This window comes from Tinamus guttatus, unplaced genomic scaffold, assembly GCF_059628265.1.
Source record: "Tinamus guttatus ecotype Peru unplaced genomic scaffold, ASM5962826v1 Tinamus_guttatus_pri_ptg000171l, whole genome shotgun sequence".
NCBI classification, from domain to species: domain Eukaryota; kingdom Metazoa; phylum Chordata; class Aves; order Tinamiformes; family Tinamidae; genus Tinamus; species Tinamus guttatus.
This window is the reverse complement of record NW_028288705.1, coordinates 3,644,356-3,716,444: the sequence shown is the minus strand read 5'-3', so window position 1 is coordinate 3,716,444 and position 72,089 is coordinate 3,644,356.

Genomic DNA, 72,089 nt, shown 5'->3' with positions numbered 1-72,089 from the left:
TGCTCACCTCTCCAGTGCGCACTGTAGCTATTGCAGAAGTGCATGGCATGTTGCCTTAGCCAAGAACTTAACATAGGATATAGACAATTTGGGTTCTCCTCAGGGTAATTTCCCTGCACTTTGTTTCCCCAAGCAGTGTTGATGCGGTTCTACCATGAGAACAGCAAGTGCACAAAAGTACAGCCCTGTGGAAAGGCAAATATCACCTTGCATCTTGGGGTACCGTTATGCTGCCATGAACAGGGCATGAGCTCTCACACTGAGGCAAGTGTTACTAGGACATTAACAGGCTTCAGTCTGGAGTTGTGATGCTGTGAATGAGCATGAGTAGACAAGAAAACAAAGATGCTGGTCCAGGATTTTTGAAGCGGGAGTAAGGGGAAATCAAGAAATAAACACTGGGTAGAGAATATCTTAATGAGCTCTGCTGAAAAGATATCTGAGCTGCCAGACTCAACAGACTACTGGAAATAGCCACATAAACATCAAAGAGAGATAAGATTTGTAGTCCTACTCAATCAATATCTTGCAATTACAAGGTTTAGTCTAACTAGCTAGGCTGCCTGGATGTTAGTTATGATTTATTTTGCTTGCATTTAGTTACTTTGATTTCTTTTCCCGTTTCCATTACTTGCGTCAAATAAACTCTGTTTTATTTAATCTAACTGTAATTGGCGCCTATTATTAGGCAGAATGATCACTGGCAGAATGTGCCTGAGAGAGGAAAACTGCACCTCAGGCTCGTGCAAAGGCAGGCTGCAGATGCCAGGCAGCTAGGGACATCTTTGTGGCTGTCCAGCACAGCTGTGCAGTCAGGGAGCTGCCTGGGGTCAATGTCGGGGGACAGAAGAAAAACCCAGGGATCGGTGAAGCAAGCAGAGCAGGAGATCTCCAGGCCATGAAAGAATACAGTTCTTTACCAACACTGAAATTGGCCCCAGTGGTGGGCAAACTCTGATACACACCAAAAATAGAAGCAAGCATGCATTTGACATTGACATTAAAAAACAAAAAGAAACTGAATTTACTCGCCTCTTTTGAGTACTCCCTCCCAATGCTGAAACGATTCACATGATGCTGTTGCTCTTAGGTCTGCGGCAAACTGTTACTTAGATATTGGAGAGGTGAAAAAGAAGCATAGCCCTTGATTACAGGCGTTATTTCCTGTGCTTTCGTGGAATAAGGGTTTTGAAAAGTGTTTTGCCTAAACACTGATTTTGCAGTATATTTCTTCTCTCATTTTACTCATTTGTTCTGGAGTGGCTTTGCAATCATTAAGAATTGCAAAGTAGGACCTTACAGAAACAGGAGCTCTTGTCCAGATTTAGGCTTCAATGTGCTTCACTGAGCAAATGAGGCCCTGACCATATTAATTACTTTCACTGAGAAGCTCAACATGCTACAAGTGTCTCTGTAATTATTCAGTATGCTGAGTGTTATCATAGCAGCCATGTGGATCCATTATCATTTCGCTCCTCTAAATGCTGCTGATCTAACCATTAGCATAGCTGCAACTCATGCTCCCAAGGAATAAGAGAAATAATAGACTTTAATTCCTCGTCTCTTTTTCAATTTTTCATGCTCCTTATCCATAGGCTGTTTCTCTCATAACCATTTATTAGCTTCTGTGCGAGTCTCCATGCCTAAGTTAATTCTTATGGTTTGTACATGATATGTATAAAAAGTTAAAACGCCGTATATAGGGAAAAGACAGCCAAATTACTTTGCAAATATCACTTCTGTGCAAAAAGATATTCTCCATTCGTGAATCATCTGAAAATAGTCCTAATGTTCAGAGATTCATAGAGATTCCAGAGATTGGCAAGGAAAAAAACCCAATGGAAAACAAGGTGGGGGGAAAAAAAGGTTGGGCAGAAATACTTAGTCTATTGATAGTTTGTTCATTTTGTTTCTTCCTTGTCCATAATGCTTGATTAGCCTCCGGATTCATAGGATATGGTCTCAGTTACTGACAGCTGCAATTACTGACATTTCTCAAACAGGAGACTAATGTCTTACATAAAATAAATACTCCTTTGCATGCTATAGTCATCCTTGTTAGCAATACCTAAGTATAGCAGTACCTAAGCAAAAGTCAGCCATCCCAGGAATATTAAATCAAAACCAAAAATCCATCCATCTAAATGTTTCAAAAAAGTGAGCAACTATCAAATCTCAAAGTTGAAGTGCCTGATGTGTTCACAAGCACGTCTCTGCAGCATTCAAGCAATACTGTACAGAAGCAATGGCTCTGTGAAACATCATTATGTGGCTGCATTTTTAATGTGAATTTTATGCTTGATTCTTTTGTTTCTATGTTTCAATTAATATTACTAGTTACTTTAAGAACTAATCTAAAAGGACTCCCACCCAGCTGCATCATTATACGAACACCAAAGACACAAATGTCAAACCAGTTTGTCCTAAACTTAGATTGCCTACATATATTTGCCAGCAACTCCCTTTTGTCACTTGCTATTAAGAGACACAACTACAAAAAGAATCAAAACTAAAAATTCCTGACGGTCCACCTTTCCACTTGATTTTGCAGCTCGAGGGCCAAATTTTTCTGATGGTGCAAACAGACACAAACCAAATGGCTTCGATTATTACTGTCAAACTAAAATACTAAAACATCCAGCTCCAGCAGTTAAAATATCATAATGCACAAAAATAAAAAGTCACTCATATAAAACAGAATTGATCTTTTCATTGATATTCAAATTTTCATCTGTGAGATCCAATGAGGCTATACATAGTGACAGATATATATATATATATACAGAAAAAAAGAGAAAATATTGGTGCCATAATATAAATTCTATCTACACTTGCATTTTCCCCTTATTTTCCTGAAATTAACTTGTTTTGTGAAGGCAAAAAATCTTCAAAAATATACCTTCACTAAAAACAAAAGTTATCTTAGGAATGAAAATTACAGAGAATTAATATGCACCTGAGAAATTAGTAGCACAAGTAAATTTATATAAAAAGAAATCATTCTTGACTGAGAACTATTATTACTTACCATTCTCCTTTCTTAAGGAGGGCGATTATCTGTAACTAGCATTTCTTTTAAGGTAACAACAGACTTTAAGCAGCTTCACTGCAGAAAGCATTTTCTTTTGCCTTTTTTTTAATACTAAAAAAGAAACCTCAACAGAACATTCTTCTATTTGTCTCGTCTGTGAATTTATCTTATAATTTATCTTATTTTATACATAGTTCCATGAGGAACCTCATAGATCAGATGTAATTCAGATAGCACTGTGAGTACAAAATTTTCAGGTTTAATTAAAGCTCAACTAAGCCTCCTGGCTAGAGAATACATGATGCTTAAGCCATTGCTGATTTTATTGTCTCTTTGGGAATATTGAGTTTTAAGGACAATAACTGTTTCGCATCAGCCCAGAATCTTCATAGCCTGTTATGCCACCAGGTAAATTATGTTGTAGATATTTTATTGAAAATTTTACTACAAATCCTGCCCCCCAAAAAATATACATATATAATAAAACTATAATTTCTATTTATAAATTCATAATTTTCTATATGTGTTATGTATAAAAATATATTCATATGTTTACACAAGCACACACATGCATATCAAGGATACATTTATTTACCCTGTCTTTAAAGGCAATTAACTGTACAGAGCTTGAAATTAAAGAAAAATTACAATGAATATATAGAAGAAATCTTTAAAAATGACCTGGCTACTACTAGTCCTATACTTCTTAATAGCTATTGTAGGATCTGGGACACCAAAATTAGGGGAAAGAGAGATTTTATTACTCAGAGAAATCTAAAGCAGTGATTCTCAGAGAATCATGCTGTTCTTTTGTGTATTTGAGAATGGCCAGGTCTGTAACACAAAGAGCAGTCCACCCACCTCAGAGTGGAGAAGTGTTTTCTTATGTTCAGATGAAATTTCCTGTGTATCAGTTTGTGCTCCTTGTCCTGTCACTGGCCGCCACTGAGAAACCCTCCCATTAAGTCCCTCCCTGAGCCTTGATTTCTGGCTCATTGGAATAGACCATTCTTTAATTTTGAGGAGGTAATTCTTGAAAATCAGACAGCTCTCCTGGACCTCTGGAACAGGCTGACCAGAAAGGTTGTGGAGTCTCCATCTTTGAACACATTCAAACCCCAACTGGACATGGCACGGAGCAGCATGCTCCATTTGACCCTGTGTTGAGCACGAAGGTTGAATTGGATCATCTTCAGCCTGAACTATATGTGATACTTTGGGGTTGCTATACCCTCTGCACAGATAATGGGGATGATCTGGAGGCTATCCATGTTTAGCATCCGTTATCTGCACCTAGCAAAACCATCTAGGCTCATTTAATCCCACGTACACTGCAAATCTTTTTCATTCAGACCTGGACTCTGACAGCACGGGTAAGGGCAAAAAGCTACAGGCAGTAAACCCAGCCCACCTGTTTGCAAAACAAAGCCTTGCTAGCAGTTTAAATGTCAAAGGGAAGAAAACCTACTTGAATAAGAGCTGCTTGAGAGTCACTTGTTTTCTTCCAGTAAGGAATGCTGTAGAGGAGGTAAGATACTTCAGGGCTGCATAGCCCAGTGGAGTGGAACCAAAAGGCTGGTAGAATGAACTGTATTAGGCAAGAGAGTTGACTCTAATTTTTTGCAGCATCCCAAAACCATAAGTACACTATAGGGTATAACCCCAGTTTTATAGAGAGATGAGCTATGTGATCTGACAGGACTTTTCCCATCACTAGCTTTCTTGATGCTTGCTTAGATAATGCACTGAATGTATAAAACTAGTCAAGCTGCTCAAGCAAAAATGTCGAAAACAATGCATTTGCATTTGCAAATGCTGTCTTTGAGCTTTATTAAAAGTAAATAAATAAATATCTTAGAATATCTTTTTGAGTGAAGCTTATGTGACACATTTGCCCCAGGTTATGTTTATTTGATAGTGGCTAAATTGCCTCCTTTCTCATTTAAGTGATACAAAAGTAAGAGCAGAAATGATTAGTCAATACAAAAGTAGAAGAAGCAGTGATTTAAACATGCTTCAGCACACCTCATGCCCAATTTCTATAGATGTGCAAGTGGTCTTGAACTGATGAGAAGGAACATGACTGCTACATTAATCATTTGGAGACATACACTAATTTATAAATGCTTCTCTCCCCTTCAGCTTCTGCAGAGTATGAGTTTTGCAAATAGAATGGAAAGAGAACTAAGTGTAACGAGCAGCAACAGGGAATGTTTTTATTAAATTAATTTTAAAAGAAACATTCCCACACCCACAGCTTTTCTTTTACACTTCTGTCTTTCTTTTCTTATATTTTTAAAAGAGTATTTTCAAAGGTTTTTATCATCTTGATACTTAAGCTTCTTTCCTTTCAATGCCTTCTTGTCTGTCACCAAATTTACAGTCTTGATGATAATTTCCGCAGTTGGATCACAGAGATCATTCAGTTTATTTTCCTGCTATCAGCTCAGAAATGAGGAAATAAGGGTAAAGGCTGTTCCTGCTTTTCACTGTTCAATGATCTTTTACATTCAAGTAGATAGGAAATTAAAAAACTATCAGTCTATTGCATCAACTTTATGAGTTAAGGTAGGAAAGCAGATGCTCTTCATGCATTTATACATTGCTTTAACAGCAGTCATGGTAACTGGCATAAACACTATGGAAGTGTCCAAGAGTCTCAGACCGGAATCACATAAGTGTGTTCTTAACATCGCTGTATTGATCCACCTGAAGACTGGACTTCTAATTTAGGGGCCTGTTTTCCATCTTCGCTGAAGATGGATCCACATTACAGTGTCTCCATTGTGCCAGACTGCCTTTCTGCTGACATTGCATTCACACTGTGCAGTTTTGCTGTTTTTAATTTAATTTCTATTGATTCAGAATAGTCTCTATGAGATCACATTGTGAAATCTCAACTCAAACCCCACTAGTCAAAAAAGAAAAAAGAAAAAAAAGTCATTTGCATGATGAATTCGTACCCTGATTCTCAGGGAATGAGGCTTGAGATTTGGCTGTGAAAGCCTTACAGAATTGTAAGGTTGGTGTCCCTCATTCCCAGGCACGGGGATGGCCACAGGACCATCACAGCAGCAGAGAGCTATCTCCTGGTGATGTCAGCATCCTTGGTGACCCCATACCTGCTGTTCTGCTCAGTGGCAGCAACAGTGACTGCAACATCCGGCATCTCCTTTAGTTTCATGGGAAAAGAAATTGATACAGAAGGAAGGGAGTAAACATAAAAGAAAGCTATGAATAAGGTAGAAAGAATGGTAGCCATCAGTCAGGAAAGATAGAAATTTAGAAGCTCAGAAAGAGAAAAAAAGAGGGATAGAGTGATGATGAAGCGAAATAAAGGGAAGAAGGTTTCAATCCTCTTTGAAGATGGCCAGTAAAATGCTGAAAGGACTCATATATATTTCAATGAATTGTCTTTGTTTTCTCTTTTTTCTTCTTTATTTTTTCTTTGTCTCTTTTCTTTCCAAGAAGACTACAGTCTATAGTGAATCCCACTATGGATTCCTTTGATCCTCTTCAGTCTTTTAAGCTGAAGAAGGATTTTTTTATGTCAAAATATTTCATATCTTGCTAGGCAAGTCTGAAGTTTCATTGAAGAACTAAAAGAAAATGTCAGAACATAGGGGATTCTGAGTTCAGCCACCTTGCACTGGTAGTAATAGTAGTCAAGAAACTTTAATGAAATTAGTGGAGTTTAGAACAGCGCAAGCAGAGCCCTGCTGAAATATCCAAAGGTCCACAGCAGTTTTCGAGGACAGAGCCTTGACCCTAAATAAATTTTACTGACCATAGAAAAATAGCTTTCGATTTATCCTGCTGGATCTGGTATTGATATCTGACCCCTAAAATTAATCTGGAATATATGTTTGTAGTCTTTCCTTTTTTATTATTTTTTTTCCTCCAAGGATTCTTTCAAGGCTATTATGTTTGAACAAAAATAAAAATGTTACATTTTTATGCTACATCCAAACTACTCTCTGAAGAATTTGTTACAGAGACAAACATGCACTCAGTAGAGTTCTTCCAGTTCTTAAGTGGTGCTACCTAGATTTTGTTTTTAATTAACGTATATGCAAAAAAAAAAAAAAAGATGACTTCACTGCCACTCCTCCTCTGCCATTTTTTTACCTTTTTTTGCTAGATCCACCATCAAAAATAATTTAATTCAAATTAAAAGTTCCACCTGAACTGAAACCAAGATAAACACAAACAACAACAAGTAAACAAGGTTTCTATTTCAGTTTCATAGTCCGAAATAATAATATAGAAAAAAAAATCACTTTCCAAAATCTACATTTGTCTCCACACTGAACTGTGCTCTAGTTCTGAATGTCACCATATGGTTTCAGCAACTGCTTTCACTCCAAAGCTTGGTCTAATACAAATTTCTCACTGGACTTGTGGCATGATTTCCCACCTAGCAATGTCACTTGGCGATTTCAAAGCCTTGCAACATACAATGTCATTAACAAGAGGAGTGACCTGAATCAACTCCATTGCAATGAACCTTGTGAGCTGAGCTCCAGAGGGACTTGCTTCTCAGAAGCTGTATTTCCAGCAGATCAAAAACTGCATCCCTTATACATATATATATGTATAAAACAATATAAAGATAAGCATAATAAGAAATGTTTAGGCATTTTTAGTTTAGTAGAAATACATTAAAATACATTGAATAGAGCTATTTATTCTTAAAGCAAGTGATAGACAGCATCAGGTTTTCTCATTTACATTCATTTTTATGGAAAATGTTAGCAATTTTCCTGTTCCATGGTGTTTTCATTATTAAGTCAAAGAGCCATGATTGGCTTATTACCGCAGGAAAAACCAGCATTTGTCTGTATGATTGCAGTTATGCCAAGAGATGTCAAAGATGTATGAACAAAATACTTCCATTTACTAGTGTCCAGCTCAGACATTCACTGTATGACTGGAATTTCTTTCATCTTGTAGTTTTTGAAATTACAAGTGTGAAAATCACCAAGTAAATCAAATAAGAAGGAACAATAACTGTGAAAATCACTTTGTTGATTTAGCTATCCTTTTCCTGCAGATACTGGAAATGGAAAAATCTGTAGTGTAAGTAAATGCTGTATGAGTCTCAACTACAAGAAAGAGAAAATTACCAAAACCTATTTTGGTGGGAGGAGGGCTTTTTTAGATTATTTTTGTAGCTCCAAAGGAACATTAACAGTCATTTCTGCCAATTCTATTTGTGCTTTTGGTTATGCATTGTGCTCAGGCAATTGTAGTGTTTGGTACATTTTGCATTAAGCACTTCATATTTTTAAGTCATTTATGTGGTAAATATGCTGTAACATAATCCCCTTAACACTTTCTTTTTTTTTTCTTAATTTTTTCTTTAATTCAGTGTTTTGCTAGTGCCTCAGAGAGCAACAATGAAATCCAGCAATACTCCCATGATATGAACCACGATATCCCAGGACTAGTTCCCAAGTAGGAACTGAGAGATGTGGCGAATATCATTGCTAGGCCAATCTAAATCATGTTTGAAAGGTCATGGTGATCAGGAGAAGTGCCTGAGGGCTAGATGAAAGCAAATGGCACTCCAGTCCTCAAAAAAGGCAAGAAAGGGGTCCCAGGGAACTGCAGGCAAGTCAGGTTCCCTTTGATCCCTGGAAGCGTGATAGAATAGCTGGTGCCATCTGTAAGCATGTGAAGAATAAGGTAATCAGGAGTAGTCAGCATGGATTCACAAAGGGGAAATTGAGCTTAACCAACCTGATAACCTTCTGTGGTCGAATGACTGCCTGGGTAGACGAGAGTGGTGAATTTACCTGCCTTGACAGTAAGGCTTTTGACACTCTCTTCCACAACATCCTCCTAAGCAAGCTCAAGAAGTTAAGGCTAGATACGGGGACAGTGAGATGGACTGGGAACGGGCTGACTGGCAGAGCTCAGAGGGTTGTAATCAGTGTCACAAACTCTAGTTAGAGGCCTGTAGCCAGCAGTGTTCCCAAGGGATCAATCCTGGGTCCAATATTGTTCAATTTAGTTATCAATGACCTGGATAATATGGAGCACTTACTTAATATAAAACACACCAAAATATACCTCTCTGGGGCAGAGATCCTTCTCAGTAAATCTGGTGATCATACAAAACCGGGAAGAGCAGCTGATATGCCAGAGAACCTGCTGCTGTTCAGAATCATAGAATCATAGAATGCTTAGGGTTGGAAGGGACCTCTAGAGATCATCTAGTCCAACCCCTCTACACACACAGGGTCACTTAGAGCACGTGGCACAGGACTGCATTCCAGCTGGTTTTGAAGATCTCCAGAGAAGGAGACTCCACAACCTCTCTTGGCAGCCTGTTCCAGTGCTCTGTCACACTCACTGTTAAAAAATTTTTCCTTAAGTTCATGCGGAACATTTGGTGCTTCAGGTGGTGGCCATTACCTCTAGTTCTGTAGGTGGCCACCAGGGAAAAGAGGCCAGCACCATCCTCCTCACTGCCTCCCTTGAGGTACTTATAGACACTGATCAGATCCCTTCTCAACCTTCTCTTCTCCAGGCTGAACAGGCCCAGCTCCCTCAGCCTCTCTTCATAGGGCAGATGTTCCAGGCCCCTGATCATCCTTGTGGCCCTGCGCTGGACTCTCTCCAGCAGCTCCACATCCCTCTTATACTGTGGAGCCCAGAACTGGACACAATACTCCAGATGTGGCCTCACCAGGGCTGAGTAGAGGGGCAGGATCACCTCCCTCGACCTGCTGGAGATGCTCTTCTTAATGCACCCCAGGATCCCATTGGCCTTCTTGGCCACGAGGCCACACTGCTGCCTCATGGTCAACTTGTCGTCCACCATGACACCCAGGTCTTTCTCCGCAGAGCTGCTCTCCAGAAGGTCGGTCCCCAGCCTGTATTGGTATCTGGGGTTATTCCTCCCCAGGTGCACGACCTTGCACTTGGCCTTGTTGAATTTCATGAGGTTTTTCACCGCCCAGTTGTCTAGTCCGTCCAGGTCCCTCTGGATGGCAGCGCAGCCCTCTGGGGTATCGGCTACTCCTCCCAGTTTCGTGTCATCAGCAAACTTGCTGAGGGAGCACTCCATGCCTTCATCCAGGTCATTGATGAATAAATTGAACAGGACTGGACCAAGGACTGACCCCTGGGGGACACTCCTAGCTACAGGCCTCCAACTAGACTCGGCACCGCTGATCACTACCCTCTAAGCTCTACCATCCAGCCAGTTCCTAATCCACCTCACTGTCCACTCATCTATCTCACACTTCCGGAGCTTGCCCAGGAGGATGTTGTGAGGGACGGTGTCAAAAGCCTTGGTGAAGTCGAGATAGATGACATCCACTGCTCTCCTCTCATCTATCCAGCTGGTCATTCCATCACAGAAGGCTACCAGGTTAGTCAAGCAAGATTTCCCCTTGGTGAATCCATGCTGACTACTCTTGAGCACCTTCTTGTCCTCCATGCGCCCGGAGACAACAGCCAGTACGAGCCGTTCCATCACTTTTCCGAGGACGGAGGTGAGGCTCACTGGCCTGTAGTTGCCTGGGTCCTCCTTCTTGCCTTTTTTGAAGACTGGTGTGACATTGGCCTTCTTCCAGTCCTCCAGCACCTCCCCTGTTCTCCAGGATCTTTCAAAGATGATGGAAAGCGGCTTAGCTATGACCTCTGCCAGCTCACGCAGCACTCTGGGGTGCATCCCATCAGGGCCCATGGATTTGTGGGTATTGAGTTGCCTTAGGTGCTCTCTGACCCAATCTTCCTCTACCCAGGGCGAGTCTTCCTCTCTCTCAACTTCTTCTCTTGTCCCTAAGGCCTGAGGCTCTAAAGGGCTGCCCTTGGTAAACACCGAAGCAAAGAAGGCATTCAGCAACTCTGCTTTTTCTGTGTTATTCGTAACCAGGGTGCCCATCCCGTTCACCAGCAGACCCACGTTTTCCCTGATCTTCCTTTTGCTTTTAATATATTTGAAAAAGTTTTTCTTGTTATTTTTAACGTCTCTTGCCACGTTGCGTTTCAAACGCACCTTAGCTTTCCTTGTCGCATCTCTGCATTCCCTGACTATGCTCCTGTATTTCTCCCAGGGGACTTGTCCTTTTTTCCACATTCTGTATACCGCCGCCTTCTGCTTGAGTATTGCCACAAGCTCCCTGCTCATCCACACAGGTCTCCTGCCCCCTCTGCCTGACTTCTTACACACAGAGATGCACTGTTGCTGGGTGTGGAGGAAGTGTCGCTTGAAAACTAACCAGCTCTCTTGGGCCCTCCCTCCTTCTAGAGCTCTAGCCCATGGGATTCTTCCGAGGAGGTCTCTGAAGAGGCTAAAGTTGGCCCTCCGAAGGACCTTGACAGACTGGAGAGATGGGCAGTGAGGAACCTCATGAAAATCAACCAGGGGAAATACAGAGTTCTGCACCTAGGTGGGGAGTAATCCCATGTACCAGTACCTGTTGGAAAGCAGTTCTGTGGATAAGGACCTGAGGTGACAAAATGCTATGATCCAGCAATGCACCCTTGTGGTAAAGAAGGCTAATGGTATCCTAGGGTTCGATAGGAAGAGATTGCAAGGAGGTCGAGAAAGGTGATCCTCTGCTCAGCCTCTCAGGTTGAGAGAGCTGGGACTGGAAAAGAGAGGGGGAAGATCTTATCAACAGGTATAAATGCATGAAAAGAAGGTGTCAAAAGGATGGAACCAAACTCTTTTCAGCAGTGCCCAGTGATAGGGTAAGAGGCAACAGGCACAGACTGAAACACAGGAAGTTCCATACGAACATGAGGAAGAACTTCTCGACTATGAAGGTGACAGAGCATGGGAAAGGGTTGCCCAGAGAGGCTGGGGCATCTCCATCCATAGAGATATTCAAAAACTGTCTGGACAGGATCCTAGTCAATGCGCACTAGGAGATGACCCTGCTTGAACTAGGGAATTGGAGTAGATGATTTCCAGATAAACCATTCTGTACAAAGATACAGGCAGTGTCATTCTCATAGAAATGCTTGGCTATTTCTCAGGTGGTAGATTTTGTATGCCAATTGGTAAAACCTATCAGAGGAAAAACTAGAAAGGAAAAGTCTGTAGGTCTTTCCTCTTGACGTGTCAATTCCTGGTCCCCACAGAAAATCCGAAGATTAGTCTTTCCAAATCAATTAATTGACTTAAATCTCCACTGGTTTGCAAGTATCCACAAAAATAATGTATTTCTGTGGCTACAGGGGGCCTCTGTTCTCCATGCTCCTTTTCCACCTCCCTTCTGGTGAAAGCACTATAAGCAGAATTCAGTGGATCCATTACTAGATACTTCTCAACTCATCTACAAGAATACTATTCTTGCAGTCAAAATTTGGTGGTAAATTTCCAGTAAGGAGAGGGGTTGCTTGGCTTTTCATTATATTTCTGGCCTGCCCTTCTCACATACTCATCTCTGAACCCAGAAAGCACTTTCTGCAGGGGGTAGAAGCAGAAAGAGATGCAAACTGAAGAGCCGTATGTAGATCTGTGAGCAGATCAATACCACAAGATCAGGAAAAAGCTTAAGTAAACCAATTCATGTTATTTAAAGCAAAGCTTGCTTATTCAAAAGTCTTAATTGTAAGAAAAAGTGGGGAAAAAGCAGTAGATGAATAAATACAAACCCTACTCTATATTCCGTGCAAAAATTGTCTTTTATTAGCCTGAGGAGTATGGAAGGAAAAGTCTTCAGCCACTAAGTAATTACTGTGACAGTTCTTGTTTACTATTTTCACTTCTCAGTTTTGCATTCAAACTCATTTTATAGCCATATAAAGTTGGATAAAATTGTATTTGGTGCTTTATCTAAATATTGATCAGCATGTTTATAGGGAAATTACTATGCCTCCAGCTTGAACGGCAAGAAGTAATAAATAAAGCATAAAAAAAAACACTTTACATGGTGAGAACTCCATTTTTTAATAGTCTATAATCCATTACTCTTCTACAATTAATTTGCCTAAATAGGCCCAATATTTTTGTCATTTTTCTTCAGTTCTTCTAGTGTCTAATTTCACTTATACATATTTTAGTGGATAAGTAAGGTAACAGTAGCAATTACTATGTATTAGTTAGATTGAAAACAAAAATGAGGCAAGTTCTGCCTAGTTAAGTGAAATTCAAGTCTGATATAACTCAGAGGAATGAGACGATGTATTTAATGTCTATAACTAATGTCAAGATTGTCTTCATTTTGTCACTGTCTTATTTCTGTTAGTGTCTATTCCACATCTTTGCTCTTAAAATCATATTTATGTCTGAGGTTCACTAAGAAAATTAAAATATCTGATAATGAAAACGAAAATATCTGAAAATGAAAATATACAAAAATATCTGAGAACCGTTGACCTAGACATGTTTTCTTTCTTCCCTAACTATAAGGTATGAAAAAAATGACTGCTATTGGAATGACATTGGTGTTTTTTCACTGGGCATGTCTGGCTTAATTATATACTGTGTAATGCTACTGCAATAGCCCTGTAGCTGAACAAGCTTCTTTCACAAATCTAGGTAGGGCCTGGGTTGGACTTTTCAATAAAACAAAATAAATTTAGCAAATATTTAATTCAGTTCAAGTATTAGTTTTCAATTTTAGCTTTTATTAGAAACTCCAAAGAAGAAATGTGTGAATGACCCATCTACAATTTCACTGCTTCACACAGAAGTCCCTGGAGACTTTAGTGTGTAACTCTGAGGAACCATTTTCTCATTATTTCTGTGCATCCTTTAATTCTGAACCTTTACTGTAAATTCATGCTACCTTTAAGGTCAATGCTTTATTATAGAGTTCAATGAAGCGATTTGAGCCTTCTCGTGTTCCAAGGCTAACTGTGTGAAGAATGTGGTAAGATCTCTGCACATAAACTGCGCTTTTGAAACATCCACGGTATTGACTACATAATGTCATAAGCCAGCATTATATAAAAGCACCAAGAGCAATGGACAGCAAGAAGCCTCCTGGAAGATTTCAGTTCCAGATTTGTTTACACAAAGATAAAAAATCTGCTTAGGGAGACTGATGCATATTATGCTACTAACCCAACTGTAAACCATCCCAATTTACAATTTGATTACTCTTCTAGGTCTTTCCTCTCATATATAAAAATCATATCAGTTGGCTCATTTGCACTCTACAAAGCTTCCTCTGCTTTAGTAATAGATGCTATAGATAATTTAGAGAAATACTTGATATATCAGCTTGTTTGTTTTCCCCATAGAGACTATTAAGCTGTTTTTCTTATCTTACTCTCTCCTCGTTTCAGATATGCTGGTTATAGTATGCAACCAATATTCCATCTGAAAATCAGAAAGAAAGCTACCCAGCAAAACTGTAGTGTCTAACATTTGTTCATGGACGGGATGAATCATGTAAATAGAATTAGCATTTCCTTGAAGTCCTCATAACATTGTTATACAAGTACCAAATTTTTGAAGACTCCTAAAGCTAAGAGGGACCAGAGGAAATCTGGAATGACCTATCGGTAGCCATTATACGCCAGTGGTGTCTAGTAATGCATGGCCTGTGCTTGGAAACACATACAGTTCTGAGTAACATTCTCATCTTGATACCAAGAGACAGCAGCTTTTCACCTTTCCTCTACTTTGTTACATTAGCAACTGTTGAAAATATGCACCTTATTTCTAATATGAATTTGTCTTTTAACTCCTGGTTACCGATTCTTGTGTCTTTCTTTCCCTACCAGATTGAAGAGCCCTTTTATATGTTCTTCCACTGAAGGGACCCATAGTTTTCTTTGTGTCTCAGTCTTTTTCTTGGTAAACTAAGCAGACTGAGTTTTTTAAAGCATTTCTAATTTATGAGCATGCTCCTACATACCTCATTTTTTTCCAGAAAACTCAGAAAAGTATTTTCCTGTGTGGATTTAATTCAGTAAATGAGGCAGCGTTCTTCAAACTGAAAGTTAGTATTCAGTCCCAAAGATGTTGTGTCTCAGCAGCAGCTAAGAGAGAGATACAGAGACAGCAAGGACACCTGAAGCAAGAATAGTAGGTAGTTATCTCAGCACACCTGTAGTTTAACTATTGGCAAGTTTTTTTGTAGTCGTCACAGCAAAGGATAAAGATGTAGTTTCACAGACATTTACAGGGAGCTTTGCACAAATATAAATAGTCATCCTCTCTAATGTTTACTTTCTTTGATGGGCATTAAAAGGTGTATGAGTGATCTATCTTGAGCTACCTCAGTAGTAGACAGACAGTAGTATACTGCAGCAAACATACCCAGTTTCTTCAATCAGCTAATTAGCCAAGCTGAAGTATCACACACTCTTTCTAGGATTTTACAATGTTATTTGGAGGGAGCTGACCTGCCTCTCCCTGTGGCACTTCACGGTTCTGTGTGGATATTTCCTAAATGCCTGTAGGTTATGGATAGTGAAATGTGGTAGGACCATTTTATTTATTTTCCTCTGCATCCGAAGTTTCTTCATAATACATTGCCTTTTCTGGGTCATATTTAAGAACGGGAAATAGCATATTGATTTTGGCATGCCAGTGAAGAAATGTGAACCTGTCAAAATCTACGGTCACTCCATCCAGCAGGCTGATCCTCTGTCTCTCTGGCAACTGTAAGGTGTTAAAAAAATTAGTTTTACTGGAGGTACCGAAGGGACCAAAAAAAAAAAAAAAAAAAAAAGCTTGGACAATTAATCAACATTCTGTCTGACTGTAACAATTCAATGGTATGTATGTACTAAAATCGCCTCTCCCTTTTACCCGTAGGTGTTCCTTTATATTCAGAAATTAAACCATTTTGCCTACCTCTGGGTAGATATATAGTCACAACCAGTTCAAGCCATTATCAAAATCTTAAGCAGACATTATTTTAAACTATCTATCTAGTGGGAATTTCTATTTGGAAGAAATATTCTGCCTCTTGAATATGACTTGTTTGTATTTAATCTATGTTTTTAGGTCCAAATGTCATGGTTCACTAGGGTTTTTTCTGCTGTTTGTGAACAATACCAAAATTCAGCCACCAAACACCACAGAAGTTCAGCAAATTTCACACAAGGGCACAGATCTCTTGCTGAAGCTTGGAGCTATCTCTGATTTGAACATAGGAATACAGCACAGAATAGAGCATTTAAAAAATAACAGTTGTCCTTGCTGTGTCTGAATACCGTTTTCAAGATGTTGAGCTATTTCTGTTTTAACCATAGAGGGTCAGTCTCTGTATTCACGCTATGCCAAATCTGAGCTTGGAGCCTCCTGAGAGCTTCTCAGTCTTGCTAACCCAAGGATAAAGGTCTGGGCCTAAGTCCACATTGAAAGGAGAAAGGGGAAGACCCCTACAAAGCTTGGTGTGCTGCTTTTGCACCCCAGAGAACAGTGGGAGAAATAGGAGCAGTAAGTGTAGCTTCTTACATATGCCACCCCTTCCCTTGCAGCCACAGAGCTATTTCTGACAATATCCACAAAGTGTATGGTTTCCAGAGGTCTAGTAGCAGTGGTCAAGAAATGGGTTATGGCCATGTTGTCTTTCCTGGGCAGGATGCAGGCTGTCTGTCTGGAAAGGTGCTTACCAGTTTTGCTTACACCTACAACCAGACCTATATATGTAGGGCATCAAAATACCATCTTTTACCCCATCACTGAATCCTTCATCAGAACTGTATCTTAATGTGAGATGAGAGAAGGAAATAGGAAATATCAGCAGCCCAATATGTGAAAGACATATTCACTTTTAAGCCTACAGTGTAGTCGTGATTTATTGGAAATCAAGGCCTGAACTGTCAGAAAGAATTTTCCATAATTGCTAGGATTTCCCCCTAGCCTTAAGCTACATGTCTGCCCACTCGGAAAGGATACCTTTCATTCTGAATGGTTTTGGATCCTGGCCCTCATCAGCCTATATGCCTTTTGTGCAGTGGCAAATTATATGCCAAAAGAGGCAGCGAAAGGCAGCCATATGCAACTTTTAGAAGAGAATGGAGGTGTAGATTAATGAACTACTCCAGTCTTAACACAAACAGTTTTAAAGCAAGACTGAGCCTTTGAGGTTAGCAACAAGGAGAAGTGCTTTTCTATCTACTGAGATTAGATGCTTACTTTTTGGCTGCATCCTCCCCCACTGACTCAGAAATAACCGGAATAATACATTATTCGGTCCTTATCTTCTGAGATGCAGAGGCTGATAGGTGATAATTGTAAATAATCTGACCGGTCAAGACTTAGTCTGAATTTTCTTGAAATAATTAGATCAAGATATTAAAATACAAAGAATACCAATCATTAATAAGAGTGATACAATAATAGTCTGTCTCTTTGCATGACTGTGATACTAATCTAATTACAGATCAATTTCTAGGAAAAAAAAAAAATCACACCAAAACCAGCTCTTTACATATCTTAGGCTCCTCATTTGTTTCTATCTTCCATTTTGCCCTTGGGGAGAGTCCTCTTGTCTGGTATTGCTTAATTATACTTCTCTTTTTTTTTGCCTTTTAGCTGACTGTTGCCTATTTAAATCAAAATCTATCATCAATTAAAATCAAGGGTCATTGTTCCATCTTTGCTGATTGGAAAAAAAAAACTCTGAATTCCTCCGGAAACTAACAAAAAGACTCAAGGGGGTTCCCTTATAGAATGGCTTTGATCAGACCATTTAAGCTCAGCCTCGTTCACACAAAAGTGCCTTTTTCTTTTTTTTCAGTGTGAATACTGCTGATTAAGGGGAGAACCCATCTACCAATCCATTTAATAACTTCCAGATTCTATCCTCTGTCCCTTAATCCATCATTTTTGAAGTGACAACACTATTCACCATTTCATCCATTACACATAGTACCAATGGAAACTTCCCACAAATCAGACTGAGCTTGAAGAACATGGATATTGATGAAAGGAAAATATATAGAAAAGTCTGAAATTGAGAACTGAGTTAGTGAATTGTGACTCACTAGTTCTAACCAGCTCGGAGTTCTGCTTTCTTTCACTTTCTCAAAGCATTTAACATTGCCTTCTACTTTGTTTTTCAGCTGTCAGATCTAGAAACAAATCTAGTTTATCGCTATATTTTCTACTTTTATTCAAAACCACTTTATTTTAAACATTTTTAAATCTAAAGCAATGTTTTTTTTAACATTCAAACTGTATTTGGAAAGGTGAACAAAAACATTACAATATGTCTATCTATGCAAATTTAATTGACTGCAAATATATAAACTGTAATAAATCTTTAAAAATCTTTTTCCAAATCAAATTCACTTTCCTCCAAAGAGTGTTTGAAAATGAAAGCAAAGTGCCTGCTCCTTGCCATTTTAAATTGTGTGGGTCTTTTCAATCAGTTGTGACGTTCCCTGAAGGAAAAGTCGCAGTGTACACATAATGCAATACTTCTGAACGTCTACTGTTAGCATGAGCTGAAGAGGAAAGTAGGCAGTAATTTGTTTCCATTCTGGAAATTAACATGCAAGGAGAGTTTTGCCTCTCTTCTCATCCTCTTTTTGCTGTGCCAAGAAGAGGAAGCCTCCTTCCTGTTTCCCTCGAGAAGCAAACATCCTTGAAATTCCTAATAAGGAGGATGAAGGCAGCAAAATAGAAATAAAAGTCAGAATAGATTGGGAAACCTGTGCATTAATTTTCTACATCATTCTTCCAGGAAACAAAAGCAAACAATAGTGAAGTCTTATGCTTTACTGTCTTTCACATAAAATTAAGCCCAGCCAGTAAGATTACTTCTCCCATGGTCGGTTCTGTAATTTTCATAGACAGCCAGGCTGGGATGTAAACCAAACCACCTGGAGCAAATTAAAGAAACAACTAGGTAAAATCTACTTTCTCCAATGGAGACTCTCCATTTCCCTGCAAAGGATAAATTCTTAGTTGAGTAGATGATGATCACACAGCAGAATTCGTGAGCTGAACTCCTCCTAGGCCTTCTCAAGAGAAGAAGGGGAAGATTGCTACTAGCACTCCTAATGCATGTAACGTTACAGACTTTTCCTTGGATGGATTATTTTTCAGGAGGATATAATTTGACCAAATGTAATCAAGAGCTGGAACTTTAAAACATACTCACAAAATCACGGTTCTAATGTACTCTCTGGTGTAGGCTTATATGAGGACTAGAATTGTCCTATTTAATTTGAAGATGGAAAAAAACTATTAATTCTATTGGTTCTTCCATACAACACTTAAAATTGTTGCCTGCAGGAAGGATAAATTTAATTTTTAAATGTCATACATGTTCTCTGGAGAAAATATTGCACAGTTTAATAGAGCTTACTCTAGTTCTCATATTCTTGCTTCTATATCAACAAGGCAATATGTATTTATTTTGTTATTTCCTAATATGTCAGGAATCCTTTGTTATCCATTCAATCCATTTATTTCAACACTTTCCAAAAGCATTCTTAATAAACATAGTTTTAAAAGGCAAAGTTCCACTTATATTTTCAAAAGTTATTTTTACCCTTCCTACTTTTCTATTTTTTTTTTAAATACATTTATTATTTGGTAATTTATATCCTGGTGGTTCACTAACTATATAAATTTCTGAGGTAACTGTAGAACAAATTATCTAATTGAATGTCATATCACTCCAGATTCTGTATGGGCATCTGTAGCTAAAAATTACAATATAATTATATGCACATAAATGTTTAGTTATCTATTAGTATAATTGTTACACCTCTTCTCATAAAACTGATGTTTGGAAGGAATTTTTGGTATTTTCAGGAAGTTTTGAATCCAAAACGATGACAATCATTTAACTCACACTGGCCATTTGTTTTAAAATTATTCCTAAAATCCAACTTGAAAACTAAATCTTAAATTTTTAAGCCTGCAACTAAAAAGGCTTATCTCCACAGTAGGATGCAAGAGGATGTTTGTTTAAAGTCATGTTTATCGGGATGAATTCATTCCAAAGAATACCAACTATCTGTACAACTAGTCCAACCGAAGACAAGCTGCCTGGACAGTGCAAGCAAGAACTTCCTATTGTGACAGGCTGCAAAAATCCAGTTCCTCTTTATTTCCTCTTTTTTACTAATATCTTTATCTTCTAATGCTATTCGGTGTGATGAATATGTCCTACATCATTAGCACGTCTTAATACTAGCTGATAAGAGTTTATGTTTGCAAAGAAAGGTGACTATGATTTTCACACTATTTCTGCCTGTACTCCAAATTGCTCTGTTACCATGATGCCGGGGCCAAGATAATGTAGCTGATCTTGTCAGCATTCTCCTCACAATCAGAAGACTCAAATCTGAAAATCCTCAGATGAGGAAGGGATTGAAACAAGGTCTCCATAGAGCTGGGTGACTGTTTCTCCCAGTGGTCTTAAATGGAGTAGGATTAAAGCAAGGGATCTGTACCACTGCCTGCAGATATCATGTTAAAAGAAAATGATGAGTCCATGTTATAAGCTCCTATCAAGTTACTGTAACTGCATTAGACATTTATTGGATTTGATTAGTAAATAATGTAAATAATCTTAAGAGGTTGTGGGGGAACTATACATTTTTTTCTGATGTATTAAATCAGGTCTCATCCTGGGGAAATCTTTCATAGTTTTGGGACACTCGATATTTGACCCAGACCATTAAATAGAATGATTACATTAGAAACTCATCAGAGTACAAATTCTGAGACAGAGTTCTCTCTAGCCACTGCCTCTAATTACAATGCAGTAAAAAGGATGAAGGAAGAAAAAGAAGAATTAGTTGAGTGGAACAGAAAAGGAATAATAGGACAACATGGAACATGAATTTAAAAATCTAAAGAGGCTGTAACTTTCCAGGATTATAGCAGATGACTGAAAAGGGTCAAGCAAGAAAATTACTATTGTTGTAATTGTTATCAAGTCAAAGGGAAATCCTGAAAAGAAAATTGGTGGAGGAAAGGCAGATTTTCTAATTTTAACACTGCAGAATATGAGATTAATTCAATAAACTACAGATAAATAAAAAAAGCAAACTACTTAACAGATTGCATACTGTAGCTTAACAGCACTGCAGACCAAGAAGTGGATTCATTTAGCACATATTTGAGTGCAGAGACAGGCATGCAGTTTTGGAACCTTTGGAACAAACCTTTATCCTGAGATCAGATAGTAAAAGGTATCAGACATCTGTCAGAACCCCACAAGAAATACACACAGAGAAGGACATTAGATTTACATCTTGGATTAGATTTACAAAATGTATATAAAGGTGCCATGTTGCATAACAGACTAGACTGTAATACTGGAGATAAAAATATCTTTCAGGTGTTTCTCAGGTCATAATTAAAGACCAGAACAAAAAAAGAAAAAGATGACAATGCAAAACCTAATCAGAATAAAACAGAAAGAAGGGTCAAAAAAGAAAATGAAGATTTTAGTAGTGCCACCGTGTTCATGGGAAGCTAAAGTTTACAAAGTTCAACAGAAAATGATTGAAATTACCTAAAAAAGTTAAAAACAAAAGAAACATTTTTAAAAACAGCTCACGGTTCAACAATTCCCTTTGGTTATTTTGAATATTAAAGATTTTTTCATTTCACGTACATCCATTGCTTGTGGACAAATTCATGTGGAATCTAAAAATACTCAAAGGGGTTTAAAGGTAAAACAGACTTATTTATAGTTGTGGATAGGTAATGTTCAGATGATTCACAAGAGAAATCCCTTCTGTTGAGGAAGCATGAAGGTAAAACAAAATCTAGAAAAGATAAAGTTTGAATTGTTGCAGGAAAGGGAGAATATATCACAGAGCTGAAAATGTATCAGACCCTAAATCTCATTGAGAGAGGTTATTATGTAGAGATAGATGGTTGAGAAGACAGAAAGTAAAACTGACAAAGAAAACTTAGGACTAGGCGAAACTAAAGAGAAGCAAAGGTCTCATGGAATTTATGTATGGGGTTTCCACAAGAACAGAATCAGTGATTTAAATCCAATATTTGTTTACTAACAGGAAGGAGCTTAGAGGGTGGGTAGCAATTATAATCTACAGCACAAGCATGTGCGGTGTGCATACATGCTGTAAAGATACACCCACAGCAGCCAAGGCCTCCAGTTCAGCTGTGATCAGCACCATGGCCTCTGGGCAGTAGGATGCTCACTCCAGCTGTCCAAGGTGCCCAAGTCTCAGCTGGTGCCTTGACTTTGGAATGTAGCACTTCCACCTTGGGCTCTGCTTTGTATTGCATATCCCTGGTTGTGTTCCCATGGGAGGACAATCACTTTCACTATTTATTGCCTTCTTTGATGGTTGGCATAAGCTGCTAATGCCCTCATGCCACCCTAAGACAAATATCTTTCACTTTCCTTATATTTAAAACCAATTACCTGTGTCTACTCGGATTACTCTCACTTTCTGGTGTCCCTTCTTAAATTTGCTACAAGGATCTAACGATGTTAAGAATTCCTCTGGATTTCTTTCCTTCTTTCCACCTGTACCTAAATCAGTAAAGAAGGGCAGATATAGCTCAAAGACATTTGTCTGTGTTTTGCTTTTTTTTCTCAGTGCATAATATAATCACCTGATGAGTTACAGCCGAGATATGCAGTTGCGGTCTTACTTATCTGATCAATGTTTTCAATCAGGCTTCAACCATGACTTGAAGGGAAAGCCAAACTCCTAGCAAGTCAACAAATTATATGAATAAAATGCTAACATAGAAAGTATTTCCACTGTTTAAGAAGTGACAGTCACATCAGATTGGCAGTCAACAATGTCATATACATTGTACATATGAACAAGGAAACTTTAAAAATGGTCCACAGTTGACTTAGATGTATTTGTACGTGCTAGAGAATATGTATCGATTTTGGATTATGATTCCTGCTTAACAGAGGGATCAAGACTAGAAAACACAACCGTTACGAATTTGATTTCATGTACAAATCAATATTTGTAAGATGCGACACATGAGTTTTGATATTTTTCAAAGGTTTATTATTGCAGATGTATTTCTTCAAGTCCAAGCTAGACACAGTCAAATGGGAAAAAAGTTCCAAAATAATTTAAAGAATTCTTAACAGTTTGCTGTATTTGTTCAGATCTACACTTGATTATGAGACAGTAACTTAAGCCTTTGAGTCTAGATTCTCACTTGCTTGATGTCATTCAGAAAAAGAAAGGAAAAAACGGACCAGACTACATTATTATGTAACAAGTGCTGATAAAAGTAGGATTATTGTGACTTCCTTTAAAGCATAACGAAAACAACAAATAGAAGTGTCATGTAAGTTAGACATGTCAGAGCACAGCCATCTGACAATGTGAATACATACAGTTAAAATGTGGTTCTCTCTTTTCCCATGAAGTTATCCTTTTGTTTGTTTGTTTGTTTGTTTTTGGGTTTTTTTTTTTTAGTGATTTGCAACCAATGCCTGACTTAGCAGCAAAATAGGAAGAACAGAGCCTATATGAAGAAGTTCAGGCAGCAGAGCAGCAACTGACCTGGGTATTACTAAGAAAGAAGTCTAGGCAAAGCATTTTTGGAACTATCCGCAACTTAGGCATTTTTAAATGATAAATATAAATAAGAAAGAACTTAAGACGAATTATAATTACTTTATCGTAAGGAGGTAAAAAGATTGAAGAGACTTGAAATATATGTCGATATTGCATGAAGCAGAAATGAAGATCCCTGACATAATCATCAGGCTACCAAAATGGAACCGGAGCAATATGCTCATAGCATAAAATCATGCCGGCACCTGATGACATGCAACAGACATTCTCAGGAATTTCATGCTCATGGCACCTGCAAATGGGGGTGAGGTTTGAGCAGAGAAAACCTAGCATTCAGATAAACATTCCTCAGTTCCTTCTTGGCTGCAAAACTCAAAAGTTTATCATCCATTTTGCCCAAAGTGACTTGCGTTATCACACAAGGGGATATGAGTCTGAGACAAAACAGTGAATGGAGAAGATGGGAAAAAAGCTGCCATAAGAGTGAATATAAAATTTCTTATTTACTCAGTCACTGTGGTCAAAATCCTGCACTTCTAGCTCTGAGTACTTACTTTGGCACTTCTACCAATGCTTATTAACTTGAGTACTTAAAGTCACTCTTCAGAGAAGCCTGTCTTTCTCCAGCATATACCTTTCAGAAGGTGCTGAAAAGACTGAAGTTTCCAAAGCTAAAAGCTAAGCACAAAGTAAACTGTACATCATGTCCTTAGCTACTGAATTATTTCTGAGTAGTATTGAACTCAGAGATGAAAAGGTCAAGGTTTAGGAAACTCCAAATAAATTACTTGCTGACAAGCTCAGTTTTACTAAAAGTGTTAGCAAGGGTACATATAACTCAATAGCTGTAGTGGGTCTTCAACTCTTATATATGGCATAATTATTTAAAAGTCAGAACCACTCAAACATACAAATACAAGGTGTGTTTTTTTTAATCTTTTAAAAAGTTCTATCATTAGACCTAAAATTGTTCAGAAATGTTTTCCCCTTAAGCAAGTTCTAATGCCTGTCAGTATGATTTAAAGCCTTCTGCAGAATCTCTCACATAAGGTATAGTTGCCTAAATTGCTTTGGACCTAATTTTAGATAAACTGCTATAGCAAGTGTTGAATAAATGCATGAGTAAGCAAAGAAAAGCAAAACAGATATTTAACATTTGTGACTGGTGTTATCTTTCCAGAGTATTTGAGTAGAAGTAGTTTAGGTTTGTTAATTAGGTTCCACACAAAAAATTCATGTTCAAAGACATTACATTACATTCATTATCTCTTTAAAAGGCTTGTCATTGTATTACCACTGGCTAAAAAAGAACTTAAGGCAGATCAGTGCCAGATGCATTTCTCTATAAGACACTCCCTCATCCCTTGGCACTGTAATGGTAAGAATTAGATGAACTCTAAGGACGAACATACATTTAAGAGTATTTTGCTGAAATGAAAGAAAATAAGCACTCTGACACAAAAGGTGCTGTCCTAGTAAAACTAAATTACTCTATAGTGATATATATTGAATACCTGTGAATTATTCTTCCATGCTGGACTTTTTGTTAAGAAAACTTTAAGGACATTACTCAACGAAAATTGTACTGACATCTGTATGTCTCAGTATGTTCTGTTAATTTCAAACACAATATAATGCAACAATAATAAAACATTCTGATTTTTAAACTCTCGATTTGGGAAAGGAGAGGAAGAATGAAGTGGCTACACAGAAGCATTGAACTCTGAGGCTTTTGCACACTTGCAGGTTCAGGTTCCCTGAACTGTCATCCTGAGCTAGAGCATCAGATACAGCCTGAGGCTTCTACGACATAAAAATAATATGTGCGTAGAACAAGCTTATATACCATAACACATGAGTATTTTTTGGTTTCATCATAGGGCCACAGATAGATATTTTTACACCCAATTTCCTCATCAGTTTAATTTCACCCTTTATTTTATCCAGTCGGAACCAAAAGAATCAAATCATTCGTACTGGAAATCGCACAATGTCCAACTATATCTAACTTTCACCAAGCACTGAAAATGCTTGTTTATTAGAGCTATCATTCTGCTTGGTGAAATCCTTTCGAAATCAATGGGATTTTGAGAGCAGAGTGACGGACAGATGGAATCCCTAATCAACAGGGAGGAAAAATTTTGAATACAGATTAGAGGTACAAGCATCATAAGTCACAAGATGAGAGATATTAAATATTCTACTTTACATCAACCTTTGTTCTCATGCACTAACTGTACCTAAAAAATCAATTAAAAGCAAAACCGACTTTCTATAAATAAGCAACAGCTGGATTTACAGTCTAACTCATGTCTCTCATTTGGCTGAACTGAACTGCCACTCTGCTCACATCGCACAAACACAGGTGGGTTGCTGGAATGACACATACCTCACCTTATATCTCCTTCTATGAGCCAGTTTTTGATAGTTTTCAGTTTAAGCTTCCCCAAAGCCTCCTCTGATGCTGGTTGCAAGTGGCAGCCCAACTTCCAGCAATGTGGATGAATAACACCAGCAGCGACCCTGCCAAGGGCAGCTGAGCACAGCCAATGCAGAACCCACAAGGCCATGGAGAATATCATGCCTCAGCAACCCACCTGTGGACACCTCAGGGCTGTTAGGATCATATCCAAACTCATCAAACCCATAAAGGGTTCTCTGAGGTAACTCTCAGCTTGAAAGCCTACTATTGTTCTTGCACATGTTGTAAAATATGGTGCAGACCATCTTGAAATCATTTTCTACCCAGCTGGGAAACGTCATTCCATCTGGATGGATGGAGATCACACATATGATCCGAGATGTGTGGCCTGGGTTTTACGAGCAGGAAGATATCAGTGGCAAGCAGCATATAATTTAATTTGATTTTGCTTAATCAATCACAATTTATCCCACGAGAGTATACTATATCCATACAGCATTCCTCAGGACATATCAGATAAACAAAGTTTAGTTAGCCTGAGAAGGTTGCAATTATGGCAATAGTTGACTTGTGGAGGCCAGTCTGCTATATCACATAGCAATTCAGTAACCATTTTTCGCCAAGCTCCAGGGCTAGAGAACAACTGATCTCCAGACCAGGAGGAAGCCTGCCCTGAGAGACCCAATATGAGCTTCTGAGAGCGGCCCTTCTTGTAACCAGTGGCCAAGTTTTGATCATCAGACTGTGATCCCACTAGAGAGGCTAACAATGTGCATCCACAGAGTCATATCTGTCAGAGGTGTGGATGCCGTGGCAGTGCCCCTTCCTATTCAGTCAAGCACTGGGAATTTCAAAGAGTACCTCATGTCATTCTGCAGCTGATGCATCTCTCCTAGCTTAGCCTTGAAAGCGAAAACAAACCATCTGATGATTTCACCTTGACTGAGCTTTGGCATATAGGAGCAATGGAGACAGATAGCAGGTCCCTTTTATGGTTGTATATGTATATGTAAGTATATACAAGAACTGCAGGGTGAAAGGTAAGTGCTGTGGTAAACCTTGTGGATAGGAGAAATCCTTGAGGATAATCTCACAAGTCAGCATGGCTTAAGTTTCTCAGAAGCAAGCCGGTATCCTCCAGTCTAGAATCATAGAATCAAAGAACCATAGAATCATTATGGCTGGAAAGATCAAGTCTTTTAAGATCAAGTCCAACTGTTCTTCAACACTGTGCCTGATAAACCATGCTGCTAAGTGCCTCATCTACGTGTTTCTTGAACACTACCAGGGACAGTGACTCCACCACTTGCCTGCGCAGCCTGTTCCAAAGCTTTGCTACTCTTTCTGTGTAGAAATTTTTCACAATATCCAATCCAAACCTCCTCTGGTGCAACTTGAGGCCATTTCCTCTTGTCTTATCAGTATTTATTTAGGAGAAGAGATTGACCCTCGCTTCATTACAACCTCCTTTCAGGTAGTTGGAGAGAGAGCAATACAGTCTCCCCTGAGTCTCCTTTTTTCCAGAATAAATAACCCCAGCTCCTTCAGCTGCTCCTCATAAGGTCTGTGCTCCAGTCCCTTCACCAGCTTTGTTGCCCTTTTTTGGACATGGTCCAGTACCTCCATGTCTTTCTTGCAGTGAAGGGCACAAAACTAAACAAAGTGCTTGAGGTGCGGCTTCACCAATGCCAAGTACAGGAGGACGATCCCTTCCCTGGTCCTGCTGGACACCATTCCTGATACAAGCCCAGAGCCCATTGGCCTTGGCTACCTGGGCACACTGCTGGGTCATGTTCAGCCAGCTGTTGAACAACATCCCCCAGATTCTTTTCTGCCATGTGGCTCTCCAGCCACTCTGCCCCAAGCCTGTAGCGCTGCATGGGGTTGTTGTGACAAGTGCAGGACCTGGCGCTTGGCCTTCTTGAACCTCATGCAGTTGGTGTCAGCCCGTCAATTCAGCCTGTCCAGGTCCCTCTGTAGGGGTTTCCTACCCTCAAGCAGATGAACTCTTCCTGGAGCTTGGAGTCATTTTCAAATTTGCTGAGGGTGCACTCAATCTCCTCATCCAGATCATCGATAAAGATAATAAAGAGGACTGTTCCCAACACTGACCCCTGAGAAACACTGCTCATGACTGGTTGCCAGCTGGATTTAACTCCATGCTCACAGAGTTAAATGTAGGTGCTCATGGCAAATGCTCACGTGGGGCACTCACATAGTAGGCACAGGTGGATGGCATAGTGTAACACTGCACCTGGAGCCAATTCCACCTGCATGGCAGTGGTGCTCCAAGAGATTATGCTGCTTTGTGATCACAGTATGCTGGTGTCACAGAACAATTGCCTCTCAACATCACCAGGGGAGATGCCATAATGAGCACTCATATTCAGAGAGACTTTCTCTAATAAGCTGATCAGAACTCTCTAGGGTGGTTGGGGCCTGATTCATCACTTTGCTGCTCTACCTTTATAGCAGAGCAACTTTAATTTAAAACAATTTAATTCCACACAGAAAAACAGTGCAACAAAGAAATAAATCAAATTCTCTGTATTTACATAAAGACCAATATCTTCAGCCAGAGAAAACTGCAGTGGTTCCACTGAGGTCAATGAAGTTGTGCTAATTTATACTAGCTCAAGCCCTACTCTAATATTTTAGAAATAATAAACCAAAACCTCAAATAGCATAAGCTAGAGCAACTTTGTCAAATTCATTCACTGACTGAGGATCTGACCTATTATTTAGACTGGTAGAATTTACTTGGTTTGCTTAAAAAATTGAAAACAGCAATCAGGTAGTTGATTGGTATGCTACTAACCCAGAGGCCCACAAGTTCAGATGTTGCATGCTGTGCAGCTGCAGTTTGCACATGTTTGTACCCAGCAACACAACAGAAGTATTTCAGAGAGGTCATAGAATGGGTAGTACGTAAGCCTGCCCTATGGCAATCCTTCACCATGCATCTCTCATTTTGCCAAATTTCAGAGTAAATATTACATATGGATTTTGCCCTCTGGAGCATGAGGTCCCAGTTTCATTTTTTGTTTTTGTTTTCTTTAGCTCCAATAAGTATTTCTTATGGCTCAGGTGCTTAAGAAGGGACAAGAAAAAAAAGGAATGTGCAAATACAAATTTGAAGATTCAGTGAATTTCATAAGCTTTTGGTATTTTTTGGTGTTCCTTAGTTTAGCTCAGTTTCTGAAAAGAAGATTTTTTAAGTAACAAACAGATGTATACACATTTTTGTAAACACTTGGGTGATCTGCAATAGTGCAGAGAAAGGAAAACTGAATATCAACTATCCACACCATTTTTCTCCACTCTACTCCTTAAATCTCTGTGTGTTATGATGATTGTTATTACTGAGTAGTCTCTCACAATGCATTAAGGCATTTTACAGAAACTAGAGCCATGCTCAGAAATAACATACAGTCTCAGGCATTCTACCTGCAAATATTCACGCATGGGGATAAATCCAGAAGACTAAGTTTAATTCTATTGAACTCAATGATGTTACTCATGTGAGTAAATTAACTCATTAATTAAAGGTGTTTGCAGTGTTAAATTTTAAATGTAATAAAAAAGTGCAATACTGACCTCTTAAAGCCAGACTTTTTAAAAAAAAAAAATGATTTTGTTGGTTATTTTACCTAAAGAAGAGTGATAGGCAGGCAACATAAATCCTAAATAAAATACATGACAGCAACAAGCTCAGTTGTTCTGCCATAGTGTATGATTTTTTGATGTCCTGTTAAAAGAACCAAATGTTGCTTTTCCTGTTCTTTTTTTTTTTTTTTTTTTTTTTTTTCCCTAGGGAGCATAGGTAGTTGTGAAGTGATGGGAGATGATACAGAAGTCAAAAAGTGTTCATAGTAAGGCTACTTCTGTGTGCACCACGTAACACAGAGATCTCTTCGATGACTGAGAAACGAGTGTCAATCAAACAAGTAAAGAGAAGCTATTCTAAGGATAAGTAGGCATCACTAAAAGACATTATCATGAGTAATTACAACAATGATGTTGCATAAATGTGTCAGGGAAATCTGACTCACTCTAATGACTTCAGTCAAATGATACTGATTAACCACCAGAGGATTAGCTCCAATAGATAAAAAACATTCAGTTTCTTTGTGTATTTATGCAGTATTGAATGATTTCTTTGCATAGGTAAAAACTTCCATGATTTTGAAATATGAGTTGATAAATAGAGCTAGAAGATGGTTTTGGAAGAATTGGTAACACAGACCACATTTTGATCCCAGAGAAATTTGAGAAACTTAAAAATCAGACCTAGTAACTTCTTTTGTTCTCAGGACAGGAAATAATAAGGCATTAAAATATCTGAAACTAGTGAATGCTTCTGTTGCCTCTTGCAATCAGGCTCAACTTGGCATATCTACAAATCATGCTCAAGTGGAAACTGTTAGCAATTTTATTTATATTGTAAAATTTGGACAGTTGTAAGTCATATTCCAACTTACCTTGATTCCATAAGACGCAACATATGGCTGTACTATGTGTTGGCTGGTGAAAAGTGGTACTGCTGGGAAGGTACATTGCATGCAAAATGTCTCCCCTCACAGAGATCAAGTCTGCCACAAACCATATCAAATTGCTTATGCCTGATGTTTTAACATGCTGATGGATTCTGGTAGCAGCTTGGAATCTATCTACTAATCAAGTCTTACTAGCACCAAGAGGTGTTTGTAGTAGGCTCTGCTGAGTACTATGAAGGTTCATAAAAGCAGGAATAAAAAGGGAAGAAGCATCTTCAAAAAGATGAGCTAAGAAGAGTCAACAAAGCTTCTGCAATTTGAACATTTTTGCATGATTCCTTCTCTTGGCTTTTTTTTTTTTTCCTGCATTTCTTTCTGCTATTTCTCTGCTTGCTGTCACCTTGGTTTTACTCTGATTGTTCCTCTCTGACCCTTCCAGCTCTCCCAAACAAATTGTAAATCAAAAGTGGTCCATGATGAATTCTTCAGCTCTTTAAACGTCCTAGACACTAAATGCAGGTTTGAAATTACAAATTCATTGGGATAGTCCAATCTTGAGTCCAGTCCTGCTCTGACTACTTTCATCAACAGAAATTTGCTGCTAAGAACAGAAATATACTCCTAAAGGCATTCTGGGAATGTGCTGTTGACACCGGTGGCTCCTCAATATAGGGAGTTTATGTTTCCCAAGCATCAATGGAAGGCTTGATGCTGAAATAATATTCCTCGGTTAAACAGCTGCTAGAGGCAGTCTCGTGAGACATGCCTTAAAACGGCTGTACTTTGCTGCCTGACCATGTGCTGTGAAAAAGTTATCAATGGGGAAAAAACACTCTCCTGCCTCCCACTGCCTCAAATAAAGACCAATGAATAAACTAATCCCGAACAAAACCTGCAGTTCTAATGAAGGAAGGAAAATGGAAGAAAAAAAGATCAATCAATAAAATGAAATCAAAAAGCAAACAATTCCCTTTGTTCTCCATTCCGTGGGTGCAGGTGTCCCTATTAGAAGATAATCCCCAGTTGTTCTCTTCTTTGACAGGCTGATATGTGTGAGGATTTAGACTGTAGAGAATGAAAATGTCACACATACCTTTTGGCTTTTTCTATATAGCTGAGTTTGTAGTGATTTGATGGCTCACAAGGCAAGTTTAGAATTATTGTAGTCATGTTCAATACCTGACCTTCCCAGGACTTAACTGGTGGCCAAAAAGCACAGAGTATTCTGTATGCTCCCTCTACTGCTGCCATCCGTCACCTTGGCACTCATGGAAAAAGTGTATTTGAAGACATTTAAGAAAGCATTCTTTTGCACATTATTTTGATAACTACCAACATGAAATTAAAACAAAAGAATTGGGATACTCACATACTTTAATATTAGGAAAGTATTCTTAGTAGGACCAAAAAAAAAATGAACATTGCTCTTCTCATTTCTACTTTACTAGACTTAAAAAATGGCTCATATTTTTTGCTAGTAGAAAAATATATCCTTAAGCCTAATAAACCATTGCTTTGTATTTGAGTGGAAGCATAATTGGACAGATTTTGAATCATGCCTGTAGCACAAATCAGAGCTCTGGTCCTGCAAACATATGCCCATTCCTCACTTTACATAACTTCACATATGCCTAAATTTATGCAACTGATCTACTGGGTTTCTGAGAAAAATTAAACGCATTCATCAGTACTTGGAGGACCAAGGATTAGCATGAATCTGTCCAAGAAGGATTTCTAAAACAAATGTAAAGTATGCAAAAAGTAGAATGGCCTTTTTAGAAAAAAGCATGCCTTAACCATTGGGCAAAATGTAGGTTTAGAGAATGTTATCTCAGAAAGTGTTGCTGACAAAGACCATCCAACAACATTAGGTGGAGGAGTCTGCAGGGATGAAGTGCTGTGATTACAAAAAGAAGAACGGGGGGAAAAAAAAGAAGATGGGACAAATCAAATGTGTTATGTCTGGCAAATTGTTTGGCAACAAGCCATCTTTTTCTTACTGTCACCACTGGAATAAATGCAAGATGCTTTCATCTGTAAAGGTGTTTTCAAGTCTGCAAAAAAACATTTCCCTACACAGTTGCCAAAATTATTACTTTTGGATCAAATTGAGGAAACAGCAATAACACAATTATAACTCCACACTGACAAATAGCAACTATGTAATTGCCATCACTGAATATGAGCAGAGCAGAAGCTTCTAAACAAAGAGGATCAGCTTTGACACTGGGGAATGCTGCCTGCGCAAGCTATTCCTCAGTCCTCACCCTAGAGCCATAACCGAGAAAACGATAAAATATTTTTGAGGACTAGCTCACATCTAATCACTTCTAGACATTACAGGTCTTAGAACTTGCTCAGAATCTCTGCTTTCTTTTATATAGAAGCCGAGAAGCAATTCTGAGAATTCCTCAGAAATTAAGGTTAACTAAAATGCTTGCAGTTTCCTCAGGGAAAAATAGAAGTTCTTGATGTCTATGGAGTAACTTTGATATGAATACTTAGTTATGAATTAAATCATTCAGTTAGATGCATTTATCTTTAAAAGACTTGGGTCCCATTCTTTTTGACATCACTCACTTTCCCCTCTATATTCTCTAAGTGTATGCAATGTTTCACTCTGAACAATGAAAATTGTTACTGCACAGCACATTAAGTTCCTTATTTTCTATTATGTGGCAATGCTTCCCTATCTGCTGAAAAAAGTTACACATTATTTCCTCACATGGATAGATCAGGTGCAACAGGAAAGCAAATACTGACTCTCACTGCAAAAATATTTCAAAATACTGTATTTGACAAACATGCAAATAAGTCAAATTAATGTTTATGAATGAGAAAGCAGTAGCTACAGTCTCGATGCTGTAGATATTTACTAACAGGAGAAATTTTACTCCATAGAGCTCACACATGAGCATAATACCCAATACAAAATGGTTGCAAAATTCGGTGCAAAATTTGGGAAAAATGTATTAAATATCTACCTTTATTCATATTCTATCAACATTATGCATAGAGTAAGAGCAGGCAAATATATAGATAGTTTGCTAAAATATTGAGGGAAAGCTCATGATAAAACCATGAAAAAGAACCAACTTTACTATTGGGTATACTGCGAATTATATGGCTAAGCATCAAAAATACAAAGCTGACAGTTTAATATATTTCCTGGAAATTAAATCTGGTGGTGTTAAATTAACTCAGTCCTTAGTTTTTAAAGTGTTGGTCAAAATTGGTCCCAAAAAGAAATCATACTTAGGGCTATCATTTCCTGCCTGACTGTGTGTTCAGGAATATAATCAAAATTTGGTCTTGCCGTATGGTCATACCATATCTGTGGTATGTTTGGAATCTCCAAAATATCTGGAGGTATCTACATGTCTTGGATATGACAATCCTTATCAATCACCAGTATTAAAATAGTGGCACTCTAATCACCTTCTGATTTTGACACATTTTTCTAACCTACTGATTTATGTTAAGATGATTGCTTGTGGAAACTGCTGAGCATTAGCTTCTACAAGTTATTTCAAGTATCTTGTGAAGACTGGCACTAAATGTAAAGAATGAATACTAGAAATTCTGACTTAATAATAACCTTCCAGCAGAGTGGAAACAATACAGGATTTGTACAGGTGGTTCAGACTTAAATTGTTTATACTAGCATTTTTTCAATATATTTATATGGAGCAATAAAAATACAACTTGAATTGCTGCAATGTTCAATTTTGATTAAAGAAATGGTGATTATTATGAAATAGGAGTACCGGAAATTATAGTGACCTCTTCAATAGAGTGTGACTCTTCAGTTAAAGACAGTTTTAGTTTGCATCACTACATTGCTCTCTAAATCTGAGTAGTTTATTACTGGCCTACATAAAAGACCTCTTTTGAATAAAGATATGCCCATAATTACTTAGGGAAGATTTGCAACCACAGAACTTATTCACAGATTCTTTTTTTCTATAGTAGAACTGACTGGAAAATGAAATTCCATTTCACAACAAATTTTGAGCTTTTGACATTTGTTTTCCTTCCTACCTCTAATAAAAATCAATTCTACAAACACTCTCAGAAAAACTGAGTTATTCACACTGCCATCTTAACTTAGTACATGAAGGTCCACTGTTTCTTTTTCTCTAGACCTTTACCTTGAATAAAAATCTCACAAAATCTTCAGATAAAATCTCCCCCAAAATAATCATAAGTCTGGACAACACCATATTACTGTTCTTACCAACAGCCTGAGCCAAGAAAATGTTCACTTGAACTGAATTTTTAGATGTAGTGTTTAATTCTGGTAAAATGATGAGTATTAAATAGTGAATTTTTGATGCGGAGTAAAACAGTAACTGTAATCTCACAGTGTTTTATGAGAGAAATCATAGGCCAATTTAACTGAAGATTCTCCATTTTTATGTGCATTTTCTTTCCATAAAATGTATCCCAGGTACTGGGGCCAATAATGCTGAAGTTTCCGTTAACGACTTGAGGAATGCGTGGGACAGGATGAAGCCTCAACAAGTTTGCCAACAACAGAGCACTGGGAGGAGTGGCAGAGACAGCAGACGGTTGAACTTCTGGTCAGAAAGATGTCAGGAGAGCATTGAAATGGACAAGCAGGAATCTCATGAAGTTCAAAAACAAAATCCTGAATCTGGGAAGGTATAACCCCATGAGCCAGAATGTGCTGGGGCATGAAATGCTGGAAAGCAGCTTTTCAGAAAAGTATCTGGGTGTCCTGGTGGACAACAAGTTGACCTCGAACTAGCAATGTGCCCATGTTATAAAAAGGCCAGCTGCATCCTGGGTTGCTTTAGGACAAGTGTTGCCAAGGGGGGGTGTTCCTTTCCTTCTACTCAGACCTAATGAAGTCACACTGGTAAGGCTGATTCCAATCCCAGGCTCCCCAGTACAAGAAAGACATAGATATACTGGAGCGAGTCCCGCAAAGGGCAGGAAGGTGATTAAGAGACTGGACTGACATATGGGGAGAGGCAGAGTCATGGCTGTTCAGCCTGTAGGAGTCTCTGGGGTGATTTTAGTAATCTGTATAAATATGCAATGAGAGGGTATAAACAGGATGAGGCCAGACTCTTTTCAAGACGAGTGATAATGGGCCAGTGTTGAAACACTGGAAATTCCACTTGAACACACACAAAAAAAACCTTTTTTATTGTGAAGGTGGCTGAACACTGGTACAAGTTGCGCAAAGAGAGATTGTGGAGTCTCCAACCGTGGAATGGGATATAGCACTAACATTCTGCTCTGATCTTGCAGTAGACGGTGTGACTAGATGATCTGTCCCTTCCAACCTCATTGATTCTGTAATTAATGTAAATGAACCAACTTGTGTGTCAAATGTAAATTCAACTTCACTCTTTTATGATTGTCTCCTAAACAAAAGTAAAGCCTGCAAAGAATAATAATAATAAGAATAACAAGAGTAATTGTTTCCCTTGCTGATCTTCAGAATTGTATTCTTAATTGGAGATTCGGTCTATGAGTGTCACCTCCCTGTAAATCAAGAGAATGTGCTATCCTTCAGTGACAAGTTTAGACTTTCTCAATTAGCTGACCAGTTGCTCCTAGCTCTGCAATATCAGCAAATGGAGAAATACTCAGAAAGTAGGCAAGGAGCAGGAAGCTAGACCATTTTGCTTATCTCAGTTGTAGGCAATCAGTTTACCCAGGACCTGTCATTTGAAGTCAATCCACTGGCTTTGCAAAGTGCATGCAATCTCAGAATTGTTTCCTCAGAGGATGCTGTATCTAGCAAACAAATTGAAATGAAGCTTGTTCACCTGTGGGCCATTATAACAATAGTGGCAGCTCGGTAGGGCAAGAAACATACAGTCAATTCAATCTGCAACTAATAGGCTAAATCTGTTTGGCACGGAAGAGAAGGAAAGAAAGAAGGAAAAAAAACAAAGAGCTAAGAATTAAAGACGGAAGGTCTCATAGGGAAAGATTTTTCCCTCTTTCTCTAGGAACAGGGCCTATTTTTTGTCTTGTTTTGTTTTGTTTTTCTCTCCCTGAGTGGTTTTGATTCTTCGTTCCAGTGTGCTTCCTAAAATGATTTCCCATGTAACAGGAATGGCTGAAGAGCATGAGCAGTCCTTCTTTATTTGCAGAAAGCCAAGGTGCATGCCCTGGGCTACCTGCAGGGGAAAGGCAGTGGCCTGTGCAATAAGCAGACATCCACAGAAGCACTTTAGGCCCTCTTGATCCTCCTGGGGGCAAGAAAAGCTTTAGGCTTCTGCAGCTTGGAAGAAGAGCAGAAAGGTAGATAAATAGATTCAAGCCTCAGTAGCTCTCTGCTAAACATCACATTGGAAGGGAGATGCTCTGAGAAGCACAGAGGGAAAAATATGGAAAAGAAGAATATGGAATCAGTAAGAAAATTGCTATGAGTTTATTTCTGTCCTCTACTGCAACCATATAAGTAGTAATGGTGAAATATTACTATTAAATTGAAATATTACTATTCTTTACTGTCTGATGAAGAAATCTAGACTGACGTAGCAAATCTGTTAGCAGCATACCTGTAACCAGACCCTCTTCCTTTTCAGATGTTAATCACTTGATTCCTCTAGTAGAAATTCTCTAATTACCATTTTTCATTTGTTGCTGGGTTAGAGGATTTATTTATAATGTAACACAGACCAGGTATAAAGCATTTCACCCTTCGAGGGTGGGTCAATGAAGAAAGTCTGTTCTAACTCATGTTAAAGGTAAGAAGAGGAACACCACCTGTGGTGTGTGATCTGCTACTACACATTTTTTTTTCAGCTTTTTTGCAAAGGAAATTACCCCTCTATACTCTCTCATCCATCCTCTAGGGCAGGATTTCTTTTTATATTTTATTTCATATTCCATAACTGTCTTTGAACACATGCATGATGAAATGGAACATTTATATATGTATTACTGAAGTCTTGATTTACTGACATTTCCTGTCTCATGCCAATGTCAAAGATTGAACATAGCTACCATGTGAGACCCAGTGGGAGCTTGATACTGAACAAACCAATTCTAACAGGAGGAGGAATCAAGGAAACATGCTTGGAGTTAAATCATCCCCTCAGAGCCTAACATATGGAAGCCTACAAGAAAGACATGGTTACAGGTGACATCTCTATTTAAGTGACTCCTAATTGTTCCTATGCACTCTGGACTACAGCTTTCATTTATGCTTCTTTTTACTGAAGAGGACAAAAGTAAACGTCCTGTGATGCATCTCCATGCTGTTTCCATTTAAGAAAAAGAGATGACTCCAGAGTGACATAAGACTTTTCCATTTCCATTCCCTCTGTTTTCTAATGATCTGAATATATCTCCTCTGAAATTCTGTATGATGTTTTAGGAGGTGTTAAGACTTCTCAGAAGCAAAGCATCCCAAGTGCTTTGATCTACGCTATTCCATGGTCTCACCTTCACAGTCAACTACTACTGCCATTTTACCATGCCTTGCTTTATTTTTCACTGGCTTTGTCTGATTTATTGAGAATTTTGAAAAGACTTCCGATATTTTTCATAGTTTCACACAACTCTCTTTACTATAACCCTTGTGTGTTCCTCTTTTTCACTCTTATACTACATTATTTATAATTTAAGATGTGGGCTGTTTAGGACATGTTAAGGGAAATATATTTAATTATTGTTTTTTTTAAGATTCAATTGTGTATCTGCAAATCATATCTCAGAAGTCTTGCTGGATAAGTTGCTGGTATCCTCCTATGGCAAAGCGCTTGTGTTATGCCTCTTTGTGCTTCTGAAGCCTTGTGTAGAAATACTAATAATATAGGAATGAATCCCTTAAGTTTTGATAGTAAAGGAGTCTCCTGTAAATCAAGCTAAATATCTACTCAATTATGTTTCTCAAAAACTATCAATAGTTTTAAATAAAAAAATAAAAATTTAGAAGTTGTCTGACAATAACAATTCAGAAAATATAAACCTTCTTTTAGACTAATAGATAAAAGTTGCTCATCCTTCAAAACCTGATACTAACACTAATACTAGTATCACACCACCGAGATGAACTTCCCACTCATTAAGTGTTATCACGGCAGACATCTGGCAAATTGGTTGTTAACTTCTAACACAAATGATACGCCTTCTATTATTACAGTATTCTGTTTCAACAAAAAAGTTCCCGTCTCCCAGTGATGAACCATTTTAACGATCTTATGCAGGAATGCACTAATGAAAAATAATGACAAGGGACTTCAGTTTTTTACTCTCCATTCCATCCATACTCATTATAGCATCACAGAATTAGGTGTTATGAAAATGATGTGCAGGTACACTTCAGTCTCTCTTTAGGAGAGTAGGGAAAGTAGGGAAAAATGTGCCAGTATCAGAGGAACAGCCTACAATGCTTGGGCCATCCAGCAAATAGGAGCATTAGAATAATTTATTCTTCCTATTATGTTCAGCATATGCATTACCTGAAGCATTCATCTTTCCCAGTTACTATCCTCTCTTGACTTGAATATCTTAATGAGGAAATGAGAGCCCTAAGTTAGCCTAAATTTCAAAACCAAACTAATATTACTTCTAGGCTGAGAGAAGATGCATAAAATACCAGAAGTGCTACTGAAATATCTTATTATCACTGTCACTCTATTATATATCTTTCTTGAGCATCAGCATGTGGCAATTATCAAAAAAATACAGGGGAATATAGCAAAGGAGAAATTTTCCTGCTTGATCAGTTCAGTGGTCTATTTGTTTTTATTAGTAGCTAATGATGGATGTTTCTAAAGAAAGTACACGAAGTCTATGATCCTGTAAGCTGTTTTTCTTCTCTACATTTTTTCATTTAAGGAGATAAAATAAATATTGAAATATGAATGTTTATGTTCCTTTTCTATTCCACCATACTAGAAAATAATTTTACATTGATAGGGATTGGATGTCAACAACTGAGATGCTCTTTGGGCATGCCAGTGTACCAAGTTTTATCCGTGTTCCGAGGCCATCTCCCATCTTTTGTGGTACTTTTTTTTTTTAAATGAAAAGCAAATAAGCAAACTGGGACATACAAGTCAAAAATCTTTGGATGTCCTCCCTCAAATGCATATTATAACTTCTGCCTTGCCCTCCTTCTTATGGTTTAAAGATCTAGAGCTCCTGCACAGCAAGTGCACACTTTAAGAGCAGGATTAAATAAATGCTTCTCTACTGTCTGATCTGTAGGCTGGTATTTAAGAGACTAACCTGGCAGGCAGGAGTTGTATGTTTGACTCAATTCAAGCTGAGCTGAATAGCTGGGCTGCTTTCTATGGGCAGTTTCTGCAGCTTTGGAGGCACCAGGATTAGCTCTGTTTCTTCGAAAGGACAGTTATAATTTAATTTTGTGGAAGCTGAGTCATGCTTGTGTTTTAGTGATTTAATAACATGCCTATTCTAAAAAACCATCCAGGCTAAATAGGTGGAGCAATGCTAATTTCTAGATTTCAGGTAAGCTTCAGCATAGATTCAAGCTTGCATGGTCCAAGCTTGAGCAGCTCTGCCTGTCAGAAAAGCAGAAGGAGGTGATCTGTAAACACCATCTGAGGTAGTATAAAAGTGTTCTGAAACAATCATGATCAGCAGTACAATATTTGACTGTGAAACACTGGTAAAAATAATGATAATAATTAAAAAAAAAAACCATTTTAGTCCTTAGCTAAACCTCAGAAGGTATGAGACTGACTTAAAGATTTAAATGTTGAAAATTAGCTTATGGTCTTTCTTAAATTACTGCAGGGCTATATTTTATCTTATTATATAACCTCAAAAGTTCATGTCATAGCAGCCACATATGTAACTGAAGCACTTGGAAGTGTACCTGGACATGGTTTAATCCAGCAGTAGCAACTGATGGGAAGAGATTGAAACAGCTTCATGGCAGTGTTGCACTTCCCCGCAATCTTCCTAAAACTTGCAGGGAAGATTGCAGGGAACACTTGCAGGAAGATTACCTTAATCAAGGTCAAGATCAACACTTGCAGGGAAGATTACCTTAACTTTTCTTAATATTCTTTATGTGTCGAGAAATTTGAAATACCTCGTTCATTTTCAATAAATGCATTGACAATCTCAAAGGAACAGATCAGTTTCTTTATTCAAGTGGTCCAATTTGGATATGCAGGGAAAGGTTGATTTTTGTTCCATCTCTATCATATTTTTCCAGTAGGTGGCTGTTAATTAGTCCTTTTATTTATTTCAACCAATTTAACCAATTCCAAAATCCAGTTCAGTGATCTGCTGTATCCTGGATGGCATCAACAGGGTTTCAAGACACAGAGACATTTGCTGCTTTCCAGTTCCACATGATGGTAGCTACTTTAATGAGCTATTTTGAACATTTTGAAGCCAGTATTTAGTCCATAGGCTTTTTGGTTTTGTTTTCAAAACCCTTCAGAGCACTCAGTCCTGGGGATTACAACTTAATTTATCAATCTGTTCCAACATCTTCTTCTAGAAAGCCTGCAGAGCTCTAAACACAGAGATGAGGCGAAGGAAAAAAGAATCGCACATGATGATAAAGTCCAGCACTTTCCTGAATGGGCTTGTAAACGCAATAAAACCTGAAAGAAAGTGCTTCTCAAAAGTATGCAATTTGTCCATGCTCTGGGAAGCAGTCTAAGAGCTGTGCGAGTGGCGCCTGTTTGGAATTAAGTAATGCAAGAACCTCACAGCTGTCTCGGGAGCAAATGATGAAAGAAATGTGTCAGGAGAGACCTGAAGCACTCAGCCAAAACCCTCACTCACGTGCAAAGGACTGTGCTGGAAAAGAGGGAAAGTGGCAGCGGAAAAAAGTCAGAAGGAGCAGCTGTGTAAAACACTCGGACCGCAGGGCACCGAGCGCTCCCCGGGGAATCTCCTGCTGGGTGGCCCAGCAGCACCGCAGCTTGCGCACCACAAAAGGAGGGAGGCACAAGAAATTGCTATGACAGGAAATGAGCAGGAAGGAGGAGAAAAATCTAGTGAAGAGTAAAGAGAAATCACAATGAATGCTCCCTTGTAACACTCTCCATGAAAGGCTGATTTGCAGAGGCAGGGGCAGGGAACTTTTTTATTATTATTTTTGTGGGTGATTGGCTTGTAAGTGCAATTTTTGGTATATATCATATCAAATGTAATTTCACTTAACAGATGGCCCATAAGCAAACGTATTCCTAGGTGTTTTCTTTGTGGCAAGATAAGTACGACTGCTTTTTCATGTTGGCACTGAATAAATCATCATATACATTAAACTCGGTTTTAATAATAACCTTAAGTGTCATTTTATTTTATCAGTAGCATCAAGAAATCTGTGTTGCAAATTATTAAGCCAATTATTTTTTTCTTTGCTTTGTCACATTAATTGACAGAATTCTCCTTTGAATAATGCAACCATTAAAGTTTAGTTGAGATTGTGATCTAAGGTGCAGAGCAATTAGCATAAAGGCAGTTTTCTATGCTTGCTGTGACAGAACATAGGACCAACAAAATGAAAGTGTGCACTAAATGCCATCCATTATTCTTTTAATACCATCACCCTATTCTGCTGACTAGCAAGTGCACTAACATCAGATCTTAAATCACATGTAAGCTGAAGCAAATACCCTGAAGTCTAACCCACAGCAGCTATATACAATAAATTCTATTAACCTATATCATGTTTCTCTGAGGATAAATATCACCATCCTATGAATCTTTTACTAAATAGACATTTCAAAATTGCTAGAAAGGAATCAACACTCTGAATCAGCCAGGACCACATTAGGAATTGTGATACAGTTCATTACTTGTGAGATGTTACACAGCATTAGCAACTTCCAGAGGCTTAATTTGACATGAAGCCGTCAAAATGTGTAAAATAAATTACAAGAAAACAAACTTCAAATACATTTACCTTCCAAACAGATCTGATTTTTTCACACATATTTTTCTTTCTGAGACTTCAAAGGTGGACTGTGATGACAGATGGATGTGTTAACACAACAAAAAGCAATATTGTCATTAACCCTTACTTATTATTTGTCATTTAACTTGCAATTAGATGTGAAGAAATGAAACATCAAAAATTTTTCAATATAGGACTTATGGCTACTGAAAAATGCCATCACTGTCATATATTTGTTTTTATGACAAACTTTATACTAAATCAGTGTAAGTCAGGTGCTACAGTTTATTTAGATAATTTTATCTTAGCTGCTGTCAATAAATTTCTGGTAGGAGTTCATTCAAAGCCAGAGCCACATATTCACATTATGTGAATATATTTTAGCTTTGAATTTCTTGGAAACTGTTCTTGTGTTTGAAGCATTTTGTCCATCGAAGACTTCATTTAAGGTTTATTTTCTGCAAGCCTTAAAAGTGTTAACTATCCTCTGAGTCTGTAGAAAACCACCTTACAGAATGTTTTCCAGCTCAGAATATCGTATCATTTTTTGATCACCAATTCAAAAAAAAAAAAAAATCACAGGCATCGTCTTCAGTATTCACTCAAACACCAAAAAATAAATGTAGGTCATACAGGGAGAGAAATGCCAAAATCACGCAGCTCTTTGTAGTCTGTGAAAGGAGATAAAAAGGGCAACAAAAGAAGCTTGAACCTGCCCAGACACCGCAGGTTGGACACCATTACAATCTCGGTGTATCAAAGTGAGTAAATCATATTGCTGAACTACAACCAAAAGGCCACAAAGATAAAAAGGAAGCTGTTGATGCTAAGGTCTGAAAAGAGATCATCATAGAGCAGGACACCTGTCCAACTTGTTATCCTTAAGATCTTACCAATTCTTTAAGCATCCAGTTTTTGTTCATGTACCTGGTAGCCCTTTCCTTTGCTTTAATATATACCTCTGTTTTGCAAAAACTTAAAAGACTTTGTTGAACATTAAATGTTGCCAGGACTCTCAGCCACTGCAAAGGCTCTCTGCTCCCAGAAGTAAAATATGTTTTTGATTCTCACAATCCTGAAACCACAAACTCACCCAGTCTGAGGCAGGAGCTTCATTTATGTTTCAGTCTGAGCATTGCCATAACCAAATGAAATAAGTAACAAATAATAGTATATGACATCATTTTCAAATATAATTAATTTAGATCAAGTTGTGACAGACATGTTCTATTGCTGAAGATTGGAAATCCCAAAGTAGGCATGTCTGTTGAGTTTGCTTGATGACTGACACTGACTCTATGTGTTGTCGTAATACACAGAAGCTGTACAGGGGAGGACAGTTTGGGGGATCTGCAGAGCCAGGACAGGGCAAGAGGCTGCCAACAGGACAGCTCAGGCAATCTGTTTTTGCAGAAATCTAATGCAAATCTGCCTTTGCTTCCAGATGGCCCAATATTTTACCTCATAAGTTAAAGGGAACAGAGTGAAAAAAAGGTGTCCTGACAGCATCCTCCACTCCTTTCTGCACATCTGACTTGCTGTAGTCTGGAAATGAATTGGAGGGGACCGTATTTTAAGAGAGAGTGTCTGAAAACTACATGTCATTCTTAGGTGGAATTACTTGCCCATGATTTCTAGCTTTTCTTCTTGATTTCATTTGAAGGATAAAGGACTTGTGAAAATGGTCTTTGGAATAAAGAGGACTTGCTTAGGAAATACTTGTTTTGCTGATTTTTCTCATTTTACTATATCAAACGTTATATAGTTTTGGCAACTTAATGGAAAAGGATCTGAGTTACTCTGTGAACATTACACTCAACAGTATCATGTTATTGCAAAAATATAAAAGTCAATCTGTGACAAATGAACAAGAGTATACATGAATCAAAGTGAACTTTCTCTTTTAGTCAGCCTTGGTAGAACTTTAGCTGAAATCATGTTTGGCACCATTCCTCCAGGCAGACATGCATTAATTGGAGAGAAGGTTCAGAGCAGATCCAGAAGAATGAGTAGTGGTCCAAAAATGCAACTTCTAAGGAATGTCTGAAGGAATTTTTATTATTTTTTCTACAAGACAAAATCAAAAAAACACAAAATTACTTTCTTCAAATATGTGAGAAACTGTAAGGAGTAGTCTGCTCTTAATACCTGTGAGAAAAGCAGTAGAAGTAATTGGTGCAAGAGAGATTTAGATTAGTTTTTAGAAAGATAATCTATTCAAAAATCATATTCACTAAGGAGTTCCCATTGATAGTAGCTTTCAAGAGCTAGTGGCAGACAGGTATCTGTCCAGCAGGACATGGCAACTATAGCTGACTTTTCTTAGAACAAAGAACAATCTAATCTTAGAACAAACTAGCAATCTCTTATGTTCCATTCTTACTCTATTTCCTACAATAATATAAATCTTGAATAAATATTCTTAAAGGAAAAGGCACAGGCTGATCTCACGTTTTAGCAAAATAGTTTTAAGAAAACATTTATGCTTCAATTAGTGAAATGCTAAGGTGGTAAGCAGACCTATAATTGACAAAATATGGAAAAATCAAATCAAGTGGCAAAATCAAAATCAAATAGTGATGATGCTGCAGCTGAAGAATGAGAAAACAAATATGAGTAGCAACTTTGTTTATGTCATATCAGCAATAACTCAATTATAGCCTTATTACTATCCTTGAATAAATTAGTAGTGGAGAACAGAGCCAGAGGCAATAGTAGGGATTTGTGTGTAGAGGCACAGTGTAATAGTAATTATGATTCTATGTTTACTATTTTGTGTTGTGCCTACAGTATGACATTCAAAATATAGATATTTAGGAAGCATTTGGTTTTATACTGCATTTAGTTGGATGTTATAGTTAGTTAAGATTATATAGTTATCATGCTATGCACAAACAAAATGCTTCTAAACTACATTGAACCAAGAACCAAGACATTTCATATAGTTTGATCATATAGGTCTATCACAAGTGTAAAATCTCTCAAGCCATTTATCACGTTTAATTTTAGATTGCAAACTGGAATTGAGTTTGAAACCAGGTCTGCTGTCTTTGCGTATCACAATAAAGTCTCTTACATTGAAACAACACTGTGAGTTCCTTCCCAAAAACATAGACTTAAAGTTTGAACAGGTTTAAAAGCAGCTGAAGATTTATACTTCACAGCTGAGGCTCATCAAATACTGACTGACAGCCATTTCATAAAAAAAATAGAAGTAGTTCTGCACTGGGTAATAGGGATTCCCATTACCCATGTGTTGTGGAATTAATTTAAAAGTAAATCCAATTGATAAAAAAAAGCAAACAAATAATATATTAATTCATATACTTTTCTAAAGGTCCTCTCTTTACATGTTTTGTTGAAAATAAATCTGAAACTCTCAGGATTACCTCATATTATCATCTAATGTACTATGTGTGTAATGTGCTCATAGGATGCAAACATCCTCTTACCTTCCATTTCCATTGAAATCAATGAAAACTGCATATAATTTACATAATAATTGGTCTAATAATTCACATTAAAATAATTAATGTCAAAAAGCATAAATAAATATTTTTATAGGTACTTTTTATATTAATAATGATAAGTAATTTGAAGTATTTTTCAACTTAACCATGGCTACATTTGAATATCCCTACAATTAGCCTGTCCTTTCCAAACCTCATGCCTTAGCGTATCTGATCAAGTATTAAGTTGAAACTGTTCTTCTGTAGAAACAGTTTTGTAGTCCAAACATTCACACCGGGAAAAAAAAAAAGTGTGTGTGGGGGGGGGGGCAGGGGTTGAGATTTAGAAAAAGAGGCAAAGTAAGATTTTTTGTTTCTTGCCTCACTGCGGCAGTGGAGTTCCCAGATGACTGAGGCATGATACCATGACCAGCCCAAGCTGCATATTTTGGAATGCAGCAAAATGACTTTTGCTTGGAAAAGCCCATCTTGTGGAATGGTATTGACACCCAAAAGAATATCCTGGATTAGGCAACAGTGATCAAACAATTTTACCACCAAGTACTTAACATGTATTTGTTCTGCTCTAGTACTGCAGCGAAGTGAGGAAGAGTTGGTCTTACCTATAGTATAAGTCAAGTAAGGTCAGGCCTCTTCTGTTCCACCCTGGGTTGGGAAAATGTAAATAAATTCTCATGCTCAAGTGCCTGGTGTTGTTTTAGGTTTTATTCTACACAATATTACCTGTGACATATTTTACTTGAGGGGCAGACTGTTGTGCAAGAAAAGCACGCTATGGCAGGAAAGACAGAAAGCAGGATTTCTGCTTTTACTGCACAATACCTCCTGGGGAGCAGAGCTGAGAGCCTGGATGAGCCCCTCAGAGTGAAGAAGCTGCCTCTGCAAGTGTGGGACACACAGCAGACACCAGTTCAGCAGACACTAGTTTCCCTAGTTCTTATTAAATGACCAAGCAAAAATCACACGAATGCATTTTTATCAAGATGGGCAAATGTTTTCAACAAAGGCTATTGAGGAAAAGTAATGTTATCTGACTGGACTTTTGAAATTAGATTGAGTTTGCAGGACTGAGAAAAAAGTTTTGTTTTTCTCTCTGTTAAAATGAGCAGTCAGTTTGAAACCTATTCAAAGACAATACATGCAAAACATTTTGATGCTATGTCTACAGAGCTGCTTTTCAAGACTGGAAATACACTTTGAAGTCAAATTTGTCAAAATATGTCAAGAAAGTACCAGTGAAGTCTTTAGTGCAGAAACTGAGGTGAGCCACATCCTCCTCTGAAGCCGCCTTCATAGTCACAAGTTCATCCATGCTCAAAGTGTGACAAAGAGAGCACCGAGGTCCAGGTCTGACAGTCCCCTCACTTAGGGCAGCCTCACCTCCCTGGCTTAATTTATCTTGGCCTCCTGCACAGGAATGCAAACAAAGAGAGAAAGGCCATTTCTTGAGTGCTGTTCCTCTGATTATGGTAATGCTAAAAGAAAGAACCACATTTATTACACATATTGTTGATATTATTAAGTGTATAAGATGGCCCTGGATTGCATACTTGTTTAGGTTGTTGCCCTGCTATTTTCTAACAAGCTCTGAAGATCTGTAGTAAATAATGTACTTGTCAAAACTGTGGCTTAATTGTGGACTCAAAAAAAAGAAATTACAACTGTGACTGGATAACACTTATTTCCTATTTTAACAGAAAATTATTGACATGTTGCATATCGTATTAAACTAGTTTAATATTCATCACATTTATGATTAAGAGCTACTTGAACAGCTAAGATGATTGCTTTTTATTTTAAGTAATCTTGGAAATACACAAAACCATGCACAAGAGATATTCAGCAAATCTTAGAAATAGTAATTGTTCATTTGAATAAAAAGCAGGCTTGTGATTTTTTTTACTAAAATTCACAGGTGTTTTGCTTTGATTTTATGAGAACATAATTGAATTGACCTGAATAAGGTAGTATTTAATACTTTCCAAGATTTATTTGCTCACCTGTGACAAATTAGAGCTAAAATTATTTTTATTTACATTTTGGATAACATATGTCCTGCCTCTAGAACACCTGAAAAAAAAGGTAAAAAGTCCTAGCTTCAGCATGAGTTCTGGAGAGAGGCATACAATAAATTTGTATGACCTAGCTCGATAAATATATACACAAGAGTTTTTATTTAAGGCAAGCTTCATAAATATTTACTGAATGTATGTATGACTTCTATTTTTAATATGTTTTGTGCATTATTTGAAATAATAAATGCTATATCTTGTTATAACAGTCATAGCTAGCGATGGATCACCTCCCCCTCTTTCTTTTGTAGCAAGAAAAGTAGTAGTTTAAGGAAGGCAGGGCACCATCCCTTCCAGTCTTTTGAATTAAAAGACGATGCTAATTTCCTCATAATCTCCTAACAAAAGGAAGAAACGGAAAAAGAGAGAGAAAGGGATGAGTCCTATTCCAGGTTTAATCAGAGTTGAAAAGGCTTTTCCTCAGAACCCCCTGCTGGTGTGGAAGCGCCAAGAGGACACCTTCCTTGATGCAGCTTCCAAGGAACCACAGAGGTGAGAACAACCCAGAGCAAACGCTCCTCTGCCTCAGCCTCAGAGGGTATATAGACTGCCTGTAAGGGCCTCAGAAGTTGCTTGTTCCCCCTTGCCAGCTAAGAGGAGAGAAGGCAACCTACACCAAGAAAGAGAAAAACACTTGTTACACAAATCAGGACCCTGGATTTAAAAAGTCTGTCCTGGAGCTGTTCTTGCCACACTTGCACTGCAGTTACAAGCACGGCGTGTGTTGCATTCCCTTCACTGCCTCCAAAGAGGTCTGCCTGGTGAACAGCCTGGAGATGACCACAGCCTGCCAAGTGTCTTCCCTTCCCAAGGCCATTTTACTCTTGCAGGACCAATACTTATATATTCTGCCAGGGATACTCCAGCAACGATGGAGCCATATGTAGAAGTCCGGAAAACTGGAGGTCATGACTGCTGTTCAGATTTCCTGCAAACAGAACATTTAAAGAGTGAGTGACTAAAGTGAAATGTTCTTTCTGGACAGCTTCACAAGTGTGTGGGAAAATGAATGACAACACTGATTATTTAAATGGCATATGTTTTTGAAAAGGTCACCCTAGCTAGGTATTTTGGGTTTTATCCATTTAAATCCTAGTTGTTTCAAAAGTTTCAGTGAGAATTTGAAAAGATGAGAATCTCCCAGAAAAAGTATACCTATTCTGCAACCTCCCAGTCCCAGAATTTCTACTGCTATAGTGAGTTTTAAGAAAGATTCTTATTTGCTTGAATCAGTCTATTCTTGCTGCTAGTTCTATACTCTACTTTGGACCTATGATCTTGAAAAACAATTACAAATTTTAGTATTATTGTCTTACCTCATTCCACACTTGTCTTTGAAGTTATCACACTGTGCAGCTCAAACAATTAGCTAGAAGATACTGTATAAGTACTGAAATTTAAATACAAGGCACGTTTTACATTATAGTGTATCTAGTTTGAGGGAAGTTGGAAAGAAAGGGAAAAAATGTGAAGTCTCAGATGCTGACTGAATGACATCTGAATACAAAACATGACATCTCTCTAATGTAGTACGTCATTGTATAGCAAGATGTCCTATCAGTACCCTTCTGCTGTTTGTGATAATAGTCTTATTTAAGACTATTGCTAAGTTAAAACATGGGTGGGAAAGTGCAGGGTGAAGGAAATTGCCTGCATGTGTTGATAACACATGGGTCTGCTGTATTTGTTGTATTTTAACTCTTTTAGAAATAGCTCAATCATACTTCCAAAGTAAACTAATAGTCAGTATAACAGAATGGAATTTTAATTCAACACAGAATTCTAATTGACACATAATAAGTATGTCTGAGATAGATAAAGAAAAATCAGTGAATACTGAATTATGTTAATTCAAGTGAAAAGAGAATATTTCTGTTTTTTGAATACATGTCAAAGATAAAATATGTGAGAATAAGGATAGGAAAAACATGATTGGTTACCCTATCTCAGTTTTATTTACCATTGCATAAGTTGGCAATGTGTTTGTGAATATAGATAGCATCATGCATGCAACCACTGCTGTCTGCAAATCACTATTGCATAGGGTCCAAGTCACAGGGCTCTTGCTGACCTTCTGGTCTGCCCTGTGAAAAGTGGGTGCTTCATCTGCATGGTGCAATAAAATTGTAAGCCTATCTCTTTCTCAAGGACTATCCAAACTACCTGACCATTATGCAAAGGTATGTAGCACCAGTAAAATTTAGGTAAATGTAGATGCTTGGTAAAGGCTGGAAGACTGCACTAGCTGCCTGTCTAAATTTACATCAGAGAGGCAATTTTATGCTGATGACCTGTAGCTGTTGGTGGTAGTCAATATAGTTAGCTCACACAGGAGCCTTAAAATCAAGAAGGTCACTAATGTGAACGTCACTCTTCCCCCTTCAGACACATAGTTTCAGAAACTTCTTAAAATTTGTTCTCTATTTCTCTATCAAATTTATTTGAAATTGCTCAGGACACTGAAAAATAATTTGGATTGGAAGTTGCCATAAAGGCAGATGGCACATTCATATGTTTTATGCTGTTTGGATGTTAGGCAAAAAATCAAAAGTGATCCATTGCACAAACTTCTGATTTCCTCAGCCACCTATATTAAATTTTACTTTTTGATTAGTTTAATAATTTTATAGCAGTCTACTTTCAAAGATCTTCCTTTAGAAAAGGGCAGCAGAAAATTTATGGAAAATAAAGACATGCTGAGTTCAGTTTTCTTTTACAGCAGAGAAATGATTAGTCTTCTGTAATATAAATTACAACCAGATCGAGTGTTTAATTAAAAAAAAAAAAAGAAAGAACGGAAAAGGACTCACTGTGCTCTGTTCCAGAGATCTTTTGATATAGAGTTTAAATGAGAAGGAAAATTCAATAAAAAGCATAAACTTTGACCTGGTTCCACCAAAGGTTTCATTTTTATTGTGGTTTTGTTACACACACTGAGTTTGTTTGCTTTTAGCAGTTCCAAACACAACACATTAACCACATGGAAACTTTCATCTTTTTGATGAACTAAACATATTTTCTTTGTTTCCTTTTCTCACATCATTAACAATAGGCTTTTGTGTCCAACTGTGATAATGTCCTGGGTTCAGAACATGCGCTTCTCGGTATGAATCTAGCAACAGGCAATTGACATCTTGATGCTTTTCTAGTCCTACATAAGGGGATAAACAAACACATGCATATGCAGCCCATGCTGAACTGGGAAGAAAAACTTGTTCTGACTGGCAGGACTTTAATATGCCCGTTACATTTAATGCATATGTCAGGCACCATCTGTAAAAAAGATATTTTTTTCCCCCTTATAGTTTAAACATGACAGACAAATGCAATTTTAACAGGTTCAGCTATTTCAGAGGCAAAGAAACTTGTTCTAATGGATACTCATCAAGGCCAAAGATTTTAACATAAAAACCACATTAGAGCAGAATGAGGTCAAAATCAATGGATTGTTCTGTTTCATAGTTGCTCAAATTACTCACATGATACTGCAATGAATTCACTTTACTTGTGGTGACCTACAAGTTCTGTGGCAAAGCACTAATTGCTTTAAAATATTGTGATTAAATATTCAGTTGGGAATTACTGTTGAAATTAACATTTGTTTTAAGAAAGCCTTTGTCCTCATATCTTTTTGATCTCTTGATTGATATGTAGTCATCCCTTAATTGTGGGTAATTTTGTGAATTATTTTCATTATCTAAAATATTTCTTTTATATTTGTTAAACTACCTTGATGAGTAGATAACCTAAAAAATGAACGTCAATTTTTTAATCTAATAGTCATGGAATTTCTTTCTAGAGTGTAACTTCTGTCTGCAAATGAATCTATTGTGTTCAGATCCTCTTTTATCTACTTTATTCTTACTTGGAATAAATCTAAATGAATTAAACCCTGTAATCTCGATCTGAAAAGCACTGTGCACTGTCTAGGGAATAATTTGAGAGGGTTTCCTTCACTGCCAGCTGATCAGTGAAAGCAACCATGAAGATGAACTCTGCTTTTACATATATCCTTGATTGTCTAGCATTTTCTTTGAGTTATTTTCAGATTTTGGAGGTGCTCTGTATGGCAGATCTCAATTGACTTTCTTATTACAAGATAGGGAGACTTCCAGTTTCCATATAGAATCATAGAATCATAGAGTGCTTAGGGTTGGAAGGTACTTCCAGAGGTCATCTAGTCCAACCCCCCTGCACACGCAGGGTCATGCAGAGCATATGGCACAGGACTGCGTCCAAGCGGGTTTTGAAGATCTCGATGAAGGTATGACAGTTCTCATGACATACTTATCTCTCCTGGGTATCCAGACCATTTTGAGTTTTGCTTTAGTCTGAGGTCAAGAGATTGCTCGAAAGAAAACCATATGGAAGCTTGTTCAAACAAGGCTTCAAGTGCCTATGCTAATGCATGAATGTCTGAAAAGTATTGTGAGATGTGATTTAGTTACTTGAACAATCATTTTGTTCTACTATAATCTTTCCTACACTTAAACCTAGGCAAAGATGAAGCAATTATATTGCTTAATTTATTTTCTCTTCATGTCTGATATGCTGAGTTGCATGAATGCACCTACTGATATGCCAAAAGTGATGATACACTCAGCAATATCACTATGAAGGGTGAAGATCTTGGTGACTGACAGTATTACAGGAGTAAGATTTGTCTGAAACTTACCCATGGCATTTTCAATACTAATTAAAACAAGAGCTATACTTAAAATACAGAAAATTGTTTTATATGCTCAAATAAGACACCTTTGCCTTTTGGAAGCAGCGTGCATCAGATACAGAATTGACCAAGGGGATGTTACATTAGTAATTACTGTACATCCCAAGGAAATGTTAGACCTGTATTCTGGGCACATTCAGACTGGGACAGTTTTGAACCATATTACAGGTCCAGAGCCCTGCATCATGCAGTAATTCAGAATGTCATTTGACATTTTCTATGAGGCAGAGCCTGTCTGTTGCCAGGAAAGTAAAGTTCATGGGACCAAAGAGGTAGAAATAAACAACCTGACTCTAGTATAGTGATTAGAGTGATGACCTACACTTCTGGGCCCTGCTCCCAGGACTGTTTCTGCTCATTTCTTCTAAAATGTCAAAGAAAGACAGTTGTGTTAGTACTGCATAAAAATGACCTCTTAAGGCAGTGTAGAGAACTTTACAGATTTGCAGGTAAACTAAAACAGGTAATCACTTTTTTTTTTTTTTAATAAGGTCTATTACATTATCACTATATGAATTTGCTTTTGTATGTAACTGAAAATTGAGTGATTATCTCTACTTCTCAACAAGTTGCCAATGCAGGCATGGGCATTAGAGAATTTTGTTTCCATTAATTCTTTTTGTCTTAGTCAAGATACACTTTCAAATAATCTGTGACAAGCTCTGCATTTATAACCATGTAACTAGAATCATGCTTTTTCTGGGACTGTTTCTTTTTTCGTTTTGTTTTGTTTTGTTTTGTTAAGAGAAGAAGAGAGTAACACCCAATTTCCTATTATCTCTACAAACCTCTAAACTTCCTAGCCTTCCAAACTTCTATAAGCTAATAAGCACAAGGCAAGAATATGTGGATATTGACTATGCACATACCAAGACATTCAGGATAGAATATGTCAGTGTCCACAAAGAGTAGTGAGGCTATCATATGGCTATAGCAGCTTTAAAAGAAGAACAAATTTATTCAAGAAGCACAAATAATCTGCATAACAAAATAAGTCAGTATGGTGCCAAATAATAATGCTCTTCTTCACCCTTGAAAAGTAGTTTCCAGTAATTTATTTTTAACTACTTAAATGATATCCCTTTCTTGAGACAAAATATTTTAAGGATGCAATTTAAAAATGGTTATAATTCTAAGAATACTAAAATTTAAAATTCATCCATCTGAGAACATAGGTAGGTCACTTTACAAAAGATTCTGGATCCTGAGAGTTTTCTTGGGGAAATCTAAATGTACTCTGTAATTTATAAGTGCTTTAAAAATGAGCTGTGTTTTATAAATGTTCAAAACAGTGAACTCGTATTCTAAAGTTATTACTTAATCTTAAATATATGCTAATTATGTTTAGCTTGGGTTTGGCTTTAAAAGGGAAAAAGGAAAGTTGCAGATGACTATTATTTGATATTCAGGTTAGCACAATTGAAGACAGCAGTATTTAATTTTAGAATGGTTCCTGTCCACACATTCCATCTCTTACTTGAACATGAGGACATTTAACGCCTGTGACAAGCTAGATGCAGTTTTAAATAAGCTAAAGCTGAAGCAGGTTAGCAATCTCAGAACGACAAAACCACTACTTTGACTGAGCACAGAATGCCGTGACTGGGAGTCTCTCCACACTTGTCCCCTCTTCTGCTCTTTTCCACTAAAAATGGCCCATCTGTACTTTTTTATAATTTACATACCATATTGCTGAAGGTTTGCTTGAATGACCTAGTTAATTTCTGAGCTAGGAAGAGGGCCCACGCATGAAAGAACGTTCAAGCAATTTCAGAGAACAGAAAGGGAATCTTGAACCAAAGGCCCAGTAGAAAAAATGATAGCATCAGAGAAGAGGCAACGAAGAAACAGATGAATAATGAATGAAGACCATCTTTGCTATCATTCAAGACACATTCATTACGGAGCAAATGTATCTATGTCTGCTTAATTTTGTTACTGTAGTAGAAAATGTTCTGTGCCAGTTTTTCATTCAGTGTAGTTTTTTTTTTCTGCTACTCTTTTCTACTTCTTCTGCAAGATTTCCAACAAGATGGGAAATTCCCTTCCCCAATACAAGGCTGTGACACATACTGCTATTTCTATGCAGTTGCAAATGAACAGTTTAAGACAGATACAACCTCCTGTGTTAATGACTTTGTGTGCCACAAACATCTTTAGTACACTGGCACCATCATTGAGTATCTCAGAAGCAGCCTGGATATTAGAATGCATATTTCATTTTTATGTGAAGATTCTTGAATTCTCAAAAGAATCTAAGATTCCAAGAAAGAATATTCTTTTATTGGAAATTACTTTCTCAGACTTTTCTAGGTATGCGACCCAGATGTAGCTGGATCACATGTACAGTATAGCATAAAGTTGCAGTTGTATTAATAAATACATTGGTAATTTAATTTGATCTCTTTTACACAAAATCATGATTAGATAACATTGCTTTGCATCAGTATGAGCTGCGGAAACACTTCTCTATAGAGCTAATTTCTGAGCATAACTAATATATTATTTATTTTATCAGTCTTAAAAGAAGAAATACCATTTCTTCTGTCACTGATTTCTCTGATTAAGAATCAGGACTACAAGTTGGAATGAATGCTTAATAAGGCTGTTGTAAAATGTATCTATATTCCTATTTTCACTTTTTATGGAAAATTTAGTGTTCATCTAATGTGAAATCATAAAATTTTGAACCTGACAATATTATGTCTCTTCCCATAACTACTCAGAGAGTTAACAGGAGATGGTTACATTAACTCTGCTTATCAATCTCAGATAGCAGGTAAGAAACACTTCAATTAATTTTTAAAGTTATTCCTGCCAATGAATTCTGCTAATCTTTCATTCTATGCAGATGAGGACAAGAGCCCAAACAGATCCATCATAACTTTGTGAACTGACATATGAGGCTTAGGTTAGTCCATGAATTATACAGATAAGAGGACAAAGATTATGTGAAGACAAAATAATTCATAGGAAAATGATATTTCACTTTACATCATGTGATGTAAAAGAGAAACTCTGAGGCCTTGCTTCAATCTATTTAATGTTAGGTGTGCAACTGAAATGCTCATGTTTGTAGGCTACTTGCCCCGGGCACACTTTATTTACAATGGAGATAGGCACTTCCAGAGAGTGATTCAGATCTTAGGTGGTAAGATAATGGGTGCACAACATTAAAGCACTATATCAATAACCCCTTGAGATAATCAATTTTATGTATTCATTTACAATTAAAATCTTTGCTTTGAAGTTGCTATCTCTACTTATTGCCCAAGCATTCATACACCAGGGAATTTAGCTGAAAAAATATTTATGAAAAATCAACAATGCTGGAGATTCAAGCACAATGTTGAGAAAATGCAAATAAATTCCCAACCAGACAGCAAATAAAATGAACACTAATGTGCCAAGTAAATAAAAAGCCAGCTCAGGAACCATACTGTCACAATAGCTGTAACTGAGCATCCAGATTCACTGAGACCATGGAATGCCCGTGTACCCTTACTGGCAAGCATCATTGCCCACCCAAAACTATGTAATAGTTGGAAAAAGTACTGCTTGAAGGAGAGCTTATGACAAAAGGTGCACCAAGAAAGAGGTACTTGGTTCTTTTTGGTTTGGTTTGGTTTGGTTTGTTTTCTCTACATATTTGTATGCCAGGTATTAAATAGAACATTTCTCTTTATTCATGTTCTGTCACTTACAGTTAGCATTTTGTCCAGGAAGAACATTTTTAGCACACAATCACCTTTTTCATCTCCATCTTCATTTATCTCAGCAACTGTTTCTGATAATCCTCCTCAGCAGTTCTAAGAGACAGTTCAATATGCTGAGAAGGTCCTTCTGTGGCAGATCATCATTCATTTTCACTGTTTTTCCTGGGGGTTCTGGACATTCACATTTCCTCCAGTCTTCTAGTTGCCTTTTTCACATCCTCTGCAGAGTATAATGTGAAAACAATTGAGGGGCATTATGTTTCTACTCAAGAAAAAAAAATGGTATTAACTTTTGCTTCACAAAAAGCAAGAGGAGCAATCTTTATACCCTTGAAATGTCCTGTATAAGTCATTCAATATCCTACGACTGTGATCTGCCAGGTTCTTTTTGATGACAGTAATGGGAAGTAATACACACACACAAATATGCACATGCACACACAGTTAGTGACATAAATACATTATGTTTTCTTGAAAACCTAGAATACCTGGTTAACTTCATATATTTATTAGGTTTTATAGTTAGGAGGATAACTAACAAAAATTCAGAAGATGATGATTAACTATGGCTTTTAGTTTAATTGAAGCTATAGTGCCACTTGAAAATCTGACATCTGTGAAGATCCAGGATTCAGAAAATTGGCCCTGGAGCTCCATGTGTGGGCAACTGACCAGGAATTCAAAGGAGAGTCTTGATGCAAGTCCTCATTTACCAAATCCCCAGATCTTTGTTTTGCAGTGTTCTGTCATTATTGTTGTCATTATAGTGGAGCAAAATGGTCAAAAAATGATACCAAATCAGTATGATCATGTTATACCAAAAGAGATTTACCAGAGAGAAAAGGGAGGTGTTCAGCTTGATAAGGGAAAGAAAACAGCACTATAACCCTTTCAAGCTCACAGCCACAATAAGATCTAAATTCCTGCTTTGACCTCCTCTAATCAATATATAATGGTGTACAGCATGAGACAATATCATCCTCAGCTTAATATTTCATCTGTTCTCACTCCTAGGACAATCACATACTACAGACTTTTGTTCAAAGCTTAGAGAAGAGAGGGCTATACTGAGACATTGGCTTATTCAAGAAAATGCAAAACAGTGTAATGATACATGCACAGCTGCAGACAAATAATAAAGCATATGCTACCTAGTAAAGCAAAATCAGGCATCCTGGAGTCTATTTTAGGTATTTTTGTATCATCCAGGGTTTGAATAGATAAGGAACACCAATATCTGTCACCACAGTTTGCACAGTGTTGTTCAGATACTAATAAGAACTGCAGAGCTGGCTTCTGGTTTGGTTTGGCACAGTTTATATAGACACACTCTAATGGTTCTACGTGTTAAAAATAAAATCACATGCAAAACCAAGCTCTATGCAGATTCAGTGCCCTGAAACACAATATTGCATTTGCTTGAGTTACTTCTAAGAAATGATATTGCTGAAATTCATTTGGGTCATCATAACAGAGTTACACTGATTTCAGAGAAATAGAGAATAACCAGGGTTGGAAGGACCTCAGGAGATCATCAGGTCCAACCCTCCACTCAAGCAGGGTCACCTACAGCAGGATGCCCTGCCCATGACAATGTCTAACTCCTAGGATGCTTGGAAACTCCACAGTCTCTCTGGGCAACATGTTACAGTGTTACCCTGTGCTTAGTGTACTTTCTCAGTAAAGAAGTTTTTCCTCATGGTCTTACAGGATTTCCTGTGTTTCAGTTTGTGCCCATTGCTTCTTGTGCTATCACTGGACACCAGTGAGAAGAGTCTTGCTCCATCTTTCAAGAAAATATGCTCAAACTGGAAAAGTGGCTCTTCCAAAATCTGACTCCTGATTGGTTCTACACTTTAGGTAGGGACAAAGAAGGTGGAAACACGTATTTGCATCTATTGCAGCTTATTGCTTACTGGAAGGTAAGACTTGCAAAGTTGGTTGTGAAGTTATTTTATTGAAATAGCTAGTGTTTATTAAGAAGAAAAATTACCCACTCTCTTTTCTTAAAAGGCATTAATTTTGAGAAGGAAAGACAACTCTTACAGTTGGTTTAAAAGTAGGCACTGAAATCTGACATAACTCTGCCACTGAAATACAATTTCTCTCTATAGCCTTGGACACAAAATTTAATCTGTAGCTCAGCTTTTCATTTGTAAATTTAGGACAGTAATATTTAATTACTTTTCTCAGTAGGGACAGTATGAGGATTCATTAGTTAATAATTGTACAGTACTTTGGTTATGTAAAATGCTATGTAAATGCCAAGCTGTATTCATATTTTTAATAATTAAAAAAAATCTATGTCCATGGTCTTCCACTTCTTCAAAAAAAATGTTGTGTATGGAAAACATGTACAAACTAATTTCAATATGAAACTGAGTGAAGTCAAAAAGAAAACAAGTAGCATAAATTAGGAGAAGTAAATGAGTAAACTAAATGATCTATTCAATTTTTTTATCCATACATATTATCCTTGTCAAGGCGAGCCGATTGTACAAGCTCACCAACAGTCTGTTTTGTGGTCTGCCTTCCAGCTTCAGCAAGATGTGTTTAATTTTGGAGAAATCAATGGAAACTAGTTTTCAGCATTAGGCCAGAAAGCTCTGTATTTTGCTAAACTCTTTTTATGAAGTGGAATTTTCAAAAATTTTATACAATAACATTGAATACGTCTGAAAATGTCACCCTTTCACACTGCTGTATGATAATTTCCTTCTGTATTATCATTTCTGCTCTAGCCTCCTTGAAATTAACAGAATTAGTTTATCATAGGATTTACAATCCTAACTCCTATTGTCTGATAATCTCTGATCACTGTCTAACGCTAGAGGTGAATAGAACATACTTCATGAGTAACGTGTGTCTCAAGAGGAGTTTAGTGCCCGTCTATTTACAGCTTTCGAGAAAGTCATCTGTACATTGAATCCCCATTCAATGTCTCTAAAGAAGAGGAAGCTCCTTAAGAAATTGAAGCACAGAGGTCATTTGCTCCTATCTATTTAATAAGGAGAACATTGTGTTGTACATTAACAAAAGATGCTGTACCTTTTCTAATGAAAGATCTGTACAGACCATGTTACAGTAGATTAACCTGAAGTTAACAATAGTATGCAACAAGAAAGGAAAATATCACTCTGCAAACCAACTTACTCCAGTTATCTGAAGAGCAAAGGTGATGCATACAGTAAAACGCTGAACTGTCAAGACACCCAAAGCAGTTGCCTCTCCCTACAATCTCCCTACAACAAATGTAATATCAATCAAAGCCCACATCCATCCTTCCAGAACAGTCAAGTAATCCCTATAATAAAAAATATTCTGTGTATTTACAGGGAGGCAAAGGCAGCTGGCTGACATTCAGCACACCATCTCAGCTGAGAAAGAAAGGGTAATATCATATCTTTACTTCAGAGACAGGAATACATAAACCTGTGCATCATAACTATGCAGGTGATATCACAACCACAGAATGGCTAAGGCTTTCTTACCAGCATATATTTTATTTATACGTAGGGACACAAACACACAAGTATTTGGCAGTTGGTTAGAACAGATGGAGTCCTATAGATCTCCAGGGGAAATGCCTGTGGAAACACAGACAAAATACATATTACTATCCTTAAAATCCACTATGAAAGAAATAAACCACTGAAGAGAACTCATATCCATGTGTCCAAAGTGACTCATAGCTCCTAAAGAAGCCATCAGGCCCTTAGGGTCAGATAAAGAACAGTGTGGTCATTTAATATGTGTTCAGACGCATAACTAAAAACGTTACTGTAGCAGAAAAACGATACTCTGCAAACTGAAGAGATCAAGATTATTTTTACAGTGGTGTTTTGCAAACAGAATTCTTACCACTTTCAAGAGAGATTTTTAGGCAGAATAGGAATAAAGTGTAGATACACTATGTTTTCTCTCATCCAGGAGAAAGAAAAATCCAGTACCTTCCAGAACAATTAATCTTTAGGCAAAAGAAATTCATATTAGAAAACATTGACATTTCTAAGTTTTACTGTCCACTTAATTCTTTCCATGCAGTCTTAAAAACTTGTATATCACAGCCTACTGTGTTTTGCAACTTTATCTCTGTGAATCAAAAGTAAAGTGGCTTTATAGTTCAAGGAAGCCACCAACATGGATTATAATGTCTTCACAGAAATATACATTTGCATAACAAAGCATGTATTTTGCTATAATCCTGGTTAAGAAGAATTTTTTTTTCTTATAAGATGGCTTAGAAAGTTATACTGTCAAAATGCAAACAGATTTTGATTCCTTTTTTTTTTTTTTCAAGCTTAGTAACTTTCAGGCAAACAGATTTCAGAGAAATTTCCTAATTGAGCAAAGGGCAGTTTCATCATGGAAAGACAATCCATAGCAGAGATATAGATCATAGCTTCTAGAAGACTAACTAATGCTAAAGTAAATAGCTTCAAGCTGTCACTAAATGTACCTTAGAGGATTTTGAAGGATTCTAAAAGCTTTTAAAGATTAGATATCATAAGTTATTATTTTTTTTTCCTTTTTTCATTTAAAAAGTGCTATTTATCCAAGCCTATTTGTCTGCTTTATAAAACCTCTCTTCCAGTTTCTTCTGAAAGAATCTTACATTAGGTATGTGCATTGGGAACAAGGCTTCTTTGTTGGTTTTGTTCACTTTGCTCCAATCTTCATCTTCGTTTCAAGTAATTCAATCATATATTTAATTCTGCAGTCCATTTGCTGTATCTAAACGTTTTTATGATTGCTTAAATATGTAGGACTTGATTCAGGTGCTTGACCAGAGGTCTATAGAGCCACCTGAGTTACCTGAGAATATACAGTATCTCTGCACAGAAATGAGAAACATAACACAGGACTTACAGAACACTCGTTCCTCCTAGAGCTGCAGATTGAGCAGAACATTGCTGTATCTTTTCTGGACACACCAGACGAGCATGTATAGGCAAAGGATTCAAGTGTGCAATTATAGGAACCATGCCCACTCCTCACATGCTTCTGATTCAGATCCTGAACTAGAAACACAGGCTTAATTTCCCTTTCTGCCTACAAAAACAGTTCTTGAACGACCTCGAGGGAAGGTTCCCTACTCCCACTATTCCTGAACTCCTCATGGGGAAAGCAGGGACAAGCTCTATTTCTGTCACCTCTGTGTCACAGCCACAAAAGCTTTTAGGCATGAACTCTCCATATATTTCAGTGGAAGGTTAAGTGTCTCAGAAGAAATTAAGCACCCAAAATTGGTATTTAGTGAGGCTCTGATAATAACATAGAGAAATACATATTAACACCAACAGTCCTGTCATGTACCGTGTGACCTAATGGTCACGAAAGCAAGGAAAGCCTTCTTAGCTCACTTTTCTACTTTCTTCTCTCAGAAATCCATCTTTGTGGATCCAGGCCAGTTTGTTTATGTAGTGCCCTTGATCTTGATCAGGATCCCTATATACAATTAAAATATAAATCATATTAATTAAGGCTACATTGTAGCCGTAACCTCATGGGTTCATGAAAGGAAGAGACAAAAAGGCAACCTAGTAGAAAGCAAATTGAGTATAGGCTTATGCTCGAAAGAGCTCTTTTGGCTTGTCAATATAGAGAAGCTCTTTTTTATGTATATATAAAGGACGCAATTGGTTAAAGCTTATCAGGAATATTGCTGGGAAGCCAGAGACAGGAAATGTGTACATTTTGACTCAAAGGCCCAAACAACCCTTACTTATTCTTAGTAAATCTAGTCCAAGATAGCTGCCCAAATAACTGCCTGAGATAAGTAAGTAGGATGCATTATTCCCTGGAGGTGCCTACCCTACTTTGTAAATCCTATAAGGTGTGCCCAGATGACTAGTGTAGGCTATACACCTAACATTTTATAGGCCTTCTACAGAGAATATATATGATTCTTCCATATAATCTCCTTGAAACCTAGGGTTTTCTGTCTGGGTTTGGACCATGCAAATGCTGTGCCTCAGACTAATCTGCACAATGTCTTTGTCTTCCCAGCCTTCTATCGTTGAGTGGGAGTGTATTAAAGAATGTGCTTTGGTATATTTGAAACCTGATTTCAAAAATCAATTTAGTAAGCCATCTCTCCAATAATAAATCACAAACTCTCAGAAGCAATGAAATGAATAGGATCATGAACTGTCCACTGCTACCTCAAAAATTACATATGTTTCATCAAATGTAATGAAATGCATTACAATATGGTGACCTTAGCACTGACCCATGAAAAGGTGGGTATTATCTTCATTTCAGTAGTAGAATATTTTCTTTAAAGGTACGTTGCTACAGGGGCAATACTAGCAGCTAATTATCTATTGACAGCAAAAGGCCATAGTAAGATTCTTTTGCTATATTAAGAAATGCCGCATATTTTCAAGAAGGGCGGAATAATGGTCCCCTTTCACCCAAGATTTATGACCAGAATCTGCCTTCTGGCTTTAACTATCTTACATAGATGCCACAATCAATACCTGAAATGCCCATGTCTGGCCCTAGCAAGATGACTCTAATTATCTAAATCACCCATCTGCTGTGCCTAAACTCTGTGTGTATTTATGTAAGCCCATGTGAACATCTTCGGCACTTCCACAGGGCAAGCAATGTTGGAAGTGGTAAGAACTAAGCAGCTTGCAGGACAAGTATTACAATATACTATGTACATAATTACAATTTGCAGGGGGTTATTTTGTAAGACTTTGCTGTATTTATAAGACAGTTACTGGTAAAAATATAATTTATATTTTACATATGTAATTCATTTTGACTTAGAGGTGAAGGGTTGTTTTGCAACAAAGTGCTTTTACTCTTGGTAAGTGTAATACACCTGCATTGTAGCTGGTATAAATACCTGCAATTTTACTATATTTGCTAATGTTATGTCTATTTACACACACAGCGAATCAGGTCAAACTTGTTTGTTTATTCCTCAGGCAGTACTAATTTTAGATTGTTCTTAACTATCATTTTATTTGCTTTCCTCTGCTTGGGATCTCAATATATATGACAGCTGCTGACCTTGCTGTTTTGCCTAGTAATGCCAAGGTAGCTTAAAATACTGTGTTACACTGCATAACTGGAATTTCTGAAGATGGAGAGTTTCCTTTTATTTATTCTTTCATTTAGATAAATGTAACATATATGTTTCTTTTATTTAGATAAATAAAAATAAACTTGGCATGCATCATTGCTTATCAGTATCATAAATAACGTCTATATTCTGGCTGTACTCCACATTGATATCAAAGCCCCTTAGCCATAAGTACTTTATAAACATTTTAATATATAGGCCCTACTGCCATAAAAAAAATTGCAATCTAAAGAGAAAAGACAGATGAGGAAAGGTTGGACAGGGCTGTTTCATATTGATTTGGTGAAGATACATCACATCAAGAATGCTCCATATCAGCATAGGACAGAGTATATTTGACATGTCTTGGTTTTTGGACTGCTATTTATCTTCTAGTTTTAATATTCATGCCAAGTTACCTATGGTGGGAGATGGCATGAGAGGTGGAAGAACATGGGAGTGAGCTATTGCGAGCATGCAAGTAGGGATATGAGGGGGAGGAAGGAAGAAGCACAAGAAGGTGAAGGCTGGGATAGCGAGCATGAGGTGCAAGGACCTGAGGAGGATGAAGGAAATATGTGGCTGAAGCCGCTGCCAGTATAAATTTTCCTACCTCCACTATTAGTGAGACCCATCCTGAACTCCTTCTTTGACTCTCCCCTGGACTCCACTCTTGACTAACTTTTTACCTGGACTGTTCAGCATTTTTTCCTTTTTCATGTTCCTGTACAATAGATCTCCTCTTATACTGGATCTGTCTTTTTTTCCATCATGTCAACCTTGTTTCTTCACTCTTCTTATCCAATTTGTGACAATGTTTGCCTTTACTGCTCCTTCATTTCTAAACTTTAATAACTAAGCCCTGATTCTGATCTCATGTCCACATGTATAAACCCAAAGCAGACAGGCTATAGTCAACCTGGTTTTCATCTTCCCCCTAATCTACCTCTGACAAAAAAAAAAGAAAAATTTATTCTCATAAATTCAAAAGAATATGACAAAATCACAATACTTAATCAAATGACTGTTCTCTCTCTTTGAACCTGATTTAGTGAAGGTCTTGCACCTTGCCTGGCATTTACCCTGAGCATAAATTTCATTAAAATCTAGTCCGTGCTTAAGGCTCTAAAATAGGCTCTTCTGGCAAGAGACATCTGTAACTAGCTAGAAACACTTAAACATCCATAACTATCATTCTGCACTGTCATCCTGCTTCTATTGACTGCGTTATCAATCTTCACTCCTGTCTCTTTGCACCTGGGCAGAAATTGCTTTGATTCTTGAAAATTCAACCCACTCAAATTTATTCTTTCCCCCTTTTCTCCTTTTTCTATGTGTAGAAATCCTTCCTTCTATCAGAAAGTTTCACAGGAAAGCAAAGCAAATGCATATCCTTGGTGTGTCACAGTTGTGCTGAGCCTTTCTTTCTTCAGAGTTTTGTAGGTTTTTTTGCTCTAGAAATTCTGTGTGCCCCTAGGCAATATGCGGATAGTGTATGATTTTCACCTGTTCTATCTCAGGTTATTCAGAAAGATATTATACTCATCCCCTTAATGATATCAGCATCCAAAGTACAAGCACTCAAACCATTTTGAAACTACCTGGACTACAGTAAGGTTTTTAGCCTCTGCTTTTGCTGGATCACTTCCCATCATAATCAATCTCTTTCTCAAATGTTTTACACCTCCTCAGGTAATGTTCTCTCTTTACCAGAATTTTCTTGTAAAGCCTCAAGCTGTTTTGTTTTCTTTTTTGTTTCTTTTTTGAGGCTCACTAGTTTTCTCAGCAAATGGTATTCCAGATCTAGTATCTCATATCTATCTTCAAAAAGGATAACTAACAAAAGTAACTCAGTTTTGCTTTAATCTATACGTATTATCTAAACCTATTTACGCTAAAGCTACTGATGTATTTTCGATTACCTTTTCTTCTGGAAACATTCCCTCCTTTTCTATCACTATCCATAAAGGAATTTACATTAACAACACACATGAATTTCAAGAGAGGCACTGCTTGCCAGTGGCTTTGTTTTGCTGAGCTTTAAAAGGGGACTGGCAACCTAATTTGATGAAGAAAGGGAGTAAGGCCCAGGAGGTGGAGACTTTGGTTTGATCCCAATACATCAGTCCAGTGCTCTTGGATCCTTGAAATTAATTACCATCCTACCTTTCAATCAAAAACAATGAAATCACTTTATGAAACCACTGGATGTTAGGCATATAAATACCCTCTGATCTTTTGGAGGACTTTGTAAAGGGCTCCAGAAATCAGTGAAACTAAAGAAAAAAATTAACATCAACCATACTTGAGCAAGACCTGAAAATGAGAAACTACCCTAGTCAAAAAGTCCTTCAGATTTCTGAGTTGCCTGGTATTAGAAACAAGTGAAACTCTTTCATCTAAATATAACTTTCCCTCCACCATTTTCATATGTAAAATTCAGAAGCTTAACTCCACCAGTGGTATCACTGAGATCCTCTTCCCAAGCCACTTTCAGAAAAAGCTATCAGAAATTGTTGCTAAGTGTCATTTTCAGTATCAGTATTGCAGCTTCTGTCCACTGAAGATTAAAAGTCTCTTTCAAGCACGACTTTGAATTAAGAGAATCGCAGTAGCACAGCTACCCCATAATCTCTGCTGCAACACTTTCCTGGCTTATTTAGACTACAAATGTATTCCTATCAGCACCATGGAAGTCAGGAAACTGTGAAACCTCTTTACTACAACACAACTCCTGAGCAGAATGAAAGCTTTTAATTTTTAGCAATTCCTTTGTGATATACAGCACTACCATGGCATGGATAAATTTCCTTAAGGCTAAGCAAATTCAAGATGGTATTAAACAAACTTCTTTTCATTGTATTATTTGTTTGCTATTATTCAGTTTTATTTTAAAATCTCTTTTCTGTAGTATATGTTGTTCAAAATGCCAGAAATAGTAATTACTGGAAATAATATCACTACAATATTTCAGTATATCTTCAGTGAAGGGAGAAGTCATATGTCTTATGTCGTAAAAAACAGAAACAGTTTAAGCTGAATGTAGCATATTTCATTGGTTCACATCCATTGCTTTTTTCATTCACAACTGTAGAAAATTTACCTGGACGCTTTAAAACCTTTAGTGCATAGAATTTAAGGATACCAATGCTCTATCTAAGCTCCAAAGTTGGCACTGCTGTGAGGTCATATACAAGAACATGAAAGATCAAGTGTTGTGTCCAGGATTCATGCTTCCCTAGTTCAGGCTGTTACCTTTACCATTCAGTATGCTAAATTCAGAGAACGATGAAACTCATGAAAGATTCATATCTTTGGCAGACTGTGTCACCCTCTGCAGGTGACTAACTTCCTCTGTGGGGCAGTTTTACACAGATATTTAATCATTTAAGCCTATACCCTAACAGGCATTTTAGCACCTAACTTCCATTGCAATAAATTTAACAAAGGCACCTTCATTAGTCAGGCAGCGCTTAGTGAGATTTTCAAAAGCAATGAGGGATCCAGGGTAGGAGGTAGCTCATCTAACTTCAGGTGTTTCCAATCTAGGCACCTAGAGCCAATCCAGGCATTTAGATTCTGACTATCGCAAATGGACACCTAATCATCCACCTCAGGGACAACTGCAGTGCAACTCCTCAGATCAAATGTAGGCATTTGGCTTTACAGTCATGTATAGACACCTACAATGTCAACACTGCAAGGCTGCAGGACAGAACTCATACCCTCAATTTGCACCAAAATCCACACAGAATTTAGTTTCCAAAGAGCCAGTACTCTTAACAGGTGCCTCCTCAGACATCTAAATACCATTAAGAAATTGGTCCTAGAAATCCAGCTATACTCCCAGCAGAAAATTCCCTTTCACTGGAAGTTTAATCAGATCCTGAACACACTAAATAGTGCTAAGTATCAGTCAGTATGCCTATGCCCATGCCCAAAGTAAACCAGGTCATCCAGGCATGCAGACAGGTAACATTTGAGGCAAAATTAAGCTGAGCTTGCTTTTCAGCCTTCTCAACCTCAAGGCAGCAAAATAACCCCTGCATTGGTCTTACGTCTGCTTCTAGACAGGAGTGACTTTACGGCTACCTAGCAGCATTCTTATTAATGCAGGCTAGAGTTTCTATGTATTACTTGTCTTCTGCATCAATTTTTCATTTGCACTTTATTCACAGAACTCCTTACCTTGTGTCCTTGAAGTGTTATCTTCTTCAAATGACTAAACTGCATTACATTAAGTACATCAATAAAATATTTTTGGAAAGCAAAACAAGACTTCCATCTTACTCTTTTTCAAACTATTCCTGTTATGATTAATGCCATCCTTTAGTGAGTAGGAATGTAGTATACTAAAAGTATGCTTATGATCTTCGATACCCCATTAGAAAAGATGTATATCATGAAACAATATAAAGCTGGTTGATTGTGGACAAAATCAAGCTTGAAATACAGTACCTATTTTTTACTAGAGGTTAATTAAGCAGATATCAGATTAGGAATATTATGGACTCTTTATCATTTCAATTTTCTTATTAGAAAAATATCTCTCTTTCTCAAAGACGCACAATGTCTTCTTAAGAAGGTCCAGTCTTGATATAAAATTGTCCTGCATTATGGAATTCAGGCTGTATGGCCCTTGCAGGCCCTTACGCCCTTAACATCTGAAGCTTCCTCTCATTTAGACCTTGAACAAAAGCCCACTGAATTCAGGGAGAAATTTTCTTTTGATTTCAAAGAAAACCTCTCTACAAAACAGTTATAATATGCAAACAAAGTTTTCAGGATTCTTGATGTCTGGGACAGAAAAATAAGGTTCTGTTTACCCTTGAAAATAGGATTTGCTTAGTGGAACTGAGGACTTATATCTGCATTGGCATGAATTTCATAGAGCCAGTTTTCGAATTGCTGCCTGTTACACTGAGTAATACAGTACTATGTAGGTTGCATAGCGGAAAAAGGAGAAAATCATTGACGTTAACATCACAGCATGAAATCTGATTTCCTTACATTCTAGTGTTTTACCCTTAAAGTTAAATAAGTAGAGGTACATATAGTATGCAATCATATAATTTCCTAATTACATGACTAATTTCCTCTTTTCTTAAACCCTGAAATGAGCTTACTGCTTATATGAAGACCGGCAGAGAAAAACAAGCAAGATTTGGCCTTTAAATTGCTATGGGTTCATTATTTTGGAGAGAAAGTGCAAAATAGAACTAATTGTGAATGGTTCCTGTTATATTACTTATTAAAAATCACTCTTTCCCAAGCTCAGACACTCACTTTGTTGAGAAATGTCTTCTACTGTTTCTGTATGAAATTATGCTGGTGAAGCATTTCATTGTGCTGCACATGGCCTTCTTCAAATTTTAGTTGTCATGTGACCTCCTTAGGGTAATCTTGTTGGTAATTTAAGATTAATGAGACATTGTTTTTCTATTAAGAAGTTATTTAAGAATATGAACTTAATTATTATGAATTATTGAATGATTGATATCATCTGAACTTTTTATTAGTATAAGTTAATTTTTTACTCTGTACTGGACTGGATATTTTTACGTACTTTGTTCTTATAATGTTGGCAAGTCATACCACAAACAGAAGAGTCCAAATTTCAAACAGCAGTCCTCCCTTTTGAGAGAATCAAACCACACACACACATTTCAGCATTTGCAACTGAGTTGAGTGGTACACAAGAGGCACAAGTACTACTCATTTTGTAGGCACAGTAGTTGCCCACATAAATGGAGGCGTCAAACAGTAGCCTTGCAAATGCCGAGCAAACACATGTGATTTCTCTGGGTAACCTTCAGACTCCCCACAAACAGCTTTCTGTTTTCGCTGCATACAAATGGCCAGATTCAACCTGCACACAATCAAATGGAGCATTATTGTGGGAGGAATGTCATTAATTTTAATGAAATTAATCTCTGAGTTAGGTGTTATTCCATGAAATAAAAGTGGCCATACATATTGCTATAGGCTGCTTCACTATATTACTCCACACTAGATTTTCTAACTTTCATGACCTGGGTTTCAGTTTCGTTTTTTTTTTATTTTATTTTAATTTACAAGCTTTCCATATGCGATAGGTCAGAGGATACATTTTTCACTTCTCTGAAGACAATCAGATTTTCAAAGCCATTAGATTTCCAGCTCTTCTTTTAGCTATTACTAAGACAGAGATAAAACTTGCAATTTACTACTAGCCTTAGGATAGATAATATTTGGGGCATAGAATCTTTATAATTTCAGTTATTTGGGCCTTGTCCTTCTCTTACTGTAACTCATAACACTGTTGTTGTTTTTCTCAATGAAAGCCCTATCTGGTCCCAACTCTTAGTAGACTCCGAAGTATGTACAGAATATAGAGTACCAGATATACTGATATTATAAAATGTTCATTTTTCCTGTTTATTTTTATTGACATGTCTAATGGGACTATAATTAAGCCATAAACAGCTTAGCTGTGGTTCAAGAGGAATACTTTAAAACTGCATGTGTCAAGGCTAATGCAATTACTATTTCTTGCTAACATTTCAGACTGTGGTGTCACAGAGAACTTTATATGAAAATGTCCTTTCTAGCTATTTTAGCCTGTAGTTAGGTAACTATGCTTAAGATCATAGTAACTAAAGTACAAAGTACTTCACAGAAGATAGACACACAACCAAAGGTACTCGCTTTTACAAATATGATAACAGATACAGGTTTGATGCCCACTCCATCAAAAAAAAAAAAACCCAACAAACAGGTCTTATATGTGAATTTTATGTAGCCAAGTCATTGTTTAGTACAAAAGACCCTTACACTGCAACCCTACTTACACTGTAGGGTTCAACCACACTGTAATCAAGAAACTTGAATAGATATAGAACTTTAAAATCTACCCTATATGATGCCTAAGATGCTACATTTACCACACTAAATTTTATTTGACACACTGCAAGTCATATATCTCTTCTCTAATCATCATGTCTTTGTGCTCCTTGGATATCCTTTTCCTCTTCCCTGCATGTTGCATTCTCATTTTCCATGCACTTAAACCAGAGATTTACTTCAATTACTATTTTCAAATCAGCTCTACTCCTGCTAGTAATAGTCCTGCTAGTAATAATGTTAAGTAAAAACAAAACAAAGGCACAAACACACCTAAAAGTGTATCTATCTTACACACCACTGTCCAAATCAGTTCTGTGGTTCCAAGCCCATCCAGCCTGCGCACAGCTATAACACCAGTTAAATAGCAGCTCCACAGGTAACAGCAACCTGCAAGCAGGGGGATCCTTACCCAGAGTATCATCATCAACAGATAATACAGGATTCATTATCAATGAATTCTAGAGGGTCTAAATCATTTGACTTTTAACAGTACTCTTACCTCTGCCTTTCTGACTGCCTTCAAGGCTGCCAGCACATTGCCTCGGCAGGCAGACATAGTAAGAATTACAATAATCCAATCTGAGGAGGTCATGAGAACATGAATCTAATGAATCTAGGCTAATAATTACAGCTCATTTAATTACCTCTGAGATAAAGCAGGAGCCGTAATTTTTTTATAATTGATGTTGCTGACATCTTTGTACCTTTTAAGTTGTATTAGTTGTAAAATCTGCCATGTTAATGTTGAAGTTGATAAAAATGTCACAAAGTAAAGCAAAGATAATGGAACAGGAGAGTCTCTAAATGTCAAGTAAGTATAAAGGTATTGATAGATAGATACTTTACTGCCTTTATTCTGCACATGAGCTTTGCAACAAACGTACAACATGTGCAAGGAAGGAAATTAGGAGCTACTGGCTGAAACACTGCCAAGACTTTGTTTGGTCAGATTTTCTAAATGTAATTTTAATTTTTTATACTTGCCTTAGGCCATTATCATGAAAGCAGGTGCATTAGACTGGACACTTGATGGAGGAATCTATGTTATTATACAGACGTCCACATTAAAGTATTGTCTGGCTTCAGGCCACAAACCTGCTAAACATATAATTACAAGGCAACTTAATTCACACAAATTGCCTTATTGAAGTTTTGTATCTGCCACACTGGAAATTTCAGAAACAGACACTTTAACAATTGAAAAAAAAAACCTCACTCAATAATGGACTTTTCATCATATAAAGCATTGATTATTCGTTCTCCGTGGACTGATCCCGCACTACCACGGCCAATGAGAGTTTTACAATCAATGAGTGTTTAACTTCAGCAGGAACAGGAGCAGGTCTTCTGTGCCTAATGGACCTTGAAATTAACACAACTTCTTTATATTTTTGCTTTTGCTCTGGCATTTCCAGTGCCAGCACAGATATAGAATCCATGTTTCCAGCTTATCCCTTCTCCTCCTGCTGGATCTTGAATAGCAGGATACAAAAGATAATGCAGGTCTTTTACACAAAAGGAAGAGCTTTTTCTGTGTGTTTGGTTAGATTCAAAAAGAAAAAGTAATGTCTGCTTTAGTCAATAATTTGGGATTTCTTATCTCAAATCTCCTCAGAGATTTGGCCTTCAGCTCCAAAGGACCCTATTCCATAGCCTAGAAGAGCTCAGATCTTGTATACAGGGCACAGCGGCAGTGGGTTGAGCAGTGTAACAGGTTCTTTCCCCTTGTGGCATTGACTTATTCCTTACTGAGAAGAAGCTTTCTTCATCCCTTGACAAACCTGGCCAAAGACCAGGGAAAGAGGCAAGGTTGCACAACAGGCAGAAAACCAGTGCTCTGTACAGCTACCCTGGTAAAATTTTATAGGTTTGTTCACCTGTG